Consider the following 72089-nt stretch of genomic DNA (forward strand, 5'->3'; position numbering starts at 1 on the left):
AACAAAGATGCTTTTAGAGAGGGTAGAAAATGCAATAACGCTAAAATGTTTCCTGTGCAAAATTGCCAAATGACATCAGTTTGACCAGTTGTAAGGAAATAGAAGCTGTGAATATGACCCAACATGTTTCTAGTAAGATTTTAGATCAAATTGGATGCATACAGTGCATTCTGAAAGTATTCAGACCTCAAAAGCATTTGGCATTTAGCCCTTACCCACTAATGCCAGATAGCCTAAAAATAACGAAAGAAAAACCTCAGTGTAGCCTATAGATATTTGCACAAGAATGATACATTTATGGATTTGTTCATGTATTGTTTTGTTTTATTCAACCCGACCGCCACCCACCCGCCCTTCATCCACACAATATTTCATGATCCTAAACTCATGTCACACACACACACGCGCGCACACACACACACACACACAGCATATTTTTTACTATTCTTGTGGGGACCTAAAATGTATTTCCATTAAATATCCTATTTTCCCTAACCCTAACATCTAAGCCTAATTGCAAGCCTAACCCTAAACATAATCCCTAAGCCTTTGTCCTCTTGGGAATCTGGGAAATACCCACACAAGGGAGAATTTTCCTTGTTTTACTATCCTTGTGGGAACTTTGGGGGATTTCCGTTACCAACAAGGATAGTAATACAAGACATCCCCCCCCCCCCACCCCCACCCCCCCCCCCCACACACACACACACAGCAGCCCCCGAGGACAGTCTCTCTGCAAGTTCTCGCCCATGTACGGTCACTGCAATCAGAACATAGCATTTTACACATCGCTCTCTCTCCCCTGCAGAAACTGGGGAACATTGTGTGCTGAAATATTACTTCCAGATGCCCCCAATACATCAGCTAATGAATGATAAGGTCAGCATTTAGTCATTTTAACTACCATTTAATCCAATAGCAAAAAAAACAAGATACACATTTCAAAACTGTTCTTTTTGAAGTGTTTAATAGAAAGAATAGTAGATGGTAAATATAATTTTCCAAACAATATTTTAATATAACTTGACATGCAATTTTTTTGTTAAATAGTTTGTTGCCAATTGCAGGTTGTGAGTATGTTGAGAAATATCTGTTTTACAGTTTCAATATCCTTATACAATACAAACACAGGATAATGGCACCAGAGGAGATGGCTGCCATTTTACAATCTCCTAACCAATTGTGCTATTGTGTGTGTGATTGTTTGTGTTATTTGTAACTTATTTTGTACATAATCTTTCTGCTACCGTGTTTTATGACTGAAAAGAGCTTCTAGATATCAGGAGAGTGATTACTCACCCCGTACTGGAGGAATACTTTTTCTTTAGCGAGTCGGACGGGAAGGATTTATTCAGACGCTCGACAAGGCCTTCATCCCCGTCATTCGCAGGAGAAAGAGACAGAGATATTGGGGACGAAGATCGGGTAATCTGCCTTTACCATCAGTCCTATTAGCCAACATACAACCATCGGATAATAAAATAGACAAGCTACGAGCACGTATATCCTACCAACGGGACATTACATTTTTTTATATCTTATGTTTCACCAAGTATTGGTTGAACGACGACATGAGTAACATACAGCTGGTGAGTTTTAAGCTTTTTCTGCAGGATAGAACAGCGGCCACTGGTAGACAAGGGGAGGCAGTCTATGTATATTTTGTAAACAACAGCTGGTCGACGATATCTAAGGAAGTCTCGAGGTTTTGCTTGCCTGAGGTAGAGTATCTCATGATCTCAAGCTGTAGACCACAATATCTACCTAGAGAGTTTTCATCTGTATTCTTCGTAGCTGTCTATTTGCCACCACAAACCGATGCTGGCACTAAGACCGCACTCAATGACCTGTATACGGCTATAAGCAAACAGGAAAACGCTCATCCAGAAGCGTTCCTCCTAGTGGCTGGGGACTTTAAACCTCTTTAGGATAGGTGGGACGTTAGCGTCCCACTTGGCCAAAATCCTGAAAAAATGTAGCACGCCAAATTCAAATATATTACTATAAAAATCAATCTTTCATGAAATCACACATGAAAGACACCAAATTAAAGCTACACATGTTGTGAATCCAGCCAACATGTCTTATTTCAAAAAGGATTTACGGGGAAAGCACACCAAACAATTATGTTAGCTCAGTACATAGCCACAGAAAAACACAGCCATTTTCCTAGCAAAAGATAGTACTAACAAAAACCAGAAATAAAGATAAAATGAATCACTAACCTTTGAACATCTTCATCAGATGTTCATAAAATGGTTTTCCATGGCTGAGCAGCCTCACACAAGCCTAAGATCACCATGCACAATGTCAAGCGTTGGCTGGAGTGGTGTAAAGCTCGCCGCCATTGGACTCTGGAGCAGTGGAAACTAATGCTCTTGTGGCTGAATGGAAGCAAGTCTCTGCAGCAATGCTCCAACATCTAGTGTTAAGCCTTCCCAGAAGAGTGGAGGCTGTTAAAGCAGCAAAGGGGGGACCAACTCCATATTAATGCCCATGATTTTGGAATGAGTTGTTTGACAACCAGGTGTTTGTTGTACTCAACCAATTGAAAATGTGCTTCGAGTTTTGATGATCTGTTTAGATTTTGTGCTTTGAATTGTGGAAATGTACCACATACTTGTGAAAATTGCGCCGACGTGATTGAAAAAACCTGTAAGACCCTTAATGTTGGTGTTTCCTTTATTTTCGCAGTTACCTGTATATCATTCAGTTATGTATTTACTCCCAAACACACTGATGATGGGGAAATGTGAGTAAGCAAGGATCTGTAAATGGTTTGGGGTTTGCGTTTTCATGACGTGGGCTAAGGCATGTGGGTTCTCTCTCCAACAGGTCTCCCTATCCAAGTCTTGGGATTGCAGTGGGGTTTCGTTTCACCACTTTGGGATGGGAAACAGCATACCGTGGACATCATTTTCCCTTAAATTATATGTATAAATTATATGTATGCACATACATAAGTCGCATTGGATAAAAGCGTCTGCTAAATGGTATATATTATATATTACTATTGTATTATATAAAGAGAAGGATTTCTCTATATAACGAGAAGATATTTTCAGGACCATTTCACCAGTTCCACAATCAGGGTCCTTTGAGCTATAAAAGCAAGATTATCAGGAGAGGCTACTGCATGAACAACCAGAATGTTGAGAGTCCTAAGAATATCACGACATGAATGTTATATTAGTAAGGTTACGATAAGAACAACATTATGCCTAGTTTAACTCAGTCCATCAGGAGCGCTTGGAGTGGAACGAGGTTTTAGGAAATACCAGCTGAGGGTCAAGGAGCAGTTTGGAACTGTTTGTTGTGTTAAGGTTGGAAAAATGTAGAGATGAGAGAGAACAGAAACAGAGCTGCAAAAGGTAGTAATAATTCATTCCAAAAGGCTTAGGTTGTGAAAATTGGAACCATATATAGAGCTGGACTGGAGGATCCATGCACATCTGGACATGCTTTATTTTAGGCTTGAGAGGACTGTTGTATGTTTGAGGCCAGTGCAAAATCATATGAATGAGCAGATACGCCCAAACACATAAAAGGTAAACTTGGATATGGTGTGTGGTCCTCCCACTACGACTTGGGAAACCATGCAATTTATTAGGCAACAGAGGAAATACTGTAAGTTATGATTTACTTCACAGGGTGGTGAAAGTACACTGTGATCTTGACACTCCTTTCCAATAAATATCGAGGGTCTTAGTCTGATGACGTGATGATCGACGCTTCACTGCCGTTTGACAAGAAAACATATTCTCACATTATCCATAATAATCTCATCATGTAGACTGTACCCACACAGTTTACCCACACTGTATCTGCAAGCTGTTGGCTAGAGTGCACATGCCAATACCAGAGTAGGCACATGTGCTATTTAATGCAACAGTTTTTGTGATTAAAAAGAAAATCGGTAGAGTTGAAAATGCGATGGAAACACATTAAACGTATTTTCTTAATACGGATTTTAGAATACTCGCATTGAAAATCTGTCGCCAATTGGATGGAACATTGGCTATTTAATAAGGTATCTCTAAGTCTATGGTACAGTAATTGAGCAAACAGTGGAGTTAACGAGCTTGTGAACATCCAAGGCAGATTTTAAGCACACACCACTCTAGAACCAGTCTTCATGTCTGTCTGTCCGGCTCTCTCTTCCAGAGTGACACACTGAGGTGTGCGTCACAATCCGAAAACGTCAGCTATGAATCTTTCAGAACAAGCGAGAGACGGTTTTGACGGGTTTATGTTAAACAAAGAGACAGGCACCAGAAATCAGCTGGCTCTCTAATGCCTTTTCATAATGAACATCTGGAAGAAATCCACATTCAATTTGGGAGGGCTTCACAAAGCTGTGAAAAGCAATCTGGACTGAGGATTTAAGTTCTGAGCCACCCATGTAAAAAATACTGCATATTTCTCCCAGGCTCAGGCTGTTATTGTAAGGCATTGTAAGCCACCTGAGTATTGCATAATTCATATTGGTGGGGCCTGTCATTGTATTCAGCTTCCATAATCGCTGTGGTTGCTCCGCTGTAGTTCAGGACAGTACGCAGAGTACTAACCTCCCGTACGAATACATTGTGCCTTAGGTAGACTAATTCTTAAGTGTATATTTTGGACCTGCGTGTCAATACACGTAAGATTAAAAAAATCCCCATCGAAATCTGTCAGTTTAAGCTAGAGATATCAGTTTTTTTCAGATATCCACTATATCCGCCCATATCGACTTTTCGCATCTGCGGTGGAAGGTGGCTAAGCTGCAGCTGTGTTTGTCAGACCGTAAGACAAATCCCGAAAACGTATCTTCTCACGAAAACGTCTGTAGCGTCCGAACGGTTTGTCCTACAAGCTGACATGACCATTCTATCGAAAGATGAGATTCTCATGAACATGATGGCGTGCTCCGTTTTTTCCACAAGTGTCACGTGACTCATCTGAAGGTAACCCAGTTCGGGTTTGCCTTATTTGGCATAGTGACTTGCTGTTCTCACGGATCAAGGTAAGACCCAAGTGCAGACTGTGTGAAGTAGCAATGTTTATTGTAACAACAGGGGCAGGCAAACGACAGGTCAAGGCATGCAGGGGCCGATAATCCAGAGTAGGAGCAAAGGTACAGGACGGCAGGCAGGCACAGACAGACAGAAAACACAGGAATAAATACCCAGAGGATAAGTGGGGAAGATGGGCGACACCTGGAGGGGGTGGAGACAAGCACAGAAACAGATCAGGGCGTGACAGCTGTAGCTTATCGAGGTGGGTGTGGTGTGGGTGCAATGACAACCCATTCAATTCCTGGATGGGGAAATTTGCTCTTTGATCAAGAATCATAGTATTGCTGGATTAAAAAGTAAGTCTTTTTTGAAACCTCCCGCTTTGTGCTGGATGTGTCAATGTGTAGTTCATACATGCATAATCTATAAGCAGAATTACTGTTTTACCTCAATTAACCACATAATCCCTAGTTAGAAAGAGAAGTTGTGTGGCTCCATTTTGAGTACTGCAAGCTTGGCCCACATGGGCCAGCCCCCTAACATTTCGAGTTCCAACTAAAGAGCTGCAGCCCCTCGCCATTTGTGTGACTTCTAGCATATTGATGAGTGACTTGCACATTGACGAGTTGCAGAGTGGAAGAAGAAGGCTGGCCCTGCCCAGCATTATCCAATGAGGTTGCAGGGTGGGCGCAATGGCTCAGTGACACAGCAGAGAGAGCGAGAGAGCAATGACGTACTGCACATATCTGCATATATATTGTCATGACGTTGCCCTCTTTGGGTACAGCAAGCCCCATCCCCCTCTCTCTGTCTCCTACACTCAGGCTGCTGCGACCTCGGGTCGTAAATTCCTGGAGGAGATTATCTCCTCATGGCCACAGTATAGAGACAGAGTGAGTTTTCATAGAGAGAACAAAGGAATTTCTTCCACCTCACAGAACTTGAGGTCCGAACAACATTTACGTTCTGGAGAAGGTATAAAAGATCGGTGAAGAATCCAGCTACGAACTGGTCCGTTTGGTACAATTTTGTGAAACTCATGGGAGACAATATGGCCACATTACCATAACGCTGTTTATACACTGCTCAAAAAAATAAAGGGAACACTTAAACAACACAATGTAACTCCAAGTCAATCACACTTCTGTGAAATCAAACTGTCCACTTAGGAAGCAACACTGATTGACAATAAATTTCACATGTGCAAATGGAATAGACAAAAGGTGGAAATTATAGGCAATTAGCAAGACACCCCCAATAAAGGAGTGGGGTGACCACAGACCACTTCTCAGTTCCTATGCTTCCTGGCTGATGTTTTGGTCACTTTTGAATGCTGGCGGTGCTTTCACTCTAGTGGTAGCATGAGACGGAGTCTACAACCCACACAAGTGGCTCAGGTAGTGCAGCTCATCCAGGATGGCACATCAATGCGAGCTGTGGCAAGAAGGTTTGCTGTGTCTGTCAGCGTAGTGTCCAGAGCATGGAGGCGCTACCAGGAGACAGGCCAGTACATCAGGAGACGTGGAGGAGGCCGTAAGAGGGCAACAACCCAGCAGCAGGACCGCTACCTCCGCCTTTGTGCAAGGAGGAGCACTGCCAGAGCCCTGCAAAATGACCTCCAGCAGGCCACAAATGTGCATGTGTCAGCATACGGTCTCACAAGGGGTCTGAGGATCTCATCTCGGTACCTAATGGCAGTCAGGCTACCTCTGGCGAGCACATGGAGGGCTGTGCGGCCCCACAAAGAAATGCCACCCCACACCATGACTGACCCACCGCCAAACCGGTCATGCTGGAGGATGTTGCAGGCAGCAGAACGTTCTCCACGGCGTCTCCAGACTCTGTAAGGTCTGTCACATGTGCTCAGTGTGAACCTGCTTTCATCTGTGAAGAGCACAGGGCGCCAGTGGCGAATTTGCCAATCTTGGTGTTCTCTGGCAAATGCCAAACGTCCTGCACGGTGTTGGGCTGTAAGCACAACCCCCACCTGTGGACGTCGGGCTCTCATACCACCCTCATGGAGTCTGTTTCTGACCGTTTGAGCAGACACATGCACATGTGTGGCCTGCTGGAGGTCATTTTGCAGGGCTCTGGCAGTGCTCCCCCTTGCACAAAGGCGGAGGTAGCGGTCCTGCTGCTGGGTTGTTGCCCTCTTACGGCCTCCTCCACGTCTCCTGATGTACTGGCCTGTCTCCTGGTAGCGCCTCCATGCTCTGGACACTACGCTGACAGACACAGCAAACCTTCTTGCCACAGCTCGCATTGATGTGCCATCCTGGATGAGCTGCACTACCTGAGCCACTTGTGTGGGTTGTAGACTCCGTCTCATGCTACCACTAGAGTGAAAGCACCGCCAGCATTCAAAAGTGACCAAAACATCAGCCAGGAAGCATAGGAACTGAGAAGTGGTCTGTGGTCACCACCTGCAGAACCACTCCTTTATTGGGGGTGTCTTGCTAATTGCCTATAATTTCCACCTTTTGTCTATTCCATTTGCACAACATCATGTGAAATTTATTGTCAATCAGTGTTGCTTCCTAAGTGGACAGTTTGATTTCACAGAAGTGTGATTGACTTGGAGTTACATTGTGTTGTTTAAGTGTTCCCTTTATTTTTTTGAGCAGTGTATAATAGCCTCAGATATGAGGCTTACATCTAATTGTTGTTCAGGATGAATGAGGAAAGATTAAACTATTTGTGAAATTATGGGATGCTATGTAATGATTTAATGTGAGAGAATTGTATTTCTGTGTAAAGTTTCACTTAAGTCACTGGCACGCCCCCATGAACACAGTTAGGACGTGGCGTCATGAGACAGCCTTTTTCTGCTCTTCCGAATAAAAACCCCACCTTGAGAATTTCTCAACAGACCGTGTTCTCTCAATTACGAGAGGACAAAGGTTGCAGACCAGCTTACCTCGATAACGAGAGGGCCAAGGTTTGAGACGATTGCTGAATCTTTTAACCATCCCACGTGGTTAAACTCTTAGACTATCGATACCGACAGAATAAGAACAAGTCTTTGATATTAATTACTAGTTTGCAGCTAGGAATTCGGTATCATTGAACACGAAGACCGACAACCGCCGAAACATCTACTCTATAACGACATGAATTAATGTCCCTCTGAACTATCCATTCTAACCACGACAGAGAGAGAGAGAGGGCGGACAGACTCTCCAACAGAAACTAAGATCAACAGAGATCCCGACGACACACTGAGCGTAAATATATATATTGATTGCAATTGTTCCCGAATGAGTGAGCGTTCATGTGCAAAGGAATTGCATTTCAAATGTTATAATTATCAACTGTGTGTTGTCTTATCTCAGTCGACCCCCACTTCCCTTTTGTACACCTAGCCGCGATGCCGGTTTATCCCACTAGGGAAACTCCGTTATCATTTCCTTGTAACTATCTACTGTTTGTTTATGCATTTCTGTGAATTACTTAGTTAGTAAATAAATGATTTAAGACAATTGATGTATGGATGACTCATAGTGAAGACTGGGTTCGTGCAGATAACCAACAATTTACGACGTTTGGAATGAGACTAACATGAGGTAAATAATTCATTAATTCGAAGACTAAGTGATCAGCTATTCAAATATCTGAAAGTTATGTTAGGAAAATTATAACTTTATAATCTGAATATTTTCCTTGGTGCCCCGACTTCCTAGTTAATTACAGTTACATGATTAATCAATTTAATCACGTAATAATTACAGAGAGTTATTTGAGAAATAAGTCTTCAGTCTAATGATGCCAAAGACACGACAATATGATGTAGTACGCATTTTTCGGCTATCCTTTTTGTCTCTTGAGCGCTACTTTCAGAACGAATGGATAAAAAGTGAACTGAATTTATCTGAATTAATCTCAGTTTTCCTATGTCCTTTCATCATTCATTTGATCTTTGACTTGTCAAGTTGTTCTATCCACCAGCAGCTAGGGGGCACTCATGTGTTCAATGTGCTGCTGTTCCCCAGTGAGACATTTCTGTTTTCTCACTCTCTGTTCTGTTGAGGATATGAGGACACAGAACTCTGCTTACTCTGCTATGTCTGCAAAAACCCAACTTGTGAATATGATTACCACATGGTTAATTAACAAGCAAGTTGTTTCTCTCTTACTTGCTTTCTCTCTCCGCTCTCTCGCTCTTTCTTACTTGTACGCCCTCCTCCCATTCTATGTTTTAGCAGCCTTTGTGTTCACCGACATGAAGGCTTTGGCCTCTCTCTCTCTTTCCACTGTGTTGTACAATATCTCTCACATGTACTCTTTGTCTCTCTCTGTCTATCTCTCCCTCTCTCCAACCAGCTCTCTTTCCTTACATCTTTCTCCGCATCACTCGATCACAATCTCTCATCTCTCTCTCACTCTGCATACATCTACCTCTCATTGGCTCTCTTTTTTTGTTTCCCCTCACGCCTTTCTCTCCCACCTACCCCGCCCCCGCCCCCTCCCCCTCCCCTATTCTTTCCTCCAGGTTGTGTACAGTGTCCCACCATCCGTCCGGTAATCAGAGCAAGGCAGGTTTTCTCCTCCCTCCATCTGTAATTAGCACAGTGACTGTTCCTCCTGTTCCTCCTTCACGCATCTTAATCCTAAACATCAGCCACCCTGCACAGGCCCTTCGTTCAGACACCACTTAGGGTAACTACAGTACCCTACCACTCACAGGGAGTTAGAGAACAGAACAAGGTGTGTTGTGTGACTGAGCCGTGTGGTTTGTGTTTGGGCACTTTGTGAGCATCACTGAGAGAAACATGATCTTCTCCTACATTTTATCATTCTCTCACTGACTAAGGAGTATTCCAGACCCCATACACACGGATGTTTGAAGGACCTTCAAGCCAAGTTCAAATCTGAGAGGCCCTTATCACAGAGACTCTGAGATACTGCTGCTATTAGAGAGAAGACTCCTATAAGGCTGTACTTTATGCCTCCAGCTCTCCACAACGTCCCATTCATCAGGCGGGAGTACACTGCTCCTCTGGACCCTCTCACTGTAACAGAGACCCCCATAAGGAGATGGAGTGTGGTACAGTGACACTGCACATGACAAGACGTAAGCTAGCCCATCCAGCATGACCTAACACAAATAGTATATCCCTTCCATGTGTTTATCAGTGGGATCCCATAGGGATGATGTATGGTCCCTAAAGGTCTCTGTTTACATTCGCTCTGTCTTGATTAGTGGGAGAGGAGAATGTAAGGGACTGCTCGCATGTTTCTTATGTATCTACTGGGAGTCTTGCAACACACGAGCACACATTACAGAAACAACATACACATATTTTTTGTGCTTAATTGTATAGTTATCTGGTTTGTTGTATACCCTTTTGTATGTCAGAAGACCAGAACCTAAATAATAATAAGAAGAAATCATTTTACTAGTTGACTACACGTACCATAGACGCATAGTATTGTGACTCTCACAGTGGACACTCAGCGACCCAGACCCGGCTGCTGTCGGAGATCACACATACTGACTCAAGGTAGTTGGGGAATAGGTAAGGGATGCGGACAATAATAATGATAAAGTTGATAACGATGTTTCCACTACCTCTATAATGAATTGTTGTGCTGTAAACTTAAGCTTAATAGATATATATTTTTTAAGAATATGTTAATTAATTTAAAACTCATGTAAGCAAAGAGCTGACTGGGTCTGTAACACTGTAATAAAGATTAGAACCCATTACTATTTAGGAAGATAGACGCCTCTACATGTTCTGCGCTCTGTGTAGGGTAACACACACAGGTCACAATCCCACACAGGTCACTACCCCAAACAGGTCACAACCCCACACAGGTCACAACCCCACACAGGTCACAACCCCACACAGGTCACAACCCCACACAGGTCACAACCCCACACAGGTCACAACCGCACACAGGTCACTACTCCAAACAGGTCACAACCCCACACAGGTCACAACCCCACACAGGTCACAAACGCACACAGGTCACAACCCCACACAGGTCACAACCCCACACAGGTCACAACCGCACACAGGTCACAACCCCACACAGGTCACAACCGCACACAGGTCACAACCCCAAACAGGTCACAACCCCACACAGGTCACAACCGCACACAGGTCACTACCCCAAACAGGTCACAACCCCACACAGGTCACAACCCCACACAGGTCACAACCGCACACAGGTCACAACCCCACACAGGTCACAACCCCACACAGGTCACAACCCCACACAGGTCACAACCCCACACAAGTCACAACCCCACACAGGTCACAACCCCACACAGGTCACAACCCTTACACATAAAGTAGAGAGTAACCCTATCTGGAGGTTTTCTATAAAGAAGACCAGCAGACATTCCCCCTGCCTAATAATAGTGGTTTGGGGACTTCTAATTGGTCCTCCGTGGTTGCACACTAATACCCTCTGACATCAGCCAAATACATTATTGGCATAATTAGCCATATAAGACTGTGTCCTATAAGGCTTATTAACAAACATCCTCGATGGCTCATTAGCCAACCCCATATGTGCTACTGTATGCATTTAGGATCACATGTGAAACTGTTCAAATCAAATCAAATCAAATTTTATTTGTCACATACACATGGTTAGCAGATGTTAATGCGAGTGTAGCGAAATGCTTGTGCTTCTAGTTCCGACAATGCAGTAATAACCAACAAGTAATCTAACCTAACAATTCCACAACTACTACCTTATACACACAAGTGTAAAGGGATAAAGAATATGTACATAAAGATATATGAATGAGTGATGGTACAGAACGGCATAGGCAAGATGCAGTAGATGGTATAGAGTACAGTATATACATATGAGATGAGTAATGTAGGGTATGTAAACATAAAGTGGCATAGTTTAAAGTGGCTAGTGATACATGTATTACATAAAGATGGCAAGATGCAGTAGATGATATAGAGTACAGTATATACATATACATATGAGATGAGTAATGTAGGGTATGTAAACATTATATTAAGTGGCATTGTTTAAAGTGGCTAGTGGTACATTTTTACATAATTTCCATCAATTCCCATTATTAAAGTGGCTGGAGTTGAGTCAGTATGTTGGCAGCGGCCGCTAAATGTTAGTGGTGGCTGTTTAACAGTCTGATGGCCTTGAGATAGAAGCTGTTTTTCAGTCTCTCGGTCCCTGCTTTGATGCACCTGTACTGACCTCGCCTTCTGGATGATAGCGGGGTGAACAGGCAGTGGCTTGGGTGGTTGTTGTCCTTGATGATCTTTATGGCCTTCCTGTGACATCGGGTGATGTAGGTGTTAACGCTAGGACTGAACTTGGTGGTGTTGCGCAAATGAATAAGAAACCAGGGAGGTGAAGAAGAGAAAAGGTGAGCGAAAAGAAGACGAGGAGCCCTCTAAGTGGAGCCCTCTAAGTGGTTTAGAGAAAATCATGCAGAGGAGAGACGGAGGAGGCCCAATGCTCGATAACACCACCACCCTCCACCGGCGCCCTCTCTGTGTCCTGACTAAATGGAACGACGGTGCACTGTAATGTCATTTCCACTCTATTGTTGGATGGATTTTCTGTTCGGTCCTCTGGGAATTCCCTGTCATGATCCCAAAACACCATCTGGTTATAAAATTAAAAGTTTATTCAGCCAATTAGAGGAAGAGAAAGTGGTGAAGTGGTGCTTGTTGGGACTGGAGACGAACTCCCACCTTCAGATAGTTGGCCTGAGTAATTCATTTTGTATAAGGGTTAGTGCTGAGCGATTAACTGAATGTTAATACTGGTAATTGACTACAGTTACCAAAATCCAATGCGCGCCGACTTGTCCGGTCTCGGAGACTGACAGAAGAATGCTTTATCGAGAGGGATAGAGAGCGGTCGCTTGGCGAGGTAACTCAACCTGAAAATGCATGACCTAAGTGACTGATAGTTGGTATTCAGCAGTCATGAATGCATGCCTTATTTACTTTGAAGAACTACTAAAATAGTGAACAGACAGAAAAGGCAGCAACTCTATAGAGATGAGATGATGACTTGGAATGAAATAATAAAGGCATCCAAAAAAACGAATTTAATAGACACAACAAATAAAATATTGAATACAAGTAATGTGAATAAATTATGGTTAATAAGTGATAAGCAGTAATGGGCAGTCACTAGCATCATGGGACTTTTATTTATTGGTTTATTCTGTGTTATTAGAGCATTCAACACACATAATGCATAGTGCATTTAATGTAAAAAATAAATAATTCTAAACCGAAAACGGTGATAATTTAAAAAAATAATATATACCAAAACCGAACCAACCCCTTTTGGAACGCTAGTTTTCCTTTCCAGTGATAGTACAGTGAAATGACCTTCAAAGCTACTGAGTCTATACATCCTTTTGTTGAAAAGGGTATAATATATGGGAAGGGTGTGTGTGTGTGTGTGTGTGTGTGTGTGTGTGTGTGTGTGTGTGTGTGTGTGTGTGTGTGTGTGTGTGTGTGTGTGTGTGTGTGCGCGTGCGCGTGTGTGTGTGTGTGTGTGTGCGTGTGTGTCCACAGGGGTCAAGGGTCAGGTAAATAAACCCATCCCCCTAGAGTTCTCCCTGCTTTGTTTAGTTGCCTCTGGGGGGGGGGGGGGGGCATCGTAACCTGCCCCTGTCCTTACGGCGTCATCTGATCTGTTTAATTTATCTGTTTGTTTTGTTGCCACAGAGGAATAGCAGTGATCCCCGTTACATATGTAAAGCTGCTGTCCCACACAGCTGTTCAGTCCCAAGCTGTTCAATCTCCCTCAATCACCACTGTTTGATTTATAACTTCCTGGTGTCCTTGAGAGCCTGGTCTGGGATGCTGTCTCTCTGTCCACCACGAACCTCTAAACTAAAGCATTAGTGGCTGGGAGCGTTGACCGCAAAGTCTACTTCTGGGGATTAAAATATTTGGGAGTCCAAAAAGAAAGCTAGAAAAATTAGTCTGGAAATAAGTCTGGATGGAAACAGAACAACTTTTAGGTCTCAGTGGCTGGTTGGTTTGTATTGTCGGTCAGATTGTGGGGACTGATGAGAACCGTGCCATCATGGGATGATGATTGTCATGTGAATTACCCCAATGACCGGTGCCATGTATCAACCATCATTCTAGAACCCTGAGAGAGAATGTGTTCTAAGGGCAGCACAATCAGATCTGCTCTGTTTCCCTGCGCTGTTCCACCATTTTGAGGCGCGACTGGCATTGTTTTGAAACAATGTAAACTGTAACAGAAGCCTGTCCACGCTGATGATGATAAATTCATCCTAGAGGGAGGGTAAAGTAGAAAACAATAGCCACAATAGCCCAATCTCTACTGGGCTATCAGCCTTGTAGGAAAAAGAGGAGCCCCTCCTTTCCTCAGCTTCCTCTCCTCTGTAGGTGGGTCTGGTCAAGGTCAGAGATGGAGAAACTCCCTCATGTCTCCCACGTCTCCCTCCTCTTTCTGGGCCAGCAGACTCCATGTCTAAATGACAATGTGTAATTATTTTTTTACTGTAGCTATGTATTCAACTGCATCTCTATCAGTGTTTCCTGAATGTTGGTAGGCTGCTTTTAGTTCTTCCTGAGTCATGGGTAAAGTCTGAGTTTTGGTGAGAAATGTAGTCATGGGTAACAAACAAACATGCAAGTACTTTAAGTGGCTCACGTGAGCTTTAAAGGTTTGGTAGCCACGGCTCTATATCCCGTTCTTTCTGAAAACAATATCGTTTGCAGAATATTAAAGGATACACAGGCTGTTATTTCTACATGTTTAGTAAAGAGCAAAGAAACACAACAGATTGTGAGCTGCCTTCACTGCTGCTTGAAATGGATGCTCATTGCTCACAACTTAAAAAGCTGCAATGCTGTTTCTCACGTCTTTCTCAGTATGTGGTCGTTCGAATGGCTGTATGACAAAATACAAGCTGTTGTATAACTGCTGGGTCTGGAGGTTGAGCAGATTCAATACAGATACCAATCATATGGTTAGGTTGTCTATGTGAGTTATGATGCCCATTGAAGCATCCCGGTGAACCCCATAACTTTATATTGATGAGCAAAGGACAGATAACACAGAGCAGGAATTTTCTAAGGTGTGTGGATGCCATGACCTCCTGTACTGATATATTTTATAATGAGCAGGGAGGAGGGGGTGAAGGAAGAGGTGCAGGAGGAAGGTGGGAAGGGGTGAAGGAGGAGGAGGAAGAGGAAGAGGCGGGGGGAGGGGGGAGGGAGGAGTAGATGGCGAGCAGGAGGAGTAGGGGGAGGGGAGGATGAGGAGGTGTGAGGAGTGAAGGTGGAAGGGGACAAGGAGACAAGAGGAGGGGATGGGGAGGAGGTGGAGGAGGAGAATGAAGGGGAAGAGGAGGGGGAGGGGGAGGGGGATGATGAGGGGGTGACGGAGGAGGGGGAGGGGAGGAGGAGATGAAGGAGGAGGGGGAAGGGAGGAGTAGGGGGAGGATGAAGAAAATGAAAGGGAGGAAGAGGAGGGGGTAAGGGTATAAATGGAGGAGGAGGAAGAGGAGGATGAGGGTGAAGAGGAGGAGGGGGAGGAGGAACAGAAGGAGGAGAATGAATGGGGAGGAAGAAATTAAGAGGACCATAATTATGGAGACTAAGAAGATGGATAAGAGGAGGAGGAAGTTATGAAGGGGAGGATGAGGATGAGGGAAATAAAGGGGAGGAGGGGGAGGAAGAGGTGGAGGGGGAGGAGGGAGAGGAGGAGGAGGAGCAGGAAAAGGATGAATGCGGAGGAGGGGGAGGAGGAAATTTAGAGGACCATAATTATGGAGAGTAAGAGTATGGAGAAGAGGAGGAAGAGGAGGAGGGGGAGGAGGAGGCGGCGGAGGAGGCAGTAAAGAAGCAACAGAAGCCTACATTAATGAGTCTAGTCATAATATCAGGCAATTCCATGAATTGTGAATTATGTTCAGTTGGAGTTTTTTCCCCCTAAATTTAGGGTAAAAATCTAATGGGGTTTTCAATGGGGTGGTTTTTAAGCTACTGAACCTGGGGGGTAAATGCGGCCAGGAGATGGCAATGCTTCAAATAGGCCTAGCTTGTGCATCATTATCACTAGCTATCACTAGCAAACTGAAAAAATGTAATTGGTGGTTAACTTGATTATTCTTACATGTACAACTACAGATCAAAAGCATTGGATTGGTATAAACATTAGCAAGAGAGAGTCTTGACACTATTCCTTTTAAATCCAAATTACATTGAAATTGACGTTATAATTTAAATCTAAACTAACTCATGACCTGACCCTAACCTATGACTTGCCCTCCAGTTAAAAGAAGTGACATCCCAAAAAAACATGAAAAAAACTATTCAACAATAATGGTTCCTAGCTTCCCACCCCCATGCTATCTGTCACTGACACTAAAACTGAAACTAAATCATATAGAAATGACACAGAAATATTTTTATACAACTACAACTCAATAAAAAGGAGCAAATCAGGTCTGAAATCTAACTGAAACTAAACTGTATTTCAAATAAAAATGGAAAAAACGAATAGAAATAAAAACAAATATAAAAACAAAAATATAAAATAACCTTGTTGGTTGAGATAAAAGTAAATTATTTGCCTCAACGTTAGACACACTGCTGAGAATGCATGTTCACTTTATGAGACAGGGAGTAGAAATAAGATGTCTTGCTCGCATCTAGATATTCACGTTTATTACCATAAGGCTCTACACAGGGTAGTGCGTACGGCCCAGTACATCACTGGGTCCAAGCTTCCTGCCATCTAGGACCTACAGTATATAATAGGCGATGTCAGAGGAAAGCCCATAAAATTGCTCAGAGACTCCAGTCACCCAAGTCATAGACTGTTTTCTCTGCTACCGCATGGCAAGCAGTACCAGAGCACCAAGTCTAGGACCAAAAGGCTCCTTACCCACCCCCCCCCCCCCCCCCCCCCCCCCCCCCCCCCCACCCACCCCTTTTATTATTTTTTACTTTTGCTTATTTGGTAAATACTTTCTTAAAACTCTTATTGAACTGCACTGTTGATTAAGGGCTTGTAAGTGAGCATTTCACGGTAAGGTCTACACCTGTTGTATTCTGCGCATGTGATAAATAAAGTTTGATTTGATTTATGATAGTAGTCTAGGTTGAGAAATGACAGTGCAGTTTGAGTTCTACATGCGTGGGAGGAGTGAACAAGAGAGAGAGAGAGAGAGAGAGAGAGAGCACGAGAGAGAGAGCACACTCAGCAAAATAGTTAATTAATCCCAATCCAAAGTACCCTGGCACAGTAGACGGGCCGCGTCACTAATGAACAGATTTAGCTAGTTAACCCACACACGTGCCTGGAAACAAACACACGCTTAGAGATACTTGTATATATGAACCTGGACACACATACAGTACGCATCAACTCAGGAACACACACACACACACAGGTTGGCATTTATTGGGATGACTCATGTACTCGAGGCAGCTCTGCAGAGTAGTCACTAGCTGGCACAGCCAAAAAGTCATACAATTTGATTTTAAACCTAACCCAAACCCTAACTTTAACTCTAACTTAACCACACTGCTAACTCTAATACATTTTCATGAATCTTTACAATATAGCCAATGTTGACTTTGCAGCTGGCCAATCTAGTGTAAATCGCTCAATTCTGCCTCCAAGGCAAGATTCATGACAACAAATGCCAACCTGCAACACGCAGGCATGTATGCACGTGAGCACACACACACACACACACACACACACACACACACACACACACACACACACACACACACACACACGCACGCATGGGCACCCAAACACACACTGCATCTCCTGGGATGTAGATATTTAATTTGGAGATGAACAAATTTTTAAGAAACAGCTGACGCCACCATTCTCAGCAACAGAAGGCCCAGAGCAAAAAGGACAGACATGGGATTTGGCGATCTACACAGAAAAGGCCCTTTTTAAATCTCCGGCCTGCACAGTCGTCTGCATGGGCTTGAAAAGGCGATATGATTTGAATGGTATCTAAACTGACGTACAGTAAATCTCTCTCCTACTCCTGTAAAGACTCTAGTTCACTTCCCCACCATGGACTCCTATTAGAAGTGGGAGGATACGCAACAGGCCTGTCAGAAGCATCTACAGTATTATCACTGACTGATGTTTCAACATTACGCTAAACACTCTGTAGCAGAGAGAAGCCACATGGAGGCAAATTACAGTCGCTCCTCTGCTGTATTCACATTGATAAAGACACGTAAATGAGGAAACAACTGTCTGTCTGGTATTAGTCACATTCTAGGAGACTGTACTGTCGTCACCCCCGCTGTTAGTCAGCTTTGTACAGTGTTAGCTAGAGCCTTTTTTAACAAGTCAATGTAAATCTCAGCTGTTACTCAGTGTCAGAAGTTATACCTGGTTGGGTCCTGTGTTCTCTCCAAGTAATGTTGAAAGACCTGTTCTATTTTTATGATAATTTTTATTTTGTAAAGTGTATTGAGACGTGTTAAATGCACTTTAAATAAATTGTCATTTGATTTGATATAATATTCTTGCAAATCCTGGTGTGGTTAGTATTGTTAATTCTGTTTTACTTAAAGGGAAGTGCTGATCCCTCTAGGACCCTGTACTTTCCCAGGTAACTGTATAGTGTTAGCTCTCTAGGACCAGTTCTTCATCCTGTGTTCCCCTATAGCTGCCTCTCCTGTAATTTCCCAGGTTCCAATAGAAAGTGGGTAGCTATAGTGTTAGCAGGTCCGGTATTGTATTACCTGTAGTTCCCCTATAGCAGTCTCTCCTGTGATCCCCTGCAGATAACAGTATTAAGTGTTAGCTGCTCCTGGGCCCAGTGTTGTATTAGCTGTAGGTGACCAACCACTAACAGGTTGAGTTACACTGGGACAGACACTGCCTTATGTGATCTGCTCCCTCTCTCTTTCCCTGACATCAGCTGATTTAGTGACAATCTGCCATGTGTCACTTTCTGCAGACACAAAGGTCCTGGGATTGACGAATCGACTGGCCTTGTACGCTTCCAGCCTTATCTTGTTAAAAACAATTGAAGAAAAGCAATTACCTGTGTGTTCCCATTGTGTCAGAAACAATAACAACATAACAGGTGTAAGAACCAGGCTACTCTCGTTCTCTCTCTGGTCTTCAAAGGAGACCCTTACTTTCCTCCTCCACCCCATCTTGAAACATTTGTAACCTTTCCCCGTGCCGGGCCTGTTGTGCCTGCGAAGCAAATAGCCTTGCTCATCCTGTCGACCTAAACAACCCCTCGCCTCGCAGCTCTTTCTCGGAAACTTCAAACCGTCAGATTGATCCCTTCCTCTCCTTTAAAAATGGGCAGTTCACGCTTCCTTGATTTCCTTGTTTTGGTCCCATCCATCCTGGTCACGTAAGCCTGGAGCTCTCGTTATGTACTATGGGAGGGGAGAGGTCAGGCGTCAATGTAGCTCTTCTCTTCCTGGACCATTCTCCCTGTGGCTTTATTTAAAACGGAGAATATGAGGACATGAGGCTGTTCCATGCAGCTGAAGTGGCCCTCGAGAAAGTTGATGGCCACACACCCACTCATGCGGGGCTTATATACCCTTGATCTTCTGACTGTAACATTAGCCTCGACCTAGTATATCTACCGCCTAGGGATGCAAATTGTTCTCTGTTTGGGCTATTACATAAAACATTTTACCATGCCATTGGATTTACAGTAGGTTAAAAGTTGGGTGAAAAAAAGACTTATGTTGATGACTTTTTGCAAATCTAATTAGTTTTCCACGTTGTGTCAACGTCATCACATAGGTTTTTTTGGGGGGGTTGAAATGACATGGAAACAATGTTGATTGAACCAGTTTTTGCCCAGTGGGTGGTTTGGGCATTGACAGGGTTCTGGGGAGTGTTAGTGTAGCATGAGAAGAGAAGAGGCCCATAGAGATTACACATGGATCAGGGCACGGAGAAACAGCATTGCTAATTAAACAGCATTGTGTTCCATGTTTGCCTCAATGGAGCAGTTGATTAGATAGATAATTGAATTGGGTAGCAAAATTTGACAGGGGAGTTTTATGTCTCGTCCAATCGTACTCGAAAACAGCACATTGTTATCACAAAACAAATAACATATCCTGTAAGTGCTTGATTATTGTTTCACATTCTTGACACCTAGAAAGGTGACGAAGGCATGTATAATGTAGAGTGCCTTCAAAAAGTATTCATACCCTTTGACTTATTGAACACTTTGTTGTTACAGCCTGAATTCAAAATGGATAAATTGTTGTTTTCTTCTCACCCATCTACACACAATACCCCATAATGACAAAGTGAAAACATGTTTGTAGAAAGTTTAACAAATTCTTTTGAAAATGAAAAACGGAAATATCTCATTTACATAAGTATTCACATCCCTAAGTCAATACTTTGTGGATGCACCTTTGGCAGTGAGTACAGCTGTGAGTATTTCTGGGTAAGTCTGTAAGAGCTTTCCCTCACCTGGATTGTGCAACATTTGCCCATTTATTCTTTTCAAAATTCTTCAAGCTCTGTCAAATTGGTTATTTTCAGGTCTTGCCAAAGATTTTCAAGTAGAATTAGTAAGTCAAAACTATAACTCGGCTATTCAGGAACATTCACTGTCTCCTTGGTAAGCAACTCCAGTATGGATTTGGCCTTATGTTTTAGATTATTGTCCTGCTGAAGGTAAATTCATCTCCCAGTGTCTGTTGGAACGCAGACTGAACAAGGTTTTCCTCTAGGATTTTGCCTGTGCTTAACTCCATTCCGTTTCTTTTTTATCCTGAAAAAAACCCCAGTCCTTAACGATTACAAGCATACCAATAACATGATGCAGCCACCACTATGCTTGAAAGTATGGAGAGTGGTACTTAGTAATGTGTTGTATTGGATTTGCCCCATTAAGACTTTGTATTCAGGACAAAAAGTTAATTGCTTTGCCACATTTCTTTGCAGTATTACTTAAATGCTTTGTTGCAAATAGGATGCATGTTTTAGAATATTTTTTATTCTGTACAGGCTCCCTTCTTTTTGCTCTGGCAATTAGGTTAGTATTATGGAGTAACTACAATGTTGTTGATCCATCCTCAGTTTTCTCTTATCACAGACATTAAACTCTGTAACTGTTTTAAAGTCACCATTGACCACATGGTGAAATCCCTGAGCAGTGTCCTTCCTCTCCGGTAACTGAGTTAAGAAGGACACCTGTGTATTTGTAGTGACTGGGTGTATTGATACACCATCCAAAGTGTAATAACTTCACCAGGCTCAAAGGGATATTCAGCGTCTGCTTTATTTATTTTTTACCCATCTACCAATAGGTACCCTTCTTTGTGAGGCATTGGAAAACCTCCCTGGTCTTTATGGTTGAATATGTGTTTGAAATGCACTGCTCAACTGAGGGACCTTACAGATAAATGTATGAGTGGGGTACGAAGATGAGGTAGTCATTCAAAACTCATGTTAAACACTATTAGTGTATACGGAGTGAGTCCATGCAACTTATTGAGCACATTTTTCCTCCGTAACTTATTTAGGCTTGCCGTATAAAGGGGTAGAATACCTATTGAATACTTATTAACTCAAGACATTTCAGCTCCACATTTTTTATACATTTGTCAACATTTCTAAAAACATAATTGCACTTTGACATTATGGGGTATTGTGTACAGGCCAGGCTGTAACACAACAAAATGTGGGGGAAATTAAGGAGTGTGAATACTTTCTGAAGTCACTATATATGCTACATAGAGTATATATCCATTGATAAATTACATTACACACCAATAACACATTTACAGAACTGTGACCTTGCTGGTTTGAAAATAGTTGTTTTGGAATGAAGCTGATGATGATTCAATCGTAGGTCAAAAGTGAAGAGTTATAACTGGGGAACAATCTATTTATGTGAAACATTTGAATGAATTCCACCAACAGCAGATGTGTTTGAGCTAAATATATAGTCTCCGTCGTCAAATCAGTCCTACATATCTCATGCAATCTCTATTTCTGTTTATAAATAATATGCATCACTCTTCAAACCATCTCCCTTAGAGATAAAATAGACATAAAAAAGAGTGCCTGATCCCTCCCTCCCCTTACAACCACCTCCTGAATAAACCCAAACAACTTGTTAAAGCATCTCTACTTCAGTAAAGCCCAGGGGAACCGAATGATGCCTTGTTTGATTTCTTATTTTTCTCAGCCACTGGACTGTTAAATACTCTTGGTCCAGTTTAGTGTGTTTGGCACCATGTCAATACGTCTGATGGCATAGGAACTTTGAAGACATTCTTCAGTGGATATAAATAGTGTATTTATTTCTCACCCCCTGCCAGGGGCTCAGACAATAGAACCAAGATGGCTTCCCTCTCCCTGACCACATTCTGTTTTTCTCATGCACTAGTATCCCTATATCACCCTATTCTCTATAATACTGTATTTGAATTTACATCCCCTGTATGTCTTGAACGACCCAACATGAGACATGACCCAGTTCAAGTGTAACATGTTCTGATTGGCTATGTATAGAACAAAGGTCCAAAGCAACATTTACATCTATCCTACATGATAAGTGTGTGGCTTCTCTGGGTATGAAAACCACAGCCTTAGAGTCGCTAGCCCATATTTCCTCATAATGTAATTTGTCAGTCTCCACATCACCTTCTGCTTAACCCTTCACCCAGCAGCTCTACAGTATATGACGTACCCATGACAACATCCATTGTCAGTCTCCACATCCAACACATCTAGAGATCTAACGCACATGTCTTCTTTGACATCCCTGAATCACTCTCATGTCGCTCCTGTCTGTAATATGGCCAATTGTGGATGTATTTGTCATGGTAGAAAAGTCTGAGGCTTTGTTGGTTTAAAAAATGTAGATACAGTAAATAAAGAGTTGGAATTCAAAGCATTCAGCCTACTGTTTAAATTAGACCGGGCCTAATACTGCAATATCAAACGGAACAAAGAGGATTAGAGAGCAAAGCTTGGGTAACGACGTGACTCCATTATTGAACCAATACTGGCTCCATCTCACCGGAGGCCTGGCAGACCACAAAGCTGAAGACGTTCACGGAGGTAGCAGTAGACAACATACACACAGAGGTAGTAGTTGTTTTCAATCTTTTCCTCTCCCTCTCTCTCTCCCTCTATCTCTCTCTCTCTCACACACACACACACGGTGAGGCTGGTAGAAGGGAGGATGGCTAATATTAATGGCTGGAATGGAGTGAATGGATTGGTATCAAACTATGTGTTTAATGTGTTTTATACCGCTAAGTACACGCCGTTCTAGCCTGTCCTCCCCAATGAAGGTGCCACCAGCCGCCTGTGACACACACACACACACACACACACACACACACACACACACACACACACACACACACACACACACACACACACACACACACACACACACACTATTATGGAGCATGTAGTGACACACTTGTAGTGACACCAGTTTTCTATTTCCAAATGTTAAAACATGGAGCACACTCAAGAATGTCTGAGTAATGATTTCAAGGTCTGTTTTTAATCTTCTGGCCAATAGCTTCTTCTTTGGCTGAAGATTAAAATAATTGCAGCATAAATCATATTAGATTGTGTTTATGCTATGAAGGTGGCTCATACCATAGACAATTTCTCCCAATCTTCATTTCTCATCACTTATGAGGATACATTCATTTTAGCAAAAGCGCAACGCGTGATCGATCTATCTGCTTACATACAGTGTCTAAATGAGGCACAATATCATGAGATATATTCCCATATCACTATATTTGTCTGATTAATAACAGTTCATATATGGTTTTGCAAACCATTGAATATGCCATTCGCGTCACAGCAAAGTGCCATCAGCGTAGTGCGCGGCGTTTCAGCACCACGGACAACAGCGCATGTATTTATTTAGGGGTTCAGCGATGAGGGAGACCCGAAGCCCACTCAAAGAGATCTGCGTCATCAACCCACCTGACATCAGTCATAATCGGATACCGTTTTCGATAAGAATGGATTAAAAACGACTCAAAGTGAATGACATTTTGACACATCTCTATTAAACTCGACCAAGCAATTGCTGTCATTCCTAATTAGTTTGGCTACTCATGAAAGAAATGCCTAAGTAGATACTACAACCGTGTACAGTGAATCTACACTGCCTTTCCGGTCCAAACTGCCTCAACTTCATCCGAAGCCGACGGACACTTTCAATCTCTATCATTTCAACTTTTTGTTTTGTTATTTTTACTTTATATGCGTTTTGAGATTCTTTGAAAAAGTCAAAGTGAAAAAAAAAATGTACGTCAACTCAGTCTCATATCTTATTGATGACAGTTTGATGAATATTTTTGGGAAAAACTTAAACCTCCCAGTGCCACACACACAGCTCCATCAGCCTTGAAATCGGAGTTATGACTTCACTTTTACTCTGAACTACATTTTTTTTCATATCTTTATGGGACATGAAAGATTAATGAAAGTGCAGAAAAGAACGGGTCGTAAAAAGGCGCTGGAATTATTATGCTGTGGCCTAAATATACGAGGGACCTCACTGAATATTAAATGAATTCCTAAGTTTGAAAGCAGGGGTCAATATGATTCAGTAGAGCCATATTAAATCATCAATGACAATACTCTATTTAGCTTTTGTTTAATATATCCTATTTCCTCTGTACATTGTTTCTAATATTCACACATTAGCGCACAACACGAGATATTTTGATATCATATTATTATTATTATTATTAATAAATAAAAACGTTCCTTTTAAAACGAATATAGTCATTCAGAGGTGCAGGGATGCGTGCTTGGGTGAAGAACTGACGTCTGTTTCGATGAGCAGTGACGCACAGTCAGTCAGTCACAGCTTCAAAGTGACCCTTCTTTTCAAGTGGTATTAGTGCGTTTTGAAGTCCGGCATACGATTTTCTTAAAGGCTTTACGGAAATCCCTGTTGAAAATTGTATATATGATAGGGTTCACTGAGCTGTTACAGTAGCCAATCCAGAAGAAGGCGTTGAAGAGCGCGCCGGGTATGTAGCAGCTCTCCCTGCAGATCGCGTGCAGGCTGTATGTGAAAAAGAAAGGGAACCAGCAGAGCACGAACACCCCCATCACCACGGCCAGCACGAACGTGAAGCGCTTCTCGCGCATCTGGGCCACTTTGGTCTTGGACGCAACCGCAGCGAGGTGATGCCGATGGGCCGCGAGGTGATGTCGCTGGGTCACCAGGGTCGCGTTGGTGGCGTTTTGGGGGTCTTGGAAGAGCTGTGAGGCGCGCGCTGAGGCCCAGGAGAGGCGGCAGCTCTGTCGCGGGCAGCAGTCCGAGACCTCCACCTTCCTACGCTTGGAGAATCGGTGGTTCCGTGGTTTGTTGTCCGACGCACAGCAGCTCTCCTCTAAGTCGATATAATCCAGCTCCTCCTGCCTGTGGTGGTCCTCGGAGCTCTGGCTACTGGGGCTCTCCATCTCCATCCGCTCCTTCCTCACGAAGCACGTCTCCGACTGAGAGGGCTGCCTCTCCAGGCCGTTCTTAGCTACGAACACAGTGGAGGAGCGCTGCTTGGCCACTTTATAGATCTTACAGTACACCAGGATCATGATGAGGCCCGGGGCGAAGAAGGACACGAGGCAAGAAGATAGGATGTACCAGGTCTCGTTGTTTAACAGACACTCATGCTCGTCGTGCTTGGTCATGATGAGAGGTGGGAAGGAGATGACGGCGGAGATGACCCACACCACGGCTATCATGGACTTGATTCGCTTGGGGGTCCGCTTCAGGTTGTAGCTCACGGCCTTGGTGACTGACCAGTAGCGGTCCAGACTGATGGCGCACAGGTGGACTATGGAGGAGGTGCAGAAGAGGACGTCCAGTGCCAGATAAAAGGCGCACCAGGTGCTCCCAAAGTACCAGTAACCCATGACCTCATTGGCAAGGGAGAACGGGATGACCAGTGTCGCCACGAGGATGTCTGCACACGCCAGGGACACCAGGAAAAGGTTCTGGGGGGCGCGCAGAGCCCGGCTGGTGAGCACGGCCACGATGACCAGCGCGTTACCGACGATGGTGACCAGAATGATCACGGTGACCACAAGGATTATGAGCGCGGAGCCCACCTCCGTTTGCGGGAGAGGTCTTGGGGCGCTCGAGGTGTTGGTATCCTGTGAGGTATTGGTAACGGTGGTAAACTTGGCTACATCCATCCTGAACGCATCTTCTCTTGGTTAATTTTTAGTGTGTGCCTTTCCGCTCCAAAACACTTAATTTGGAAGCATTCAAATGTTGATCATGTCATTAGTCCTAGAGAATGTAATCGGTGGAGACGCGCTGTGCGTTAGGTTGTGTGATCAGTGAACAGATATAGAGCACATTGGTAAAATACCCGAGGTCCCATTGCGTCTTGGCGAGCTGCTCTCATCTTCAGTTTCATAGAGGGTCCGCAAAATGTTGGCGACACAAGCCCAGCTGTGGTCACAACGTATCCAGTAAGTTGTTGCCACTATAAAGTCCGGAAACCAGATAAGTAAGTCTCCATGTTAGGGTGACGTTCCAGGAGCATTAGCAACATTTTGTTTCTGTTATCTCTCGGTCTTTCCCGTGCGCAGTGCTGTATGTTTTTTTGTTTTAAGCCTTGTGTCGCCAGTTACGCACAAGAGGCAGCGCGCACTGCGAGACACACACTGCTAGTGGAATTTGTGTGCATGCGGGAGTGAAGTGGGTGACATCACTCCTAAGACCAACCTATCGTCAAGCTAAGCGAAAGAGAGAGAGAGAGAGAGAGAGAGAGGTCTGAGTTTACTTTGGATAAGGAACAGCAGTGGGGAGACTGCAGGTGGCTAGAATGACCTGTTTGGTTATTTTCTATTTCCAAACCAGATTCACCTCCTATCCACATAAAAAATATTACAGCCCAGCTACATGTTATAATGGAAGTTGATTAATAAAAATAAGAGTAATGTCATCCATCACCATCATCAACTGTTATTATCATTTGATATCACATTTAGAACAGCATGAATGGTATGTTAGCCTATATGTTGACTTTAGGGTTAAGTTCATGACTGCCATTACAAAGTGATACATTTTAAGCAGGAAACAAGGTGTCTGCTGACATGATTATCTGCGATGGGATGCTGTGTGTGTGTGTGTGTGTGTGTGTGTGTGTGTGTGTGTGTGTGTGTGTGTGTGTGTGTGTGTGTGTGTGTGTGTGTGTGTGTGTGTGTCTATAAACATCATCTACAATGTAAGCAATGCTGGGAGGTTTACGGACAAACAAAAAATGTATATTCACGTTTTACAATGTCAAGAGCTTTCATAGCTTGATGTGCTGTTTACTTGATTTACTTTGACCACTCTTATGTGTCTTCTTCTTTTTCACTACTTGAACTTCACTCATCATGCAATGCTGAGCAGATAATAAAGAGATGGAAACTGTACCGATTGCTATTCTCTTCGAACCAGTAAATTAGCCGTGTTTAAATAATGTCTCAATGTGCAGACGATAGCAATGATAACATGTTTTACATTATACATTTACCACACTCTCTCTCTCTCTCTTCCATATTACACAAGGAGATTGAAATGAGAGAAATACCTGGCTGACTGTTTAGCCCCTTGGAACACATTTGCTGTAGGGAGCTAGCCTAGTGATATAACATAATGCTCTGTTCAGCTGTGCTGTGGCAGGGCTGGGTGTAAAGCTATTTAACCATTAGAGGCGTGGAGATATGAGGATGGAGGAGACAAAGCTATCACAGCCACTAATGGTCACAGGGCAAAGCGTGGCTGATTGCTATTCGACAAAGCGCAGCTCTGCTCTGAAAGCGCTGGTGCAGATGTATGAAAATTGGGTAATTTTAGGTTCGGAGCAAAAAATCCAGGGCAAATCAAATGTTATTTTTCACATGCTTTGTAAACAACAAGTGTACACAAACAGTGAAATGCTTACTAAAAAATTGAAAACTAATAACACAAGAAACAAATACACAGTGGGTAACGATTATTTGGCTACATACACGGGGTACCTGTACAGAGTCAATGTGCATGCGTACTAGGTAATTGAGGTAAATATGTAAGTACTGTATACTGTAGGTAGGGATAATGACGAGGCACCAGGATTGATATAGGCAGTAGTAGCAGCTAATGTGATGATTCAAAGTTTTAGTGCACAAGGGGGTCAATGCAGATAATCTGGGTAGCTATTTGGTTAACTATTTAGCAGTCTTATGGCTTGAAGGGAAAAGTTGTTCAGGGTCCTGTTGGTTCCAGACTTGGTGTATTGGTACCACTTGCTGTGTGGTAGAAGAGAGAACAGTCTATGACTTGGGTGGCTGGAGTCTTTGACAATTTTTAGGGCCTTCCTTTGACTGCCTGGTATAGAGGTCCTGGATGGCAGGGAGCTCGGCCCCAGTGATGTACTGGGTTGTACAAACTACCCTTTGTAGTGCCTTCTGGTCGGATGCCAAGCAGTTGCCATATCAAGAGGAGATGCAGCCAGTCAAGATTCTCTCAATGGTGCAGCTGTATAACTTTTTGAGGATCTAAGGGCCCATGCCAAAGCACTCCATTTGCAAAGTAAGCAGGGTGTGCAGACAGGAGGGTTGAGTGTGTATGTTCTCTTCTGAGTGTGTAACATTGTATATGTGTATTGTTCAGAGTGGTTGTGTGTTATTTTGAGTGTGTCCGTGCAATACGATGTGTGTTATTTTGAGTGTGTCCGTGCAATACGGTGTGTGTTATTTTGAGTGTGTGCGTGCAATATGGTGTTTGTTATTTTGAGTGTGTATGTACAATTCGGTGTGTGTTATTTTGAGTGTGTGCATACAATAAAGTGTGCGTTATTTTGAGTCTGTGCGTGCAATACGGTGTGTGTTATTTTGAGTGTGTGCATTATTTTGAGTGTATGCGTGCAATACAGTGTGTGTTATTTTGAGTGTGTGCGTGTCTTTTGTCAGGATACTCAGTTCTAGCATCCCTCTGCAGGGGTACATACAGCATTGGTCCCCTCTCACCCTCCCCACCACCAACCCCCCCATCCATCCCTGAATCTAAGCTATAAATCCCAATGAGTGCTGAGTGCTGAGAGGTTCTGCCCACCTAAAGGGAGACTGTCACAGTGGATCACAGCTAGACCTGGTGCTGCAGATATGGCCCCAGTGCTCCACCTGTAATACAGACACAGAACATTAGCCTCACAGGCCCAGACCCACCTCAGCTCACCTCTGCTCCAGTCCAGTCATTATCAGGACGACATGCTCTTTCAGATAGTAGCAAGCATGAAAATACACAAAAACATTTGTAGGTCATCCAGTTGCAAGGCTATTTTGGGTTTTAAAAAGGAGAGAGGTAATGTTTAGAACATGCAGAGATGTACAACTGTAGTGTATTCTGTAACTTTTCATCAGCTGTGTAAACCATTCTTTCACCTTGCACACAAGAAATAGAGTTAAAACCAATTGTATACCTGCTCAATTGAAATCAGGTACATTGTCGGCCTTTAATAAAGACGTTGTAGGTGTGGTTTGAATAGTTGTAGACATAACACTTCAAGACTCAACTTTTCACCCCATAACGAGATGCAGTCTAATTGCACTGTGTTGTGTTCAGGTGCTGACACGGCCCAGATAAAAAAATTAAAAAATCACTCCCATTTATCAAGGTCTGATGAAAAAACAAATCCTGCACTGTCTGGCAGTACTTCAGCAATCTCCTCAAGACCATAGAAAATGTTCAAGGCAGCGCCAGGACGACTATCACCAGTGCTCAAAGAAATGTTGTTTACAGTAAACATCAGTTTTGTGATTTCGCAACAAAATGTCATTGTTAGAGCTGATAAGCATTCAAAGCTAAAAGCCAATGCCAGCGTTTCAATGTCTGATTGAGACTTGTTTGGAGACTACAAGTTGTGGGTTTCAGGAAAGTTGTGAGTAAACACTTCCCCCAATACGAACGTGCACTCACACAACACACACAAAAGCACACACACACACCTCCATCCCAACCCCCTTCTGTACCTATTCCTAGTTGCAAAACAATACCCCACATCCTGCTGGTTGGTCTCCAGCTTCCTGCTGTGATGTAATCAACACACCTAATGAGAGGTGGATGTGCATCACAGCCCCGTCCTGACTCCCAACCCACATCCCTTCACTGGGGCCAAAGGGTTTCGCTTGACCTAACATCCCATAAAACAACACAATTCAACCTCCCACCTACAATCTCTCTCCCAAGCTTCAACTCTCACCTCCTACCACACTACACAGGGCTGGATAAATGCAGGGGCTTACTGGGGCTGAAGCCCCAGGGCCCAGACCCATGGGGAACCCAAGAGGCAGCAAATAAAGTCAATAATATAAATGTGACAACAACCTCTCCCTCAACATCAGCAAGACCAAGGAGCTGATCGTGGACTATAGGAGAAAAAAGGGAGAGCACGCCCCCATCCACATCGATGGGCTGTTGTGGAGTGGATTGACAGCTTCAAGTTCCTTGTTGTCCACATCACTAAGGACTTAACATGGTCCACACACACCCGCACAGTCGTGAGGAGGGCACGGCAGAGCCTCTTCCCCATCTGGAGGCTGAAAAGATTTGGCCTGGTTCCTCAGATCCTCCAAAAGTTCTACAGATGAACAATTAAGAGCATCTTGAATGTCACCATCACCGCTTGGTATGGCAATTGCACCGCCCTTGACCGCAAAGCACTACAGAGGGTGATGCGGACAGCCCAGTACATCACTACTTTGTTCTTTATTTTACTCTTATTATTAACTATCCAGATGCCAAGTCACTTGTCTTCTGTCTTCCTGTCTTCCTGTACATACAGTATCAACCTCAAAAACCTCGTACCGCTGCACATTGATCTGGTACTGGTACTCCGTGTATACAGTGCCTTCGGAAAGTATTCAGACCCCTTGACATTTTCCATTTTTTTTTAGGTTACAGCCTTATTCTAAATTTAATTAAGTTCGTTTTTTCCCTCGTTTTTTTCCCAATCTACACACAATAACCCATAATGACAAAGCAAAATAGTTTTTTTGATTTCTGAATACTTATGTAAAGTATTTCATTTACATAAGTATTCAGACCCTTTGTTGAAGCACCTTTGGCAGTGATTACAGCCTCGAGTCTTCTTGGGTATGATGCTACAAGCTTGGCATACTTGTATTTGGGGAGTTTCTCCCATTCTTCTCTGCAGATCCTTTCAAGATCTGTCAGGTTGGATGGGGAGAGTTGCTGCATAGCTATTTTCAGGTCTCTCCAGAGATGTTCGATCAGGTTTAAGTCTGGGCTCTGGCTGGGCCACTCAAGGACATTCAGAGACTTGTCCCGAAGCCATTCCTACATTGTCTTGGCTGTGTGCTTAGGATCGTTGTCCTGTTGGAAGGTGAACCTTCACCCCAGTCTGAGGTCCTGAGCGCTCTGGAGCAGGTTTTCATCAAGGATCTCTCTGTATTTTGCTCCCTTCATCTTTGGCTCGATCCTGACTAGTCTCCCAGTCCCTGGCGCTGAAAAACATCCCCACAGCATGATGATGCCTCCAGACGTGACGCTTGGCATTCAGGCCAAGGAGTTCAATCACCAGTCTCAACGACAACAGTGAGGAGGCGACTCCGGGATGCTTGCCTTCTAGGCAGAGTTGCAAAGAAAAAGCCATATCTAAGACTGGCCAATAAAAATAAAATATTAACATGGGCAAAAGAACACAGACACTGGACAGAGGAACTCTGCCTAGAAGGCCAGCATCCCGTAGTTGCCTCTTCACTGTTGACGTTGAAACTGGTATTTTGTGGGTACTATTTAATGAAGCTGCCAGTTGAGGACTTGTGAGGCATCTGTTTCTCAATCTAGACACTCTAATGTACTTGTCCTCTTGCTCAGTTGTGCACCGGGGCCTCCCACTCCTCTTTCTATTCTGGTTAGAGACAGTTTGCGCTGTTCTGTGAAGGGAGTAGCACACAGCGTTGTATGTAATCTTCAGTTTCTTGGCAATTTCTCTCATGGAAAAGCCATTTCTCAGAACAAGAATATACTGACGAGTTTCAGAAGAAAGTTCCTTGTTTCTGGCCATTTTGAGCCTGTATTCGAACGCACAAATGCTGATGCTACAGATACTCAGCTAGTCTAAAGAAGGACAGTTGTATTGCTTCTTTAAATAGAACAACAGTTTTCAGCTGTGCTAACATAATTGAAAAAGGGTTTTCTAATGATCAATTAGCCTTTAAAATGATAAACTTGGATTAGCTAACACAACGTGCATTTGAACACAGGAATGATGGTTGCTGATAATGGGCCTCTAGATTTTCCATAAATAATCTGACTTTTCCAGCTACAATAGTCATTTACAACATTAACAATATCTACACTGTATTTATGATCAATTTAATGTAATTTTAATGGACAAAAATGTTGCTTTTCTTTCAAAAACAAGGACATTTCTAAGTGACCCCAAACTTTTGAAAGGTAGTGTATATACACTGCTCAAAAAAATAAAGGGAACACATAAACAACACAATGTAACTCCAAGTCAATCACATTTCTGTGAAATCAAACTGTCCACTTAGGAAGCAACACTGATTGACAATACATTTCACATGCTGTTGTGCAAATGGAATAGACAACAGGTGGAAATTATAGGCAATTAGCAAGACACCCCCAATAAAGGAGTGGTTCTGCAGGTGGTGACCACAGACCACTTCTCAGTTCCTATGCTTCCTGGCTGATGTTTTGGTCACTTTTGAATGCTGGCGGTGCTTTCACTCTAGTGGTAGCATGAGACGGAGTCTACAACCCACACAAGTGGCTCAGGTAGTGCAGCTCATCCAGGATGGCACATCAATGCGAGCTGTGGCAAGAAGGTTTGCTGTGTCTGTCAGCGTAGTGTCCAGAGCAAGTGTCCAGAGCATGGAGGCGCTACCAGGAGACAGGCCAGTACATCAGGAGACGTGGAGGAGGCCGTAGGAGGGCAACAACCCAGCAGCAGGACCGCCACCTCCGCCTTTGTGCAAGGAGGAGCAGGAGGAGCACTGCCAGAGCCCTGCAAAATGACCTCCAGCAGGCCACAAATGTGCATGTGTCTGCTCAAACGGTCAGAAACAGACTCCATGAGGGTGGTATGAGGGCCCGACGTCCACAGGTGGAGGTTGTGCTTACAGCCCAACACCGTGCAGGACGTTTGGCATTTGCCAGAGAACAACAAGATTGGCAAATTCGCCACTGGCGCCCTGTGCTCTTCACAGATGAAAGCAGGTTCACACTGAGCACGTGACAGACGTGACAGAGTCTGGAGACGCCGTGGAGAACGTTCTGCTGCCTGCAACATCCTCCAGCATGACCGGTTTGGTGGTGGGTCAGTCATGGTGTGGGGTGGCATTTCTTTGGGGGGCCGCACAGCCCTCCATGTGCTCGCCAGAGGTAGCCTGACTGCCATTAGGTACCGAGATGAGATCCTCAGACCCCTTGTGAGACCATATGCTGGTGCGGTTGGCCCTGGGTTCCTCCTAATGCAAGACAATGCTAGACTTCATGTGGCTGGAGTGTGTCAGCAGTTCCTGCAAGAGGAAGGCATTGATGCTATGGACTGGCCCGCCCGTTCCCCAGACCTGAATCCAATTGAGCACATCTGGGACATCATGTCTCGCTCCATCCACCAACGCCACGTTACACCACAGACTGTCCAGGAGTTGGCGGATGCTTTAGTCCAGGTCTGGGAGGAGATCCCTCAGGAGACCATCCGCCACCTCATCAGGAGCATGCCCAGGCGTTGTAGGGAGGTCATACAGGCACGTGGAGGCCACACACACTACTGAGCCTCATTTTGACTTGTTTTAAGGACATTACATCAAAGTTGTATCAGCCTGTAGTGTGGTTTTCCACTTTAATTTTGAGTGTGACTCCAAATCCAGACCTCCATGGGTTGATACATTTTATTTCCATTGATAATTTTTGTGTGATTTTGTTGTCAGCACATTCAACTATGTAAAGAAAAAAGTATTTAATAAGAATATTTCATTCATTCAGATCTAGGATGTGTTATTTTAGTGTTCCCTTTATTATTTTGAGCAGTGTATATACAGTATATAACTGTGCGTTATCCTAGAGGCTGTGCACATAACTAGATTATGTAGCTAGCATTTAAAGCTAGTCAATGCTATTGTAACACTACTGTACCAGTAGGCTTGCTACTTAATATCTAGCAAACGTTAGTAAGGGTTTGTGTGTCTCTGTGAAAAGATAGCTAACCATTTATACATAACCTATTTATTTATAGGCTGCTGGTCATGTGATAATCTGTTTGCTTGATAGCTGCTTTAAATGTGTGTGTGTGTGTGTGTGTGTGTGTGTGTGTGTGTGTGTGTGTGTGTGTGTGTGTGTGTGTGTGTGTGTGTGTGTGTGTGTGTGTGTGTGTGTGTGTAAGTTTCCGCAGAGGTGCAGCAGTGTGTTTTTGATGACTCTCTCGTGACAGTGTCAGAGGGGGACTGAGAGCTGGGAGAGTTCAAGGTGACTGTGGAGAGGGACAGTCGCAGGAGTAGCCCTGCCTTCTGTTGCATGCACAAAGCCATAGAGCTATCAACAGCACTCCATCACTGGTAAGACAGGGGGGAGAAAGAGCTGATGAGGGAGGAGATGGGGAAGGGAGGCAAGAGAGACACAGGGAGGAGGAAGTGTGAAGTTGTGGAGAGTCTGAGAGTTGGACGTTCTAAGTCTGTGCTCACTGTTTCTGTCTCTCTTTCCAAAAAGCCGAACTGTTTTTGAATCTGGAGACACTGGAGCAGATCCAGCATGAGTACGTCAAGGTAAGTCAGTCTGAACTGGACGAAACCGGTCCACACAGGCTAGACCCATATAGACAATCTGTCAAAACCTTATTAGACTAAAACACTACAATGTTACATTCCCATCAATCATCTACTCTCAGCTTCAGGACCACAGATTGGACAAGAAGTGTCACATGGTCCAGCGTGATGGAATGCTGGTGGTGAATAAAATCACTACTGTGAGAGAGAAAGGGGTAGTAGGGAAGGGGTAAAGGGGCAGAGTGTGTGCTACCCAATGTGCTCTGATCTGTGTGTGTGTGTGTGTGTGTGTGTGTGTGTGTGTGTGTGTGTGTGTGTGCGTGCGTGTGTGTTAGAGTTGATTGGCGGTAACCGAGATTTACTGGGATTTACTGCCCAAAACCACTCTATTTTCCCAGGATAAAAAATACATTATTTATATGACCAGCATGGCGTGAAATGGAACTGTTCAATTATATGCAATGTCTATATCTAGCTTCTCTATGGCCTCTGCATGATGAATCATTAACGCTCAGGGTAGGATAGACCTCCCATCTCAGTATGGAGCGCAGTTCACAATGCATGTAGACCTAAATCATCTCATCATAGTAACTTTTTTTCTCATGACAGTTAGGGCTGCATTTGCTGCAGCATAGTCTATGCTACAGTAATATAAAGACCCGAATGCACGTCTAATTTACCCATCTCCATCTGGCTTTCAGGGGTCACCTTATTTTTGAATTGTAACGATATTTTTTCAAAACAGCCTACCTCTAGACTATTGAATATCATCGCTTTAAATCAGTGCAGGCGTGAGCCCTCTCTCATAGTCATTCTTTCTCTCCATCAACTCCATTCAAATTGCCTCCAAAATAGATAATCCAGTTCTAGATTGATATATAGGCCTACATCCGTTACATATATATAAAGTAGATGTCCTAGCCTACCTCCTTCAGGTATTACATTCAATGCAGGATTAGACTTATATTTACCTAATTAATCATGGGTTACGCATAGTAAGCTTCTGACTTCTAGCCTCTGTCTCTTGCGCAATACGCACGCAACAGTGCCCCGTGGGCCTCGCTCCTTAAAAAACGCTCCTTAGCTCTTGGAGTCAATATGCAGCAAAATCAAGACTAGAAAGGCTTGCTGGACATTATGTTTTAGCATTTCTTATACCAACAGACTATTCAAAGAGGTACGCAAGCTCTTGTTTGCTGAATGTTAAATAGAGCAGAGAATAGAACTCACGGGTAGTTTGAAAGAAGAGCGAACACGCGTTGGCGGTAGGCTATCGCAGTTATTTATTCAGACACACAATCATTCAATCTTTGTGAGGAGAAGTGAAAGCCTTTTGCATCTAATTCTGGTCATATATTATTCAAGGGTGCCATTAGAATGATGAAGATAAGGACAACGAAACGTATTTAATTGAACTGTTGAAAGCGAGGAAGGAATGAAGCAACAGTAGACAGAAAAAGAGGAGGTAGGCTAGTAACATTAGAGGAAATATTATAAAAGGTAGGTCTATGTATGCATCATCCTACTACTTATACAAATAAGCCCTATTACATTTCAAAATGTAAATCAAAGTCGCTAGCCAAACTTGTAACTTTGTAGGCTGCATGTGTTTTCTCCCTGCTTTATAATGGTTTTAACGATGTGCGTAATTCCAGTCCATATAACACCGTATAGTACAATACAATAAGGTACAGTAATACAGTTCACACTAAAAAAGATTAGCCTACTGGAGCTAGTTCGTGTATTTCCCCAAGATAGCATATAGCTAGCTACATCTAAGGTCTTTAATTTTATTTTTTTTCTGTCTTGGGTAATGTGCGGTAGCCTATATCACATATATATTGGATTAAGGAACAATCAATTGGGCTTTTTTGGGCTTGGGCTTATTAAATGTCGTTCATGTCGGACTCATAAAATGTATTTAATATGGCTCATCAGGATCAGGTAGCGTGAGTTTTACATTTTCATGATGATCAAAGCTCTAATCAAATCCAGACATACAGTTGAAGTCGGAAGTTTACATACACCTTAGCCATATACATTTAAACTCAGTTTTTCACAATTCCTGACATTTAATCCTAGTAAAAAATGCCCTGTCTTAGATCAGTTAGGATCACCACTTTATTTTAAGAATGTGAAATGTCAGAATAATAGTAGAGAGAATGATTTATTTCAGCTTTTATTTCTTTCCTCACATTCCCAGTGGGTCAGAAGTTTACATACACTCAATTAATATTTGGTATCATTTTCCTTTAAATTGTTTAACTTGGGTCAAACGTTTCGGGTAGCCTTTCACAAGCTTCCCACAATAAGTTGGGTGAATGTTTTTTTCTCCTCCTGGCAGAGCTGGTGTAACTGAGTCAGGTTCGTAGGCCTCCTTGCTCGCACACGCTTTTTCAGTTCTGCCCACAAATTTTCTATAGGATTGAGGTCAGGGCTTTGTGATGGCCACTCCAATACTTTGACTTTGTTGTCCTTAAGCCATTTTGCCACAACTTTGGAAGTATGCTTTGGGTCATTGTCCATTTGGAAGACCCATTTGCGACCAAGCTTTAGCTTCCTGACTGATGTCTTGAGATGTTGCTTCAATATATCCACATCATTTTCCTTCCACATGATACCATCTATTCTGTGAAGTGCACCAGTCCCTCCTGCAGCAAAGCACCCCCACAACATGATGCTGCCACCCGTACTTCACAGTTGGGATGGTGTTCTTCGGCTTGCAAGCCTCCCCTTTTTCCTCTAAACAGCACTAGGGCTATAGTACTGTACCACTAGGAGAGTTGGCCGGGTTTTAAGATGACAGTAAAATGTTAATGTAATGTTGTTATGTTGTTTATACACTACCGGTCAAACGTTTTAGAGCACCTACTCATTCAAGGGTTTTTCTTTATTTTTCTATTTTCTATTTTCTACTACTTTCTAATAGTGAAGACATGAAAACTATGAAATAACACATGTGGAGTCATGTAGTAACCAAAAAAGTGTTAAAAATATATTTTATATTTGAGATTCTTCAAATAGCCACCCTTTGCCTTGATGACAGCTTTGCACACTCTTGGCATTCTCTCAACCAGCTTCATCTGGAATGCTTTTCCAACAGCCTTGAAGGAGTTCCCATATACGCTGAGCACTTGTTGGCTGCTTTTCCTTCACTCTGCAGGCTGTCTCATCCCAAACCATCTCAATTTGGTTGAGGTCGGGGGATTGTGGAGGCCAGGTCATCTGATGCAGCGCTCCATCACTCTCCTTGGTAAAATAGGTGTGTTGGGTCATTGTCCTGTTGAAAAACAAATGATAGTCCCACTAAGCCCAAACCAGATGGGATGGTGTATCGCTGCAGAATGCTGTGGTAGCCATGCTGATTAAGTGTAACCAGCAAAGTACCCCCACACCATAACACTTCCTCCTCCATGATTTACGGTGGGAAATACACATACAGAGATCACCCGTTCAGCTACACTGCGTATCACAAAGCCACGGCAGTTGGAACCAAAAATCTCAAATTTGCACTCAATAACAATGGACATATTTCCACTTGTCTAATGTCCATTGCTTGTGTTTCTTGGCCCAAGCAAGTCTCTTCTTCATATTGGTGTCCTTTAGTAATGGTTTCTTTGCAGCAATTCGACCATGAAGGCCTGATTCACACAGTCTCCTCTGAACAGATGATGTTGAGATGTGTCTGTTACTTGAACTCTGTGAAGCATTTATTTGGCCTGATATTTCTGAGGCTGGTAACTCTAATAAACTTATCCTCTGCAGCAGAGGTAACTCTGGGTCTTCCATTCCTGTGGCTGTCCTCATGAGAGCCAGTTTAATCATAGCGCTTGATTGTTTTTGCGACTGCACTTGAAGAAACTTTCAAAGTTCTTGAAATGTTTCGTATTGACTGACCTTCATGTCTTAAAGTAATGACGGACTGTCGTTTTTCTTTGCTTATTTGAGCTGTTCTTGCCATAATATGGACTTGGTCTTTTACCAAATAGGGCTATCTCTGTATACCTCTCCTTGTCCAAGTCTAAAATCCCCATGTCTTAAGATGACTACCATTCTTTCTGTTCCCGAAGAACTCTACGGCTTCATGCAACAATGACAACCACTTTGTAGCAAACACATCTGTAATCATGTAGTGCTTAGAAAGGCTGGTTATGGCACACATAAAATCAATTTTCCCAGACACGTTAGACCCACTCCAATTTGCATACCGCCCCAACAGATCCATAGACGAAGCAATCTCAATTGCACTCTACACTGCCCTCACCCACCTCGATAAGTGGAATACCTATGTGAGACTGCTGTTCATTGACTACAGCTCAGTGTTCAATGCCATTGTCCCCTCCAAGCTAATGGAACACTGGCTTCCTGAGCAGGCAAATTGACGTTCACAGTAGCTGGCTTTAAATTGGCTAAGTGGTCAAAGGAGTTACCTCTTCATACAATTAAGACAATTCGCATTGCATGCTGCGTATTTCAAGTGCACTCGACAATAGATTTTTATCTTATTTCAGTCATTGGGAGCTAGCTATATGTTCCTCTTCATAACAGACAAAGAGCAGCTCAAGTTTTCACTTGAGGCTGTGTTAACATCTTAGATAGAAGAAGGCCATTGGCTTCCTTTACCACGAGGGGTATGTACAGGAGTTCTGATTGGTTCCAAGTTTAGCAGTTCAGCAAATTTCCCTGAGCAGACAGTGTTGAATTTGACTTTTTATGAGAAAATTTGCAAGAATTGAAGGTGCCAACAACTTGTATAGTCATTGTAAGAATGTTTTACTGTCATATACAAAAAATTGATCTCCTCCTCAGCGGGGATTGATCAACTTCATATTTTTAGGCTTCGGGCCACCACCGGTATAGCTAGCAGATAATGAAGTTTACTGTTTTGTCTGTATTGCCATGTTTTGACATTTTACATATGTACACTAAGTATACAACCATTAAGAACACCTGCTCTTTCCATGACATAGACAGACCAGGTGAATCTAGGTGAAAGCTATGATCTCTTATTAATGTCACTTGTTAAATCCACTTCAATCAGTGTAGATAAAAGGGAGGTGAAGGGTTAAAGAAGGATTTTTAAGCCTTGAGACAATTGAGACATGGATTGTGCATGTGTACCATTCAGAGGGGGAATGGGTAAGACAACGGGGTATGGTTGTAGGTGCCAGGCGCACCAGTTTGTTTCAAGAACTGCAACGCTGCTGGGTTTTTCACACTGAACAGTTTTCTGTGTGTATCAAAAATGGTCCAAAGTTTCCCGTGTGTATCCAGTGAACTTGACACAACTGTGAGAAGCATTGGAGTCAACATGGGCCAGCAACCCTGTGGAATGCTTTCAACACTTTGTAGAGTCCATCCCCGAATGAATTGAGGCTGTTCTGAGGGCAAAAGGTGTGTGTGGGGGGGTATGCCTAGTGTTTGGTATACTCAGTGTATATCTAATAAGATCAACATGATTCTGTCTGGTTGAACATGAATTAGATTCAGTGCCATACCCTGATCTGTTTCACCTGTCTTTGTGCTTGTCTCCACCCCCCTCCAGGTGCCAATTATCTTCCCCATTATCCCCTCTGCATTTATACCTGCATTCTCTGTTTGTTTGTTGACAGTTCGTCTTGTCTCGTCTAACCTACCAGCGTGTTTTTCTTACTCCTGTTTCCTTGAGCCCGTTTTCTAGTTTTCCCATTTTTTTATCATTCTGCCTGCCTTAACCCTGAGCCTGCCTGCAGTTCTGTACCTTTTGCCACTGCCCTGTATTACTGACCTCTGCCTGCCCCTGACCCTGAACCTTCCTGCCCCTCTGTACCTTATGGACTCTGCCCTGAACTACCGACCCCTGCCTGCCCTTGACCTGTCCTTTGCCTGCCCCCTGTTTATATAATAAACGTCCGTTAATCGAACTGTCTGCATCTGGGTCTTTTCCTGAGCCGTGATATTCAGTCAGTTTGAAACTAAGCGAATTGATTTATTTAGACAGAGAGGAAAAGGCAAAGACCATGCACTATACATGCGCAAGGGACAGGAAGTCAACACTGGATACTGGAACGAAGGAATCCATTGTGATGGCAAACTTTTGGTGAGAATTGTATAATTGATTATCATCCATTGATTAATAGGTAGTTAGCAACTGTAATATGATTGTACAGTGGTTATTTATGAAGTAAATGTCCCTACTCTGAATATTAACTAGACATCGTTCTTTATTTTATGCATGATGATATCATCTCCGACAACAGCTCACTAGCTAGCTACACTAGCTAAGTTAGCATGCTAGCTAACCAGTCGGCGTACCCATTTTAATACTAGCCAGCTAACATTATTTTCATACTCAGTCTTTGTGTCAGACAAATATAGCTAGTCAAATAACAGGTGACTTTGCTTCAAGAAAGATCTAGCCCACCACTATGTAGCTAGCTAGCTAGATAAAACGTGACACTCAATGGTCAGCTCCACTGCTAGACTGCCTGAATTTGCAGAAGTTATCCAAATGTGCATTGTTCAGGATATTTTGTCTTTCATTGTGAGGGTATTGTGTGCATGGTATAGAGAACATTTCAGAGCCCTTGAGTTAACTGCATCAACCACGATAGGCTGCCCTGATTGAGTTTGGGCAGTTGGCTGATATATATCCATTAGCTGACTACAAAGTTTGAGTGGTGCGGATGGTCACCTTAAGGATGGTCACCTTAAGGATGGTCACCTTTAGACTAAAGCGGTTGCAAGATGGCTGGTCCAGTTACCCTGGTAATTGTCTTTGGAGGAGACCATGACTACAGAAAACTAACCCTCGAGTCAGGAATTCTCAAGTGTGTGGATTAACTATGTTTGGAGATTAGGACAATTTTTTTACTTCGAGAGAAGTAAAGTACATAGATGTTGATTTGCCCAGTCATCAAGCTAGGTAAGAGATCATTATTACATATGTTTAGGTGATTGATACGACTGAACTAGATCAATGATAATTCAATAATCAATATTGTGTTGCACCTTTAACCAATAGCCTAACAAATGAACAACTCTTACAAATAAAGTACAACGACTTTTGATTGTCTTCATTAAGACATTCTCTATGTCCAATTTCAGTCAGACCGCCCAGCCATCCCAAGTAGCCTGCACACCCAACTCCCACCAGTCTAGTCAATAACTCAACTCTCGCCCCAACACAACTTCCTTTTTCTTATGTTTGAAGGAAAGGTTTGGAAAACTGAAGTTTTATAAAAACACACATACACCTACACATTAACACACAGAAACAGTACAGCCTCCATATAATTCATATCATACGACTAATAGTACTGTAGAGCTATTTTTACTTGCACACAAAATACTGTAGCTAAGTCAACCCGTCCTGTATCTCCCCTGACATGGGCATGTTTTCAGTACAGACTCCGTTTGTCGTACAATATAAGGCATCCATACCTTATGAAAGTTGCACAGTATAACCTTAATCTTGTAATAAATTCAATCTAGTGATACATAACTTGACATTTCTTCCATCCATTGTGGGAGGATAAACAACCTTCCAATTAATGGCAATGCATTTCTAAGCTGCTATAAATGCTAGGTTACACAGTTTCTCCTGATAACAGTCAACATTTCCAAGCAAACAAAAACAGGAATAAGGGAGAATCTGTCGACATGCTGAGATAAAACAACATACTCTTTGCCAGAGTTCAGCCACCCTTCACAAGACCATAACATATGCAAATATGTCCCCTTTTGTGTTTTACACCTCCAGCAGAATAATTACATTTCTGTGTGCATGATATTCAGTTTCACTGGCATATAGTACTTTCTATGGATGTTCTTAAACTGCAGTAATTTATGTCTGATTATATGAACATGACTGGGCATATCTGTATCATTCATCATCAATAGCGTCTCCCAGGTCTTCCTCACATTTTTGTTTTATGTGTGGTAAACTGTGGGGTGTTGGGTTGAGCGTGCAGAGATTAACACAGAGACAGGGAGGTTCTAATCAGCAAACACAACTTTACTAGGCAATAAAATAAACATAACAACGAAATCACTTAGGTTTGTCTCGGTCCTTCTTTTCAGCTTCTGCTCTGTGTCGGTCTCTCTGTTCTTCCCCCGCGGTGTGCCACAGTACTCATTTTATGTGGCCTCCACGGCTGGTTGGCAATTACCCCTACTTGGACCCATCCGTGTCGGGGTGCCCAGCCGGTGTAATCCCAACAGAGGGAGCTTCCGGTGCGGCACGTACCTCCCCTCTATCACCAACCCCCGGGGTAGACCTCCCGGGATATCACCCCCCTCCCCTTAGCCTTCCAATGACCGGGAGGGAGGCATGCTCAGGGCTAGATTTGCATCCCTCCTGGAGAGAACGTCCGCATTGCCATGCTAGGCCCCCGATCTGTGGATGACAGAGAAAGAGAGTAACTGTAAGGACAGGAACCAGCGGGTGACACAGTCATTCGTGTCCTTACCTCTTGCCAGCCACACAAGGGGGCAGTTGTCCGGGGTGACGAGTACCGGGTGTGAACATAGCCCGTCCTTCAGGGCCCGGAACGCCGCCTCTGTGTCCTCCATCCATCGCACCGTCTGGGGTAGTCGTGCCTTCGTTGAGTCTGTGTGAGAGAAGCTATTAATGCAAAGTTAGGTACAAATCGACTGTAGTAGTCTGCTATCCCCAGGAACGACTTCACCTGCCTCTTGGTTAGGGGGACAGGCCGATTGAAAAAATATATATATATTTCTTGGGGCTTAACATTTCCCCACCCAATTTGATAGCCCAGGTACTCCACCTCGGCGTAGCCCAGTTTGCATTTGCGGGGGTTCGCGGTCAGCCCCACATCCCTTAGCGCATCCACCACTGCCTGTAACCTTCAGGGATGGGACTCCCAACTGTCACTGTGCACAATTGTGTCATCCAAATAAGCAGCAGCGAACTCACTGTGCGGGCACAGGACGCGGTCCATGAGTCACTGAAAGGTCGCTGGGGCCCCGTGGAGCCTGAAAGGAAGAACCCGGTAGTGGTATAGCCTCCCTGGGTGGAGAAGGCCGTCTTCTCCCGGTAGGCCTCTGCCAGCGGCACCTGCCAGTACCCCTTCGTTAGGTCCAATGTGCGGATGTATCTTGCCTTCCCCAAATGGTCGATCAGTTCGTCCACCCGGGGAATGAGGTAGGCGTCGAATTTACTGACCTCGTTCAGGCCCCAGAAGTCATTGCAGAAGCAGACGGTTCCGTCCTGTTTCAGTACCAGCACTATAGGGCTAGACCACTGTGGGACTCCTCCAGTACCTCCATATCTAGCATTGTCGTCACTTCCCGCTGGACCTCCGCCCTCTGGGCTTCTGATATCTGGTAAGGCCGTTTATGCACTTTTTCTCCCGGACATGTGTGGATATGATGTTTCACGAGATCCATGCGCCCCGACAGAACACTGCCGTATTCCACTGGACCAACTCTCTGAGCTCTTGTTGTTGGGTCGGGCTGAGGTCTTCCCCCATGGCAACTTCGACAGAGGGTGGGTTCTACTGTGGATGGGTACACGTTACGCACAGCGCCTCTCGTGCGTGCCACTTCTTCAGTAAGTTCACATGGTAAAGCTGGAGGAGTTTTCTCCACCCCGGTTGGCGGACCTTATAATTGACGTTGCCTACCCACTTGGCAATGTCGTAGGGCCCATACCATGTAGCCAGGAATTTGTTCTCCGTTGTGGGGATCAGCACCAAGACCTTCTCACCCGGGTGGAATTCTCATGGTTTGGTCCCCCGGTTTTATACGCAATTCTGGGCGTGTTGCGCCTGGGCCATGTGCTCCCTCACCACTGGCCAAATCGTCGTCATCCTCTCCATCATCTCCTCCATGTGTTCCACCATGTTGCGAAGGGGGGTCGGTTGCTCCTCCCAGATCTCCTTGGCTAGGTCCAGCAGTCCGTGGGGCCAACGGCCATACAGGAGCTCAAAGGGGGAGAACCCAGTGGATCCTTGGGGTATCTCGCACACCAAGAACATTAGGTGGGGCAGCAGCTGGTCCCAGTTCCTCCCGTCTCTCTCGATGACCTTCTTCAGCATCTGCTTTAGGGTCTTATTGAAGTGTTCGACTAGCCTGTCCATTTGTGGATGTAACACACCGGTCCTCACCTGTTTGATTCGTAATAGATTGCAGACATCTTTCATTACACAAGACATGAATGTGGTGCCCTGGTCCGTCAGGATTTCCCGTAGAATACCCACCCGGCTGAATAAATGGAAGAGCTCCCATGCGATACCTTTTGCTGCCGTCGTGCATAACGGGTTTGCCTCAGGACACCGGGTGGCATAATCCACGATTACCAGGCTGTATTGGTGTCCCCTTGCGGTCTTCACCAATGGACCCACAAGATCCATCGCCACCCGCTCTAACCGCACCCTTATAATGGGCGAGGGAACCAAAGGGTTTCTATAATGTCCCCCCGGAGCTGTGATCTTGACTCCAGGCCAGGGTGTTCTGCATGCTCGCCGTCTTCTTCATCTCGTATGGCATGGCCCGAAGGTACCGATCCAGGATCATCTTATCGATTTTCGGGAGGGACGGTACGTTGATCAGTAGCCAGCGCTTGATCAGGCGTACCTGGTTGCTCATCTGAGCGCGGGGGGAGAGGGTGGAGTCAAAGGCCCAGTCGCGGACCAGTTGTGCACGGCGTGCGAGGCTGAATCCATAACTGTTCAGGATCTCACGTATGGCAAGTAATATACTCGGAAGGGGTGGGTGGTGTGCACACCTTCGAAGTCTGACCAGGAGGCCGCTCCGTCTACCTCTTCTGCGGCGATGTTGTTTTGGGTCATCCTCTGGTATTAGATCCAATGTCCTGGGTGGTGGTCCGAACGAAGGATCTGCTTCGGGAAAGCCATATTCCTGGGCATAATGTTGGTAAGTTGACGTTGTTCTTATATCCAATAGTTTTTCCCGGCTGTATGTATTAACTCTTAAGATCTTCTGGGCTAACAATGTAAGAAATAATACATTTAAAAAACAAAATACTGCATAGTTTCCTAAGGACTCGATGCGAGTCTATCATCTCTATCGGCGCCATCCGGTCAAGCCGGAGTCACACCAAGTTGATATCTTCTACTTCAGACAAGTGGAAGAAACATCAGTCAATTCAACACAAGTGTGGAGAAACACTAGAAACAACCCGGTGTTATCTGAACTAATGGACATCATCATCAATGGTAAAGCCACAGGAACTTAAAAAGTCTGGTTGTCTGCTGTGGGGGAGGAGAGTAATCATTCCGCCTTCACTGAGGAAATGGTTTGCATGGTCATGGTAATTCTTGCACAGGGACAGCCAAAGTCAATCTTAAATGAATCATTGTTTATTGTCAGGGCGCTGGAGAGGTTCCAACCAACTCAATGCACCATAGTACACATGTCAATCAGGAGCTCTGCCTGGGCAGACCCAGCAGTTGTCTTATATATGGCTATACACAGACAAGTTATATTTGCATGATTTAACATAATTAATTCATCATTACCGTTTTGTTTCATTCATGTGACTGACCAATACTGTTTCATAACATGTGACAGACCAACACCTCACAAGTCTTCTCTCTAAGCTGAGACCTTGAAACTGAGATATTTTGTTTGTTCTCAAAACATGGTTGGGCGTACTGCCAAATTGCAGCTACTGATAAGAGGAGGATTTGTTCAGTCAACCACAACAACAACTTCTTGTGGCCTGGATTAGATAGAAGCATTGAGGAGAAAAGGAAGAACATGTTCCTCATGCCAGAAGGTTCACAATGTACCTCAACTTGCACCTCGTGGGATTGGCTGGAGGAGGTGTGGCAACGCATACACATCGAGTTCGCAGGTCCATTCGAAAACATAATGTGTGGATGCTCATAGCAAGCGGACAGAGGTTGCCATCATGAGGTCTACTACTGCTGAGAAGACCATTGAGAAGCTTGGAGAAGTGTTTAGTAGGAGCAAATTTTTAAAGAAATAGCCACGTTCCTGCAGGTGAATGGTGTACAGCACATCAGATCCGCCCTGTATCATCCATCAACCAAAAGGAGAGGTTTGTACAGACCATGAAACATGCCTAAAAGTGTCTCAGGGTCAAGGGACACTGCACCAACGCTTGAACAGCTTCATGCTATGCTACAGGAACTGCTATTCAACCACCAAAGCATCGCCTTCATCGCTACTCACAGAGAGAGCTACGCACAAGCTTCGACCTACTTAACTGAAGCGCGCCAGCTAAACTGAGTTTTTATGGCTATAAAGAAGGACATTATCGAACAAAAGGACCATTTGTAATGAAACTTGGACCTTTTGGAGTGCCAACAGAAGAAGATCTTCAAAGGTAAGGCATATGTTATATCGCTATTTCTGACTTTCGTGTCGCAACTCCCTGGTTGAAAATGATTTGTTATGCATTTGTGTGCTGGGCGCTGTCCTCAGATAATCGCATGGTTTGCTTTCGCAGTAAAGCCTTTTTGAAATCTGACACAGCGGCTGGATTAAGCTTTATTTTGATGTATTGCACTTGTGATTTCATGAAAGTTTAATATTTATAGTAATTTAATTTGAATTTGGCGCTCTGCAATTTCACCGGAAGTTTTCGAAATGGGACGCTAGTGTCCCACTGATCCGCAAGAGGTTTTAAGGGCTTGTAAGTAAGCATTTAACCGTAAGGTCTACACATGTTGTATTCGGCGCATGTGACAAATAAAATGTGATTTGATTTATGAAACCCACAAGATATAACAATATCAACACAGCATATTTATCTAAGAAATGGTCTGATGTCAAACTCTTGGTTAAGACCAAGCTCTGTGTCTGTCATCTTATGTCAGTTGGTTGTGAAGACGATAAATTCACTTTTACGACTCCGGTCAGAACTACATTTTTGAGATTCGTCACATTCTCGTGGCCCCCCACAACAAGATATACAGCCCAGCCGTCCCTCGTGTCGGAGAATGTTCATTAGAACGTTAATCTCATTTGACGTTGGCCTCTTTCCCTGAGTTTGATTGTGCCTTTTATTATCGCAGAAAACATCTCCCCTAATTATCCACGAGAGCGTGTTTATCTTGGCGTGAGCATCACTCTCCTTGATACTCCAGATCATTTTGGGAATGAAAAATTAGAGAGATGGAGCAATCATTGTGGAGATTTTACAACTTTATTTCGCAGCATGATTCATTCATCCTTGTCCTTGCAATTAGTGGAACGTTAACTCTCTCTATCCACCCAAAACATAAACAGAGGCAACAGTTTTAAAGTAAACCTTTCTTCCCTAAAAATGGAAAGTAAGATATGAAACCTCATTATGTCAGTTGCTATGGTCATTACTCCGTTACAACATTTAGTTTGGGGCAGAAACTCAAGAACTGAAATGGCTCCACTCTTCTAACAAAGTAACATATGCCAACTCTCAATTCTAAAGTTACAGTAGGCCTATCATCAACACAGTTTGAGGCTTAATCTCAGTTTCCAAATCATGACAAGTTGTTTTCTCTCAGTGGGAGGCGATTGGTTTGTATGTCCAGTCGGAAGCAGGCATCCGTCAGACTTGGCGGACAGTGTCGGGCGGGTAGCTCCGGGCAGCCTGGTGTGTGACTCATCAGAGCCCTAGTCAGCCATCAGGCCCTCCTGTCTCTGCCCCTGGCGCACTCTGCCACTCAGATGGCTAGGGGCTATTAGGCGCCAGGAAGTGGGACCACTGGCAGAACAGAGCCGGGGGTGCTAATAATGGAGCATAGCAGGAAGCATGGCAGGTGTGTTGCTCTATGCTGCTCTGTCTTTTAGTTGTCACTGGACCGTATAGCTGGCTGATGGGGGGAAGAGACAGGTTGGATATTGTGGAGCTAGGTAAGTGTAAGGGTTTGTACAGACTCTCCCTCTCACCATCTCTTTCTCTCTACCTCTATAATAAAAAATAAAAAATGATGTTCTACCCTGGCATCTCTTTCTCTCTCGTCCTTCGGGACAGACTATTCAGATAGTCAGAATGTAGAAGTCAGACTTTCAAACTGTTCTGAGGCTGAAGTATTCATTCTTTCTCTACGTGTCTCTCATTCAGTTTCTCTTCATCTATGTACTTCTTTGTCCCTCCCACCAGGTTATCTCACTCTCTCTTTCTCTCTTATGTTTTTCTGTTTATCTCTCTCTTTCTGTATCTCTCTCTTGTTCTCTGTTTCTCTCTTTCTCGTTCTGTGTTTCTCTCTCTGTGGAGTGTCCATGCGTCCCCACTCCGAAAGCATCTCTGGCATCCCAGGCCATCTGGCCCTGCTTGTCCAGCACTTAGTTCTCCTTTCCGCCACAGCACTCACTGGTAATGACACAGCATCTCTCATTGTCACACCAACTGTCGTCAATGTGCCAACACCAGGGACCACAGGTGTGCCCCTACGTCCACTGTCTAAGCGCCAAGACAGGCAGGCAACATCACAGTGATGCGAAGAGCCACAGTCATTACTGCCCTATTGGAACAGCTATCTTCATCCTCTAATGCAGTAAAAATATAGGGATTTCAATACTAATTTGTTCTCTGTTTTTGCTAAAGAATTACCCTTATTCTGTTGCATTCAATGTTGAATAAAAGCAAATGTTTTACTGTTTATATGTGCATCCAACAGCAATATCTAAAAGTCCTTGCCAGACACAAAAGGGAATATTGCCCTGTTTAAAGAGATTGAACAGGATTTTTAGCACTTACAAATTCATACAAATTGCAGGGATTTTTTTGGGGGGGGAGCTGAAATTATACAAAACCTCTGTAGCATTAATTTAATATTTAATAACACCCTTAATTTTTACAGTGTTGTCAAAACTCATAAACCCACATTGTCTATGTTATGATAATGTACTGTACAGCAAAAATAGTAAACAGTAAGTCACAGATATTACTGATAACAAATTAATTGATAATGAAATACAGAAATATCTAATTTACATAAGTATTCACACCACTGAGTCAATACTTTGTAGAAGTACCTTTGTCAGAGATTACAGCTGTGAGTCTTTCTGGGTAAGTCTCTAAGAGTTTTTCACACCTGGATTGTGCAACATTTGCCCATTTATTCTATTCAAAGTTCTTCTAGCTCTGTCAAATTGGTTGTTGATCATTACTAGACAACGATTTACAGGTCTTGTCATAGTTTTGAATTAAATCTACTTGAAAATCTAAGTCGGCCACTGTCTTCTTGGTAAAAAAAACCTCCAGTGTAGATTTTGCCTTGTGTTTAAGGTTAGTGTCCTGCTGAATGGTGAATTCATCTCCCAGTGTCTGGTGGGAAGCAGACGACCAGGTTTCCCTCTACGATTATGCCTGTGCTGAGCTCCATTACGTTTATTTTTTATCCTGAAAAACTCCCCAGTCCTTAACAATTGCAAGCATACCCATAACACGATGCAGCCACCACTATGCTTGAAAATATGGAGAGTGGTACTCAGTAATGTGTTGTATTGGATTTGCCCCATAACACTTTGTATTCAGGACAGAACGTTAATTGCTTTCAGCAGTCTTACGTTAGTGCCTTTTTGCAGATAGGATGAATGTTTTGGATTATTTAAAAATGTTCTACAGGCTTCCTTCTTTTCACTTTGTCAATTAGGTTAGTATTGTGGAGTAACTACATTGTTGTTGATCCATCCTCAGTTTTCTCCTATCACAGCCATTAAACTATATAACTGTTTTAAAGTCACTATTGGCAACTGAGTTCGGAAGGATGGCTATACCTTTGTAGTGACTGGGTAAATTGATACACCATCCAAAGTGTACTTAATAACTTCAGCATGCTCAAAGGGATATTCAATGTCTGTTTTTCCCATCTACCAATAGGTGCCATTCTTTGCGAGGCATTGGAAAACCTTCCTGGTCTTTGAGGTTGAATCTGTGGTTGAAGTTCACTGCTTAACTGAGGGACCTTACAGATAATTGTATGGATGGGATACAAAGATGAGGTGGTCATTAAACAAGCATGATAAACACTATTATTGCACACAGAGTCAATCCATGCAATGTATTATGTGACTTGTTAGGCTTGCCATAACAAAGGGGTTGAATACTGACTCAAGACATTTCAGCTTTTCTTTTTTTATTAATTTGTAAAATTTTAAATTAAGAATAAACTGTAATTCCACTTTGACATTATGGGGGTATTGTGTGTAGGCCAGTGATAAAACAATCTCAATTTAATCTATTTAAATGCTGGCTTTAACACAACAAAATATGGAAAAATTCAAGGGGTGTGAATACTTTCTGTGACGTAGAATGCAATTTTCATTGGCCCACTTGTGAGTGCTACTTTCAGAACTTCTGGGTAAAAAGTATACAAAAGTACCAGATAACATTTAAAGGAATTAATTCCACAATTTAGGGCTTTCGTTTTAATTTAATTGTTTAATCAAGGAAATTCAAATGACTCTGGGGTATCGGGTTACATATCCACAGCCATTGGAGGCTCGGGAGTCCAATCTTCACGCTAATTAGCTGATCGAACTGTCCGTCAATTTGCGGAGCAGCAGTTAGTGGTGTGCGGTGTACTCGGAAAACAGTCATTTTCAGCTGCCAGCACGCATCTCTCCTTCACTCAAACAGTGTGAAGCGCTGTGTGCTCGAAATAACTATTTGCTAGTTCTTCTGTCTGTAAATAAAAGGCCAGGGTATCGGTTGAGCCTGCTGCAACGATTGGATTAAAACAAGAAGCTCTCCCTCTGCTCTCATTTACCCAGACAGACACACACACACAGCTCTGTTTCACTCACTCACAGTCACTCGTCTCAGTGCACAAGTTTCCTCTTCTCCAAACATGGTGTATGAATCAGAATCCGTAGCTAGTCATTGGTGTTCAATCTAGTTATTTCCCGTTGACTTTGCTGACGCCATATCGCTGTTTTTGTCTGTCTACTCGCGTTGTTCAGTAGACCTACTTTGTATGTCTGTCTGTTTTTTGGGGGGGTTGGGGTATTTTACCCCCTTTTTCTCCCCAATTTCATCAGTCATAAACTCAGCAACAAAAGAAACATACTCTCACTGTCAACTGTGTTTATTTTCACACTGTCAACTGTGTTTATCTGTAAATATTTGTATAAACATAACAAGATTCAACAACTGAGACATAAACTGAACAAGTTCCACAGACATGTGACTAACACAAATGGAATAATGTGTCCCTGAACAAAGGGGGGATCAAAATCAAAAGTAACAGTCAGTATCTGGTGTGGCCACCAGCTGCATTAAGTACTGCACTGCGTCTCCACCTCATGGACTGCACCTGATTTGCCAGTTCTTGCTGTGAGATGTTACCCCACTCTTCCACCAAGGCACCTTGCCTTGGCACCGAGCTCTTCGCTGGCCATGGCAGAACACTGACAGTCTTGCAGGAAATCACGCACAGAACGAGCAGTATGGCTGGTGGCATTGTCATGCTGGAGGGTCATGTCAGGATGAGCCTGCAGGAAGGGTACCACATGAGGTAAGAGGATGTCTCCCTGTAACACACAGCGTTGAGATTGCCTGCAATGACAACAAGCTCAGTCCGATGATGCTGTGACACACCGCCCCAGACCATGACACACCGCCCCAGACCATGACACACCGCCCCAGACCACCTCCAAATCGATTCCACTCCAGAGTACAGGCCTCAGAGTAATGTTCATTCCTTCGATGATAAACGTGAATCCGACCATCAAAATCGCGACTTGTCAGTGAAGAACACTTTTTGGCAGTCTGTCTGGTCCAGCGACACTGGGTTTGTGCCCATAGGCGACATTGTTGCCGGTGATGTCTGGTGAAGATCTGCCTTACAACAGGCCTACAAGCCCTCAGTACAGCCTCTCTCAGCCTATCGCGGACAGTCTGAGTGCTGATGGAAGGATTGTGCATTCCTGGTGTAACTCGGGCAGTTGTTGTTGCCATCTTGTAACTGTCCCGCAGGTGTGATGTTCGGATGTACCGATCCTGGGAAGGTGTTGTTACACGTGGTCTGCCATTGAGAGGATGATCAGCTGTCCGTCCTGCCTCCCTGTAGCGCTGTCTTAGGCGTCTCACAATACGGACATTTCAATTTATTGCCCTGGCCACATCTGCAGTCCTCATGCCTCCTTGCAGCATGCCTAAGGCACGTTCACACAGATGAGCAGGGACCCTGGGCATCTTTCCTTTGGTGTTTATCAGAGTCAGTAGAAAGGCCTCTTTAGTGTCCTAAGTTTTCATAACTGTGACCTTAATTGCCTACCGTCTGTAAGCTGTTAGTGTCTTAACGACAGTTCCACAGGTGCATGTTCATTAATTGTTCATGGTTCATTGAACAAGCATGGGAAACAGTGTTTAAACCCTTTACAATGAAGATCTGTGAAGTTATTTAGATTTTTACGGATTATCTTCGAAAGACAGTGTCCTGAAAAAGGGACGTTTCTTCTTTTGCTGAGTTTATTTGAAAATAGCTAAGAGTATATTAATAACAGAGATTTTCATGCCTAATTAACTAACTTTATAATAACTAGCACATTCATATTAGGAAGTGTAACGCTGATTGAAAATGTGCATGTAGCAAGCTGCATTTTCTATTTCCTTGTTTTGAACTGGATCATATTGGGGGAAGCTGTTCCGCAGCTTACTTAACCTTACCAGTAGAGGGAGCTGTAGTTCAAGAAATAGAATAGTAGGCAGAAGTGGAGAATAGAGGAGACTTTGTACATTCTGTGCCCTATGTACATAAATAATAAATTAATAAGAATAAATTATTCTCTCTACTATTATTCTGACATTTCACATTCTTAAAATAAAGTGGTGATCCTAACTGACCTAAGACAGGGAATTTTTACTAGGATTAAATGTCAGGAATTGTGAAAAACTGAGTTTAAATGGATTTGGCTAAGGTGTATGTAATCTTCCGACTTCAACTGTATATACGCTACTGTTAAAATGTTTGTGGTCACTTAGAAATGTCCTTGTTTTTTAAGTAAAAGCACATTTGTTTTGTCCATTAAAATAACATCAAATTGATCAGAAATGCAATGTAGACATTGTTAATGTTGTAAATGACTATTGTTGCTGGAAACGGCAGATTTTTAATGGAATACCTACATAGGCATACAGAGGCCCATTATCAGCAACCATCACTCCTGTGTTCCAATGGTACGTTGTGTTAGCTAATCCAAGTTTATCATTTTAAAGGCTAATTGATCATTAGAAAACACTTTTGCAATTATGTTAGCACAGCTGAAAACTGTTGTCCTGATTAAAGAAGCAATAAAACTGGCCTTCTTTAGACTGGTTGAGTATCTGGAGCATCAGCATTTGTGGGTTCGATTACAGGCTCAAAATGGCCAGAAACAAATTACTTTCTCCTGAAACTCGTCAGTCTATTCTTGTTCTGAGAAATGTAGGCTATTACATGCGAGAAATTGCCAAGAAACTGAAGATCTCGTAAAACGCTGTGTACTACGCCCTTCACAGAACAGTGCAAACTGGCTCTAACCAGAAAAGAAAGAGGAGTGGGAGGTCTCGGTGCACAACTGAGCAAGAGGACAAGTACATTAGAGTGTCTAGTTTGAGAAACAGACTCCTCACAAGTCCTCAACTGGCAGCTTCATTAAATAGTACCCGCAAAACACCAGTCTCAACGTCAACAGCGAAGGGGCGACTCCAGGATGCTGGCCTTCTATGGATAGAAAATGTGCTTTTCTTTCAAAAACAAGGAAATTACGAAGTACTGTATTGTATATTTTTTGATTGTACAAATGTTGTGCTATAAGTGTAGGGAGAGACAAGTTTTGCTACTCTCGAAAGTGAAACACTATATGGGGCAAGCGAATTAGCCTACTTTCATCTACATCTGTGTCTGAAATAAATGCAGGCATTACTAGCCAGCCATGCATTAGTGTATTTATTAGCCTATTTCGTTGATAATTGAATAGGACTAAGTATATCCTGTGTTTTTTCATCTGTCGGGGTCATTTAACAATGTGTGTGAATGAGTGAAGGAACATTTCAACGTGCTCTGAGATGCGCTCTGAGTAATGCACACGTGAGCTATAGGCTTTACCAGCATTTAAACCGCACTTTCGGGTTTTACGATCCCGAGTATATCCGATTAGGAGTATCAAGTGTGGGTAAAACGGATACGAATACGAGTATGACGAGATCGGCACACCCCTAGTAACTGTACATCACAGGCACACAAGCTGCAGACCACTGCAAAGCTGAGAGTCTGCTGCAGTGACAGGAAGGTCCCATCGTTCTATACCAACCACACATATTTAAAGCAAATTTAACAATTAACAATGAACACAATTTGAAGATTTGAATCAAACACACTTTTCCCCAATTTTTGAAAATAGTGCATACAAATCATAGATAAATAGTACATATAAATAGCAAAATAGCAACAACAAAACATCTGAGCTTTCTAACAGTATATGTCAGTACTAGGTACTGTTATTGGCCTTCTCATTAAGATGTCATTTATATGGCCATCCACTTAACATTAACATTCAACAGGTTTACAGAACAGCTGGTAAGGGTTGGCTGAGAGTACAGTACGTGCTCTTTATGTTGTTCATTTGCACTAAACTGGCCAGAGTTGGAAAGAATTTAATTTAGTCTCCTGAGAATCTATGAAGGGAATACGGTTCAAAAATGTTTATTACATTTCATTCAAATTCATCTCATGAACTGGTTTGACTTCATTTATTTATGAATTGAATATGAAATCATTACCTGAACAGGCACTGGAATTAAAATGTTCCTGACCCCAGGTTAGCCACTGCCTGACTGTGTAAAGTAAACTCTGCTATCTCGGTATGGTGAGAGAGAGAGAGAGGAGACCGAGAGGTATGCTGAGGGGTAAATAGAGTTATCTTTCTCCTCTCTGCTAATAGCCCTGTCGTCTGTCGTCCCCCAGCAGATGTGTACAGTGACACAGCCTCAGGGCTGCTTCTCAATCCAATCAAGCTGTCCCCTGAACTTCTTTACTCCCATTCGTGGATCTGCGATGACTGGATATGGTAACTGAACAAACAGTCCACCTAGTTTCTGAAAATATAACTTTTACCTACCCAATCCTACTTTCCCTACCTTGAAAATATATTTTTGACCTTCTGATCTCCACCTTTTGAATAAAATATTGAACACAACTATTAATTTTAATGACTACGATTAGGCTAAAGACGGTGTGACTGCATGGAGAAGTAAGCACATGGACCTTGTTTGCAATGTGCTTGTTTCTTGTATTATGTCCTTGTATGGGGAAATTTAGCTCAAGGTTTGTGGTGTTCATCTGGGGTTTAGGACTTAGAGTAGACCATAACTCTATCCTGTCTCCCTATCCAGATCAACTTAGATCACTTTGGTCTGCAGAAGTAGTGCTGTTGAGTGGTTTTGAATGGCAGTCCTTATCAGGTTTAATAGTCGGGGAGTTTTGTGGCAATTTCCAAAGCTAATTAAACACAATTAATTGGAAAAACAGTTGAAGTGATTACCTTGTCAATATCCACTTTATGCTAAACTATCACGTTTCAAGTATGACCCAGATGTAGACAGTGTCGAAAGAAACAAAAGTGTATTTCTAATACAGCAAACAACAGGTCAAAGGCAGGCAGGGGTCAATAATCCAGGGAGGGGGCAAAGGGTCCAGAACAGCAGGCAGTCTCAGGATAGGCAGAGGTCAATTATCCAGTGAGGTGGGGCAAAGTACAGAACGGCAGGCAGGCTCAGGGTCAGTGCAGGCAGAACAGTCAAAACTGGGAAGGACTAGGAAACAGGAGCAAGAAACAGGCAGGAGCAGGGGAACAAACCCTGGCAGGTTTCACGAACAAAATGAACTGGCAACAGACCAACAGAGAACACAGGTATAAATACACAGGGGATAATGGGGAAGATGGGCGACACCTGGAGGGGGGTGGAGACAAGCATAAAGACAGGTGAAACAGATCTGGGTGTGACATAAACAGAATGCTGCTCTTACAAAGTCCTACATCTTGGTCTGGAAGTATACATGTTTGCAAATTACATTTCATTGTTTAAATTCCTATGCTGTCTATGCAGCTGTGAGCAGCCTTTACCTCCCTTAAAAAGACATATCTATCAAGGTGACGATGCTTTACCCGGCAGAGGCTTTTGTTTGTGAAATCCAATTCAGTCTGTTTTTCTCTCTGTGTAACAGCCTGACCCACTGCACCTCAGGCACACACACAAACACACACCGCTATTATTACTCTTATTCAGCTCTAAAAGCACCAGGGCCGTAGCTACATACACAAAAACCCAGTCTGGGTCTCAACTTACTGTTGGGAGTTAGAATAGTAGAATACACTAGGTGGCATTTTGAAACTTGGTTGTGCATCAGCAGTCTTCCTCTTGTTATATGTCAGTCGCTGACAGTCACTCAATTTGCCCATATCAGTAAAACAAATTGTTTGTTACATTAGTTGTCGTAAAATTAGTCTAGCTAGTCTAGCCAGCTACACTACATGACCAAAGATATGTGGACACCTGCTCATCGAACATATAATTCCAAAATCATGGGCATTAATATGGAGTTGGTCCCCCTTTTGCTGCTATAACAGCCTCCACTCTTCTGGGAAGGCTTTCCACTAGATGTGAGAACATTGCTGTGGGGACTTGCTTCCATTCAGTCACAAGAGCATTGGGGAGGTCGGGCACTGATGTTGGGCGACCTCCCAACATCATCGGCTTTCCAATTCATCCCAAAAGTGTTCGATGGGGTTCAGGTCAGGGCTCTTTGCAGGCCAGTCAAGTTCTTCCACACCGATCTTGACAAACCATTTCTGTATGGACCACGCTTTATACACGGGGGCAATGTCATGCTGAAACAGGAAAGGGCCTTCCCCAAACTGTTGCCGCAGAATCGAAATTGTTGGAAGCACAGAATCGTCTAGAATGGCATTGTATGCTGTAGGCCGAATCATGAAAAACAGCCACAGACCATTATTCCTCCTCCACAAAACTTTACAGTTGGCACTATGCGTTGGGGCATGTAGCATCCGCCAAACCCAGATTCGTCCATTGGACTGCCAAATGGTGAAGTGTGATTCATCACTCCAGAAAACGCGTTTCCACTGCTCCAGAGTCCAATGGCGGTGAGCTTTACACCACTCCAGCCGACGCTTGGCATTGCACATGGTAATCTTAGGCTTGGATGCGGCTGCTCGGCGACGGAAACCCCTTTCTTGAAGCTCCCAACAAACAGTTATTGTGCTGACGTTGCTTCCAGAGGCAGTTTGGAACTAAGTAGTGATTGTTGCAACCAAGAACAGACAATTTTTACGCATTACGTGCTTTAGCATTCGGCGGTCCCGTTCTGTGAGCTTGTGTGGCCTACCACTTCATGGCTGAGACGTTGTTGCTCCTAGACATTTCCACTTCACAATAACAGCACTTACAGTTGACCGGGCAGCTCTAGCAGGGCAGAAATGTGATGAACTGACTTGTTGGAAAGGTGGCATTCTATGACGGTGCCACGTCGAAAGTCACTGAGCTCTTCAGTAAGGCCATTCTACTGCCAATGTTTGTCTATGGAGATTGCATGGCTGTGTGCTCCATTTTATACACCTGTCAGCAACGGGTGGCTGAAATAGCTGAATCCACTAATTTGAAGGCGTGTCCACATACCTTTTGTATATATAGTGTATCTAAACTTGTAGTAATCATTGCCGAATTACTGACCAGGCATGCAGGGCACGTGTCCAGGGGCCCTGACCTCCAGGGGGCCCCCATTGATTTTGTTAGTCACTCTCACTCAGATATCATATTATCATTGCACGGGGGCAAAATGTGGCAAAATGTGTAAAATTGCATGAAAAGTAGCTGCATAACTGCAACACAAAAAAGTTCTGTAAAGCAAACATATTTGTTTACCTTTCGTTCTGCTGTATGTAATTCAATTATAAATATAATGTGTAGCGGCTAATTGTAGGCTATAGCTAATAGGCTTTCATGTGTTTGTAGATCAACTGAGGTGAATAAAGCTACAGCAACCAATGTGATAATGGCTGGGGTAATTTTAGCTGTTTTTTTCTGTTCTCCAAATAGCATTTTAGAGTTTTAAATTGTATAGTAAATGAGCTTCAACTTTGGAACTAAGCTTAATATCCAACACTACAGAGGCAGTGTACCCTGTGACGCAGGTAATGTAATACTGGACAACTTCCTCATACTTTGAACCTCTGTTGTGTAGCCATCACCTTGGAAACCTGGAATTGTGAAAATTCTCTTCAAAGTGAATCATGTTTTTCATGCCATTTGTTGTCACCACTTGTCACGAGGAACCAATGGCTTAGAGCACACACTACATCCTATGACGTAACATGTCATCAAAATATACACAGCATAATATTATCATGTCAACACAGAAACACTTGCACTGTTTCCTCTCCAATCATCAGAATGCAGCTCACACGTCAAGTCAAGACAAATACCACAATGACTTGCTCTCTGTTTCTGTGTTCACACAGGCAGCCCAATTCTGACCTTTTTTTCACTAATTGGTCTTTTGACCAATCAGATCAGTTATTTTGCCAATAATTGGGCAAAAGATCAGAATTAGGCTACCCGTGGAAACACAGCCTTTGCTGCATCACCACAAACATTTTTTTTACGAGATCATCTTTCTGCAGACATGGTACATCTGGTCACAGATAATTACAGCTGTTTCCTGTTTGCTGTTTTCCCCCTCTGGCACTGCGTGGTTTGTACGATTATGGCCCAAGAATTTGAATGTCAATGATAATTGGGCTCTTTAACCATGTCTGGCAGGGCCGTCAAGTGTCAGAAGTAGATCTTAGGGACCAGGGAGTAGAGGGCATGTGACAATGCCTCGTTGTAGTCTCCATCCCCCTGGAGTCACAGTAACCACAAACACACACGCACACACACACACACATACAAACAGCACAGTCAGAGAAAGAAAGACCCATGCACACACACACTCACATGACAACACCCAGAGGCAGACAGACAGATGCAGACAGATGCAGCAACCAGTGGTGGTGCTTAATACTTTTCTTTTAATTTACTGTTGTAGGGAAAGATGAAATCTATTTTCCCATAAACATTCATTACAGAAACATACAATCTTGTGCATAGGGCACAGAATGTACAGTCCCCTCTATTCTCCACTTCTGTCTACTATTCTATTTCTTGAACTACAGCTCCCTCTACTGGTAAGGTTAAGTAAGCTGCGGAACAGCTTCCCCCAATATGATCCAGTTCAAAACAAGGAAATAGAAAATGCAGCTTGCTACATGCACATTTTCAATCAGCGTTACACATTCTAATATGAATTTGCTAGTTATTATAAAGTTAGTTAATTAGGCATGAAAACCTCTGTTATTAATATACTCTTAGCTATTTTCAAATAAACTCAGCAAAAGAAGAAACGTCCCTTTTTCAGGACACTGTCTTTCGAAGATAATTCGTAAAAATCCAAATAACTTCACAGATCTTCATTGTAAAGGGTTTAAACACTGTTTCCCATGCTTGTTCAATGAACCATGAACAATTAATGAACATGCACCTGTGGAACTGTCGTTAAGACACTAACAGCTTACAGACAGTAGGCAATTAAGGTCACAGTTATGAAAACTTAGGATACTAAAGAGGCCTTTCTACTGACTCTGATAAACACCAAAAGAAAGATGCCCAGGGTCCCTGCTCATCTGTGTGAACGTGCCTTAGGCATGCTGCAAGGAGGCATGAGGACTGCAGATGTGGCCAGGGCAATAAAATGCAATGTCCATACTGTGAGACGCCTAAGACAAATCAAATTTTATTTGTCAAATACACATGGTTACCAGATGTTAATGTGAGTGTAGCGAAATGCTTGTGCTGGTAGTTCCGACCGGGCAGTAATATATAACAAGTAATCTAACAATTTCACAACAACTACCTTATACACACAAGTGTAAGGAATGAATAAGAATATGTACATAAAAATATATGGATGAGCGATGGCCAAACGACATAGGCAAGATGCAGTAGATGGTATAGAGTACAGTATATACATATGAGATGAGTAATGTAGGGTATGTAAACATTATATAAAGTAGCATTGTTTAAAGTGGCTATTGATACATTTATTACATCCAATTTTTTATTATTAAAGTGGCTAGAGATTTGAGTCAGTATGTTGGCAGAAGCCACTCAATGTTAGTGATGGCTGTTAAACAGTCTTATGGCCTTGAGATAGAAGCTTGTTTTTCAGTCTCTCGGTTCTAGCTTTGATGCACTTGTACTGACCTCGTCTTCTGGATGATAGCGGGGTGAACAGGCAGTGGCTCGGGTGGTTGTTGTCCTTGATGATCTTTTTGGCCTTCCTGTGACATCGGGTGGTGTAGGTGTCCTGGAGGGCAGGTAGTTTGCCCCCGGTGATGCATTGTGCAGACCTCACTATCCTCTGGAGACGCTTGCGGTTGAGGGCGGAGCAGTTGCCGTACCAGGCGGTGATACAGCCCGACAGGATGCTCTGGATTGTGCATCTGTAAAAGTTTGTGAGTGTTTTTGGTGACAAGCCGAATTTCTTCAGCCTCCTGAGGTTAAAGAGGTGCTGCTGCACCTTCTTTACCACGCTGTCTGTGTGGGTGGACCATTTCAGTTTGTCCGTGATGTGAACGCCGAGGAACTTAAAACATTCCACCTTCTCCACTACTGTCCCGTCGATGTGGATAGGGGGCTGCTCCATCTGCTGTTTCCTGAAGTCCACGATCATCTCCTTTGTTTTGTTGACATTGAGTGTGAGGTTATTTTCCTGACACCACACTCCGAGGGCCCTCACCTCCTCCCTGTAGGCCGTCTCGTTGTTGATGGTAATCAAGCCTACCACTGTAGTGTCGTCTGCAAACTTGATGATTGAGTTGGAGGCGTGCATGGCCACGCAGTCATGGGTGAACAGGGAGTACAGGAGAGGGCTGAGAACGCACCCTTGTAGGGCCCCAGTGTTGAGGATCAGCGGGGTGGAGATGTTGTTTCCTACCCTCACCACCTGGGGGCGGCCCGTCAGGAACTCCAGGACCCAGTTACACAGGGTGGGGTCGAGACCCAGGGTCTCGAGCTTAATGACGGGTTTGGAGGGTACTATGGTGTTAAATGCTGCACTATGGTGTGCTACAGGGAGACAGGACGGACAGCTGATCGTCCTCGCAGTGGCAGACCACGTGTATCAACACCTGCACAGGATTGGTACACCCGAACCTCACGCCTGCGGGACAAGTACAGGATGTCAACAACAACTGCCCGAGTTACACCAGGAAGGCACAATCCCTCCATTAGTGCTCAGACTGTCCATAATAGGCTGAAAGAGGCTGGACTGAGGGCTTGTAGGCCTGTTGTAAGGCAGGTCCTCACCAGACATCACCGGCAACAACGTCGCCTATGAGCACAAACCCACCGTTGCTGGACCAGACAGGACGGGCAAAAAATGCTTTTCACTTACGAGTCGCGGTTTTGTCTCACCAGGGATGATGGTCAGAGTCGCATTTATCGTCGAAGGAATGAGCGTTACATTGAGGCATGTACTCTGGAATGGGATCGATTTGGAGGTGGAGGGTCCGTCATGATCTGGGGCGGTGTGTCACAGCATCATCGGACTGAGCTTGTTGTCATTGCAGGCAATCTCAACGCTGTGCATTACAGGGAAGGCATCCTCCTCCCTCATGTGGTACCCTTCCTGCAGGCTCATCCTGACGTGACCCTCCAGCATGACAATGCCACCAGCCATACTGCTCGTTCTGTGTGTGATTTCCTGCAAGACAGAAATGTCAGTGTTCTGCCATGGCCAGCAAAGAGCCCGGATCTCAATCCCATTGAGAACGTCTGGAACCTGTTGGATCGGAGGGTGAGGGCTAGGGCCATTCCCCCCAGAAATGTCCTTTAACTTGAAGGTGCCTTGGTGGAAGAGTGGGGTAACATCTCACAGCAAGAACTGGAAAATCTGGTGGAGTCCATGAGGAGGAGATGCACTGCAGTACTTAATGCAGCTGGTGGCCACACCAGATACTGATTGTTACTTTTGATTTTGACCCCCCCTTTGTTCAGGGACACATTATTCCATTTCTGTGAGTCACATGTCTGTGGAACTTGTTCAGTTTATGTCTCAGTTGTTGATTCTTGTTATGTTCATACAAATATTTACACATATTAAGTTTGCTTAAAATAAACGCAGTTGACAGTGAGGACGTTTCTTTTTTTGCTGAGTTTATGTACCTTCAAGAAGTACAGAGCGGGCTGCGGCAGGTGTCATAAACTGAAGTTGCATGTATGTGTGACCGAAAAAACAAAAGTTGTACTTCTCCTGTCACGGCCGTTAAAAGAAGAGGACCTAGGTGCAGCGTCGTGAGCGTACATTTTCCTTTTATAAATAAAAATGACGCCGAACAAAACAATAAATACTACAAAAACAAACCGTGAAGCTAAAGGCAATGTGCCCTAAAAAAAGTAAACTTCCCACAAACACAGGTAGGAAAAAGGGCAGCCTAAGTTTGGTTCTCAATCAGAGTCAACGATAGACAGCTGTCCCTGATTGAGAACCCTACCCGGCCAAAACATAGAACTACAAACATAGAACATAGAATACCCACCCCAACTCACGCCCTGACCAAACCAAAATAGAGACATAAAAAGGATCTCTAAGGTCAGGGCGTGACATCTCCTAGCAGCAGGATATTATGCTGGAAGCACGATCGTCCCCCTGCAAAGACAGACTAAGCTTTGAGAATATTTTTTTGTCTTTTGTTTTTAAGATTGTATTATTTACACTAGCATTTATTTTGAAAGTTTACACAAATACTGGTATGCTGAAAGCTATTGTGTAGGCTATTGTGTGTCCCAATGGCGCCGGAGTGGATGGCCTGCCGTTTTACGGGCTCCTAACCAATTGTGCTATTCTGTGTGGTTTTTTTGCGTTTTGTAACTTTTTTGGGACATAATGTTTCTGCTACTGTCTCTTATGACGGAAAATAGCTTCTGGACATCAGAACAGCTTTTACTCACCTCGGACTCGAGAAAGACATTTTCTTGAATGATTCGGAGGCAAAAGATTTACGACTTTTCCCGGACCAGGCCCAAATCCCGTCATTCGCATGAAGAGGAGATGCTGATACAGGGGCCGCATATCCGGATGCTTGTTGAGGATTCATCTGCAAGTTGACAAGCAACCTTTTTTTTGCCATACTGGCAAAGGTGCAATCACTGTAGAATAAACTTGATGAGCTCCGTTCGAGACTATCCTACCATTAAAAATGGTAATATCTTATGTTTCACTGAGTTGTGGCTGAACGAGGTCATGAATAACATACAGTTGGCTGGCTTTTCCATGCATCGGCAAGACAGAACAGCAACCTCCGGGAAGACAAGTGGTGGGGGTCTGTGTCTATTTGTCATTAACAGCTGGTGCACAATCTCTAATGTTAAGGAAGTTTCTAGGTTTTGCTAGCCTGAGATACAGTACCTCATGATAAGTTGTAGACCACACGATTTGCCAAGAGAGCCTTCATCTATATTTTTCATAGCTGTCTATTTACCTCCACAAACTGATACAGGCACAAAGACCTCACTCAACGAGCTGTGTAAGGCCATAAGCTAACAAGAGAATGCTCACCCAGAAGTGCAGCTCCTAATGGCCGGTGACGTTAATGCAGGAAAATGTAAATCCGTTTTATCTAAATTCTACCAGCATGTCACATGCAACCAGAGGGAAAAATAACTCTAGACCACCTTTACTCCACACACAGAGACAAGTACAAAGCTCCCCCTCGCCCTACATTTGGCAAATCTGACCATAATTCTATGTACCAGTGACTCGCTCAATACGGAAGTGGTCTTTTGACTCTGATACTAAGCTACAGGACTATTTTGCTTGCACAGACTGGAATATGTTCCGGGATTCACCTAATGGCATTAAGGAGTATACCACATCAGTCACCAGCTTTATCAATAAGTGCATCGACGACGTCATCCCCACAGTAGCCGTCGGTACACATGCCAACCAGAAGCCATGGATTATAGGCATCATCCGCACTAAGCTAAAGGCTAGAGCTGCCGCTTTCAAGGTGCAGGACACTAATCCGGACACTTGTAAGCAATCCCACTATACGAACCATCAAACAGCCAAAAAGTCAATACAGGACTTAGATTGAATCCAACTACACTGGCTCTGACTGTCACGCCTGCTCCCGCTTCTCCTCCCTCTGGCGCTCGAGAGTGCCAGAGTCCCCAACATTACCCACTCAAGCCACTTTCAGTACGCACACCTGCCTTTCCCTGTCACGCGCATCAGCGCTCAATGGACTCACGTGGTCTCAATTACTTGTGTAATTTCCTTCCCTATATCTGTCTGTTTCCTAGCTCTGTTCCCTGCTTCGGGATTGTTTGTCATATGTCCTTGTTTACTCGTGTGCTAACGGTGTTCCTGTCGTGTTCTTTGCCCATTCCTGAATAAATGTTTGACTCCCTGTACCTGTTTCTCCTGTCCGGCATCGGTCCTTGAAGAATCCCGAAGCCGTCACATGAAGCATCGAGGAGTAGTGGCATTCCGGTTGGTGGTAAGGTCGGTTCTGGGTTGCCGCCGATGGAACCGGGGTTGCCTAGCCAGCTCGTCGGGCTTTCACGCCTAGCTGGCTCAAGAGGTTTCCTTTCCCCGGTTGGCTTGGAAAGCGCCCATCCCACGTCGGGCCTCAGCCGGATCGCCAGGTCTTGTTCGCCCAGTCGGCTCGTCAGACTGTCACGTCTCCGTCGGATCATCGTGCTTCCACGTCGCTGCGGGATCGACAGGGGTTCATGCCTCAGCTGTCTCGCCAGGCTCCCACGCCCCTGCCTTTTCGTCGGGAGTTACCCCCAGCCGGCTTGCCCGGCGCCCATGTCTCGGCTGGCTCGCCCAGGTGGGACGTCGGGTGGCACCCCTAGAGGGGGGCATTCTGTCACGCCTGCTCCTGCTCTTCCTAATTTCCTTCCCTATATCTGTCTGTTCCCTAGCTCTGTTCCCTGCTTCGGGATTGTTTGTCAGATGTTCTTGTTTACCTGTGTGCTGACGCTGTTCCTGTCATGTTCTTTGTCCGTTCCTGAATAAATGTTTGACTCCCTATACCTGCTTCTCCTGTACGGCGTTGGTACTTACATTGACGCTCATCGGATGTGGCAGGGCTTGCAAACTATTACAGATTACCAACCCAGCTGTAAGCTGCCCAGTGGCGCGAGCCTACCAGATGAGCTAAATGCCTTCTATGCTTGCATCGAGACAAGCAACACTGAACCATGCATGAGAGCACCGGCTGTGTAATCACGCTTTCCATAGCCGATGTGAGAAAGATCTTTAAACAGGTCAACATTCCCAAGGCCAGATCAATTACCAGGATGCATACTCAGAGCATGCGCTGACCAACTGGCAAGTGCCTTCACTGGCATTTTCAACCTTTCCCTGACCAAGTCTGTAATACCTACATGTTTCAAGCAGACCACCATAGTCCAAGAACGCCAAGGTAACCTGCCTAAATGACTACGCCCTGTAGCACTCACGTATGTAGCCTGAGGTGCTTTGAAAGGCATGGCTCACATCAACACCATCATCCCAGAAACCCTATACCCACTACAATTCACATACCGCCCCAACATATCCACAGATGATCTCTATGGCACTCCACACTGCCCTTTCCCACCTGGACAAAAAAAACATCTACGTGAGAATGTTGTTCGTTGGCTATAGCTCAGCATTCAACACCATAGTGCCCTCAAAGCTCATCATTAAGCTAAGTACCCTGGGACTAAACACCTCCCTCTGCAACTGGATCCTAGATTTCCTGACGGGTGTCGTGGAATATTCTAATCAAGTGAGAGAGACTTCGTCCTTTCTTCAAACAATCATCTTTATTCAAAATGGATTCATTATTGCAATAATGAAACCATTGACCCAACAGTCCGAAGTGTGTGTTGCCGAGAGCTTAACTGATAATAAAAAAAACGGAGATCTTATATAGGACCTAAAAATGCTTAGGCAGGGCTGGTTCCACCCCTCCCATAAGCCACCTTGGTCCATCTCCTGGTTATCTGCACGGGATGTTGTTTTAACCCCAACCTGGCTTAGTTTCCCAGATGCCAGGAAGATGAGACAATGAGGGATTTTTCTAAACTCTTCCAGGATATCTCTATCTCGGGTCACACACACCACATCTTGTCTATGGAATGCCGGCTTTATGTTTTTATCACAAGTCATTGTCAGTTTAAGCTATCTCTAGCAGAACCCATTTACTTGACCATATGCCCAGACTAACTGCAAGAAGCTAGAGTGGAAACCATCTCTTTACAGAAACACAACATTTAAAAAACAGAAATGTCTTACTATTTGTTAAGTATATAATCATTAACTATTAATATCAAACAAATCAGGTAAATACATCATTTTTCTATCACACAGGCCACCACCAGGTGGTAAGGGTAGGCAAAAACACATTTGCCACACTGATACTCAACACTGGGGGCCCCTCAGGGGTGCATGCTTAGTCCCCTCCTGTATACTCCCTGTTCATCCACGGCTGCGTGGCCACACACGACTCCAACACCATCATTAAGTTTGTTGACGACACAACGGTGGTAGGCCTGATCACCGACAACAATGAGACAGCATATAGGGAGGAGGTCAGAGACTTAGCAGTGTGGTGCCAGGACAACAACCTCTCCCACATCATGAGCAAGACAAAGGAGCTGCTTGTGTACTACAGGAAAAGGAGGGCCGAGCACGCCGAGCACACCGTTCACATTGACGGGTCTGTAGTGGAGCGGGTTAAGAGCTTCAAGTTCCTTGTTGTCCACATCACTAACAAACTATCATGATCCAAACACACCAAGACAGTCACGAAGAGGGCACAACCATGCCTATTCCCCCTCAGGAGACTGAAAAGACTTGGCATGGGTTCTCAGATCCTCAAAAAGTTATACAGCTGCATCATCGAGAGCATCCTGACTGGTTGCATCACTGCTTGGTATGGCAACTGCTCGGCATCCGACCGCAAGGTGCTACAGATGGAGACTGTGTTGCACGGCCTGGTGCTGGCTTTTCACTCTCTATAGACAAATACACAATGTGAACAATAATGGACAGGCATACCTGTTAACAACCTAGATCAGTGTTTCCCAAACTTGGTCCTCGGGACCCCAAGGGGTGCATGTTTTGGATTTTTCCCTAGCACTACAAGGCTGATTCAAATAGTTAACTGATTATCAAGCTTTGATTATTTTAATCAGCTGTGTAGTGCTAGGGCAAAACCCAAAACGTGTACCCCTTGGGTCCCCAGGACCGAGTTAGGTTAATCTAGGTCAGCGTATCCAAAATGGCAGTGGCATGTATTCATGGATGCCAAGGGAAGCCAGACTTCCCCCAAAAATATGAATCTTTCGTCTCTCTGTGCTTCATCATTTTCTTTCAATTCGCAAGAGGCTGAATATATCACACAGGAGAAAGCATTAGAGTGAGCAAAACAGCGCCCCTCTGTCGCTCTACTTGTAGGCCATCTGTCTGGTCCAAACGAGTATGACATTGTTGCCCGTAGAATTGAAGGTAAGGGAAGCCAGCGAGCATTTGGCCTCCCTTGATAAAAGAAAGTATAAACAATTTGCCAATCAGCGTTGAGCTAAACTGAGCGAGCTCAACTGTGAATGGTCCTGGCACACCCCAAAAAAACTGTCAAGGGAAGCCAGCTTGGATTTTGGCGTCACTCCTATCAAATCACAGTGAGAGCATGCGTCACTGACAGAAAACTTGAATTGTTGCATTTCTTTGTGTTGTTCTCCTCCGGTGGCTAGCTAGCTAGCTAAAATTGCCCCTTTCCTAAATTAGCCATGGATGGAGATAGGGATTTGGACTTGTGGTTTTACTTAATTCTCCATACTGGCCAATGATTATAACGGCAATTCTGATCCAACCATTAATTCATACATTGTTGTGCCCCTGGCCTGAGAGGATGGACATTCAATATGTAGCTAGATGTAGAAGGCTAATGTTAACTAGCTAAGGTTGCCCTTGAATGGAAGATAGGCTAGCGAGCAAGCATTTTAGCCAGGTAGCCTAAGACAACAAAAAATAAAAGTGTGTAGTGTTCCAGAGTGATAGTGTCAGAGCTGCTAGGAGTACTGGGTGGAGGAGTCAAGCGCAGAGAGCAGGGTTTCAAGAAAGTGGATTTATTTTCCAGTTGACAGGGAAAACGATCATGCCCTAAACACACGGGCGCATGAAAAGACGAGTCCAAAAACACCGGACTAAACTGTCCAGAGAAAATAATAAAATCCACATAACAATCCAACACCAAATAACAGATAAACAAGCCCGCACAAAAGCCAGCGGGCTACCTGCCCTTAAATAGCCTACCCACCAAACTAAACTCAAAACAGGTGCACCCAATCAGCCCAAACTAACAGAAACAAAAAGAAAAGAATCGATGGCAGCTAGTAGGCCGGTGACGACGACCGCCGAGCGCCGCCCGAACAGGAAGAGGCACCATCTTCGGCGGGATTCGTGACAGTACCCCCCCTCTGACGCGCGGCTCCCGCAGCGCGCCGACCCCGGCCTCGAGGACGACCCGGAGGGCGAGGCGCAGGACAATCCGGGTGGCGACGGTGGAAATCAACCAAGAGGGAAGGATCTAAAATGTCTCTCCCCGGTACCCAGCACCTCTCCTCCGGACCGTACCCCTCCCAGTCAACGAGGTACTGTAGGCCCCTCACAAGGCGTCTCGAGTCCAGAATAGCTCGTACTGTGTACGCCGGGGACCCCTCGATATCCAGAGGGGGCGGAGGGACCTCCGGTACCTCACCTTCCTGAAGGGGACCAGCTACCACCGGCCTGAGGAGAGACACATGAAACGAGGGGTTAATGCGATAGTAAGAAGGGAGTTGCAATCTATAACACACCTCGTTTATCCTCCTCAGGACTTTAAATGGCCCCACACACTGCGGCCCCAGCTTCCGGCAGGGCAGGCGGAGGGGCAGGTTTCGGGTCGAGAGCCAGACCCTGTCCCCTGGTGCGAACACAGGGGCCTCACTGCGGTGGCGGTCAGCGCTCCTCTTCTGCCGTTCACTGGCCTGCCTGAGAGAGTCCTGGACTGCCCGCCAGGTCTCCCTAGAGCGCTGTACCCACTCCTCCACCGCAGGAGCTTCGGTCTGGCTCTGATGCCACGGAGCCAGGACCGGCTCAGAAACCTACCCACTTCCTGGTTCACTCTTTCCACCTGCCCATTACTTTCGGGGTGATACCCAGAGGTAAGGCTGACCGAGACCCCCAGACGCTCCATAAACGCCCTCCACACCCGGGACGTGAACTGGGAACCTCGATCAGATACGATGTCCTCCGGCACCCCGTAGTGCCGGAAGACGTGGGTAAATAGAGCTTCCGCAGTCTGTAGGGCCGTAGGGAGACCAGGCAATGGAAGGAGACGACAGGACTTAGAAAACCGATCCACAACGACCAGAACGGTAGTGTTCCCCTGAGACGGGGGAAGATCAGTCAGGAAATCTACCGATAGATGAGACCATGGCCGTTGTGGAACCGGGAGGGGTTGTAACTTCCCTCTCGGCAGGTGCCTAGGAGCCTTACTCTGTGCGCATACCGAGCAGGAGGAGACATAGAGTCTCACGTCCTTAGCCAAGTTGGGCCACCAGTATTTCCCCCTAAGACCCCGCACTGTCCTCTCAATCCCCGGATGACCCGAAGAAGGTAGTGTATGAGCCCACCGAATCAATCGATCACGAACACCAAGCGGTACGTACCTAAGGCCAGTCGGACACTGGGACGGCACAGGTTCTACCCTCAACGCCCGCTCGATGTCCGAAGAGACTGAATACCACCGGGGCCACCAGACAAGAGGCTGGAAGGATGGGAGTCGGATCGATGGGCCGGTCATCCGTGTCATAGAGACGAGACAGCGCGTCGGCCTTAGTGTTGAGGGAACCTGGTCGGTAAGAGATCGTAAATCTAAAACGAGTAAAGAACATGGCCCACCTAGCTTGACGCGGATTCAGTCTCTTCGCCTCTCGGATATACTCCAGATTGCGGTGGTCAGTCCAGATGAGAAAAGGGTATTTAGCCCCCTCAAGCCAGTGTCTCCACACCTTCAGGGCTTTTACCATAGCTAGTAACTCCCGGTCCCCCACATCATAGTTCCGCTCCGCCGGCTCCAGCTTCTTAGAAAAGAAAGCACAGGGACGGAGCTTCGGTGGTGTGCCCGAGCGCTGTGATAGCACGGCTCCAACACCAGCCTCGGACGCATCCACCTCCACTATGAACGCTAACGAAGGGTCCGGATGCGCCAACACGGGAGCCTCAGTAAACCTTGCCTTCAACTGGTTGAAGGCTCCATCTGCCTCGGCCGACCACCGTAGACGCACCGGCCCCCCCTTCAGCAGTGAGGTAATGGGCGCCGCCACTTGGCCAAAACCCCGGATAAACCTCCGGTAGTAATTGGCAAACCCTAAAAACCGCTGCACCTCCTTTACCGTGGTCGGAGTCGGCCAATTACGCACGGCGTTAACGCGGTCACACTCCATCACCACCCCCGAGGTGGAAATGCGATAACCCAGAAAGGAAACGGCTGGTTTGGAGAACACACATTTCTCAGCCTTGACGTATAGGTCATGCTCCAGCAGTCGCCTAAGCACCCTGCGCACCAGAGAGACATGCGCGGCGCGTGTGGCAGAATGGATCAAGATGTCATCAATATATACTACCACACCCTGCTCCTGCAAGTCCCTGAGAATCTCATCTACAAAGGATTGGAAGACGGCTGGAGCATTCTTCAACCCATACGGCATGACGAGGTACTCATAGTGGCCTGATGTGGTACTAAACGCTGTTTTCCACTCGTCTCCTCCCCGAATACGCACCAGATTATACGCGCTCCTGAGGTCCAGTTTTGTGAAAAAACGCGCTCCGTGGAATGATTCCATCGCCGTAGCGATGAGAGGTAGTGGATAACTAAATCCCACTGTGATTGAATTTAGACCTCGATAATCAATGCACGGATGCAGTCCTCCCTCCTTTTTTCTCACAAAAAAGAAACTCGAGGAGGCGGGTGACATGGAGGGCCGAATGAACCCTTGTCCCAGAGCTTCCGTGACATATGTCTCCATAGCCAACGTCTCCTCCTGTGACAATGGGTACACGTGACTCCTGGGAAGTGCAGCGTTCTCCTGGAGGTTTATCACGCAATCCCACCGTCGATGAGGTGGTAATTTGGTCGCTTCTTTCTTACTAAAAGCGATAGCCAAATCGGCATATTCTGGCGGAATGCGCACAGTGGAAACCTGGTCTGGACTCTCCACCGAAGTGGCACCGATGGAAACTCCCACACACCTACCTGAACACT

At 44.4% G+C, this 72089-nt stretch overlaps 1 protein-coding gene across 1 annotated transcript; it reads right to left on the reverse strand.

The window, feature by feature from the left end:
- Nucleotides 1-24278: 24278 nt before the first annotated feature.
- LOC120048198 (alpha-2Db adrenergic receptor-like) lies at nucleotides 24279-26623 on the reverse strand. Its single transcript, XM_038993965.1, has one exon. It carries the CDS (start codon nucleotides 26172-26174, stop codon nucleotides 24858-24860), a length of 1317 nt encoding a protein of 438 aa, XP_038849893.1. The 5' UTR covers nucleotides 26175-26623; the 3' UTR covers nucleotides 24279-24857.
- Between the last annotated feature and the right edge of the window lie 45466 nt (nucleotides 26624-72089).

Source organism: Salvelinus namaycush, chromosome 5 (assembly GCF_016432855.1).
Source record: "Salvelinus namaycush isolate Seneca chromosome 5, SaNama_1.0, whole genome shotgun sequence".
NCBI classification, from domain to species: Eukaryota; Metazoa; Chordata; class Actinopteri; order Salmoniformes; family Salmonidae; genus Salvelinus; species Salvelinus namaycush.

Coding starts and splice junctions, on each gene's coding strand:
- LOC120048198 (XM_038993965.1), bottom strand. CDS start 26,174: ATGGATGTAGCCAAGTTTACCACCGTTACCAATACCTCACAGGATACC.